We start from the raw sequence: 72,089 nt of genomic DNA on the forward strand, positions 1-72,089 counted from the left end.
ATAGATCTCTACACTACTATTATATTGTTCATCTTCTTCTTCATTACACTACTGTTCGGACTTGAGTGTCGGAGTGCTTGCGCCAAGGACCTCCTCCTTGGTTCTCGCTCTAACATTTCCTTTTGCTCTCTGTGCGGTGTAAGCAGGTCTCTCTACATCAACAAGGTCTTAGTCTCCTCGTAGTCAACAACAAAGTCATCCTGCCAACTCACTATCTCCTTCGCTTTCAGACAAGATTATGTATGATTTAATTGGGTGATCAATTGATGACTTAATTAGTTTTGTAGAGTCAAAATTAGACTTAGATTTTAGGTATAGCCAACCAACTTATCTAGTTCGAATTATCATGTGCCTATTATGTCACAAAACTTTGAAATTAATGAGCAATATTGTATTTTATAGTGATGGAATTATTAATGTGCACTAGATTAGACAAACCGACACAATCATTAATATTACATATGTATAGAGAAACAACACATCAGCATGACCAAAACAATTATTGATATTTTATACGACTTAGAAGGACATGCTAAAATTTAATATGATAATTGACATGTTAAAATTTATTGATTTGTTAAAAAAAGGTCTTACAAGGATATGCCAGCTAAAATTTAATATGATAATTGGCATATTGGGACCAAACACAACAAATTAAAACAAGTGAAAGGGAACATACATTCAATACATCATGAATTTTTAATAGCATTAACTAGTAACATCTAACATTTTAAATTTGTTTAAACAACAATAAGTTTATATACTCCTTAAGCATGGGGAGGTTATGCTCTTCATTGTAGTTGTACATTACCCTTACCATCCTTGCACTATTCAAACAAGCCCTCACAAAATCTTGAGAGAATGTTGAGGTCGACGAACTAAAGCATTGTTTGTTGAGCTCCTCCCATGCTTCGTCTATCATTTGCATCACTTTTTCTTTTGCGACATCCAAGGACCAATGTGGGTTCTCCTTCATCATGCAAGCCAACAACGAGCCATCCCTCCCATTTTGTTTTTCATCCTAATTATCAATGCATACATGATAAATTCATTATCCTCTTACTAGTATATATATAATAATGAAAATTAGAAAACTATCTACCTTTGCACTTCCCAAGTCATCCCAAAGACGAAGAATTCTCGCAGGACAAGAAATAAGACTCGGAAGATCCTTGTAGAGATCATCCTTCGCGCGATGCCCTAATAGAAAATACATGTGCATTAAAGCAGCGGGAACACCACAAGTAATTATGGAAATCTTCATGTAATCATCCATTGAGGGGACTTGGTCTTTTGACAACCATTTTGCTTCTACTAAAAATGCATTGCTTAATTGTATCCACTGTAAAACAAAGTCAATTTCTAATCAAATTTTTGTGATAATACAAATACTAAAACAAATTTTACTAGAAGAACAACATTTCATACCAATTTCTTTAGATGTTCAATTGGATTCCATCCATGTTCCTTGAGCACAATCTCGGCAATCTCATTGATAGTCCTATTTAATGCCTTGAAGCATGCCCTCATGTAGTTGGGAAGTGAATCCATTGAAGATTGATCCCATCTGAAATGACCACACATAAAAGTCATTAACAATAAACTCACTCTAAATATTAGTTGGTGAAATAAATATGACTAAGTACCTTTGGATGGCCTGTACAAAGAGATGGAGATCGTCAATCGATCCTTCCACGTCAAAAATATCATCAAGAAGATAAACAAATGCGATAATCTTCGATAAAGCAATCCTATAACTTGAAAATTTAGGGTTTGGTAGGCTTGTCATTGTCCAAGCGTACCACTTCAAGGATTGATTCCGAGCAAACCCTAGCTCTTGGCTCAACTCTGACATCTTCCACCAGCTATATATGTATACATATATAATCAAATAAATTAATCAAACACTCAAATAAATTAGTCAAACACTCAGGAGCAAACTTGATGTTTAACTTCATAAGAATTTTTTTTTTTGTCCCCAGGGCGTAGCACAGATGGGGAGTGCATGGTTCTGTGACTGAAAGGTCTAGGGATCGATCCCCGGGGTGTCACTGCCTGGGGTTAACGTCTCCGCTATGCACTTTCCACCTGTGTACCTGCATTTACCTCCCTCCATATCCGTGGGACCGGCTCTAGGGGGGCCGCTGATGTGGCGGTTCCACATTTTTTTCATAAGAATTTTTTTATACATGTTTACTATATATAAAGTTAATTAAATGAACCAACTTTAATAACTCATTAAGCTATATAAACAAACTTGAATACTTAAATTCGTTAATGCTCATAAATATAGATGGTGAACTCAACAATGTCCATGAATAAAATTTGTGAATCGTGTACATCAACAAGGCACAACAAAACTCTTATGTAACTTATAAAGAAACAAAGAAATTGTTAAATTGAACAAATAAATTTATAAAATCAAACTCACTAATTAATAAAACAAGCTTAAAAATATAAAAATTTTAAACTAAATTCAAGTCAAGTCAAGCTTGAACTAAGTTCAAACTCTTTAAAAAATAACAACCCAAGGTTGAATAACTTTTTTAACAGTTTAATTTATTTTAGACTCAATTTAATTTAATTTAATTATCTTATTAAATAAGATTAAACATCACAAAGTTTGATTGAGCTAATTAAATGAGCCGAAACTAAAACTATATACCTTGTGACTTCCTTTAGTTCCTTTTGATGAAGTGACTGGAGCAAGGTGAAATCCATCTTCCCCAATTCTCGAACATGCAAATTGTGATAGAAGTTGTCACGATCGAGATACTGCCTGGCTTTGAACCTCTTCAAGGTCATATGAGATGGAGCCTCCAGCACCTGTTCAATAGCCACGGTAAACTCTGGCCCCAAAGATGCCATGTAGGACCTGAGGTGATGGCTACTGAATTCATTGGCCCTGTAGAGTATTAATTCTCCACCAGTATTCAAATTCGATGCTTCAAATAGATTCATCAGTCCATACATCTCCTTGCTGAGAGACGCCATGAACTCTCCTCTACCATCATGGAACCTGTTCAGCACATCTAAAGAGATATATAGAGAAGAAGGAATTAATTATATAAACCCATTTCACTTCATTTCATTATATGCATAACAACAAACCTCAGTTACCTGTCGAAACAGGGTATCGAGCTTGTCTCAGTAACCGAAACAAAAGGGCCACTTCCGCGATGCTACTGGCTTCGCCATTGGAGATGGTGACTCGCTGGTCGTATAAAGAATGCATGTTGGCTTGAATCTCTTCTTGGAAATGGTAGTCGATGGCGAGCTTTTGAAGGGAGTCTATGAACAGCAAGGTCTCCTTGGCTCCTCTTGTCTGGTCATCAAACATCCTCCTCACTTGGCTCAACCGGTCGCTGTGTCTCAGGCACAAACTCTCCTGCATGCATGCATGCACAGAATTAAACAAGCAGGCCATGAACCTATTAATATGAGAGTAGCTAAGAGAAGTGGCCACTCACTTGATCTTCATAGATGTCGGACTTCATGATTCGTTGTTTCTGCAACTGATGAAGCCGCGGCGTCATGGCGATGTGAGTACTGCTTGGGTTATTGGTGTTGTTGGTGTGGAGAGAAGCCATAAACTTGGGGTAGAAGGAGGAGGAGCTCTGCGCCAGCATCTTGCCCTGTCGTATATATCGCTGTGTTTGATAATTAAGCAGAGGCACGCGGGAGGCTATTTATAGAGTGGAACCATTGCCGGCGGTTTCCCTACCAATGGAGATGGTGTTCGAAAAAGTAAGGGCGATTTTTAAAAAATAAAATAAAAAATAAAATCAGCCAAGACTAAAGTGGCAAACCTAGCGCTCCCGTTAGTCTATTCCTGTAATATGGAGGAAATCACGCTTAAGGAGTGGCAAACCTCCCTTCACATATCGCATCAGTTATGCCCATAGGGACCCAGAAGAATAAAGTTGGTAAATGATGATTGTACTTCCGTGCTCCTGTTAATCTATCCCAGAACTAACAGAATGACTAACGGAGAGGACTAAAGAAAATAAATAGAGTTGTAGATCGTTGTGAAATTTTTAAAAGAATCATAAAATATTATATTCAAAAAATAATATTATTAACATTATTCTTTAAAATACAGTATAATAATAGTGTTTTTTTTTGAAATACAGCGTTACATTGTCGTTGTTTTTTTTTTAAAATCAAATACCACAATGGTATTGTGCCTTTCATTTGATAAAATGCTAAAATAAAATAGCTGTTAATATATTTTTTTACATAAAAAATAATTTTATTCTAATATTATTATTAGCATAAATTAATTTATAACATTTGCATATAATGAATTAAGATGGGACTTGACAGCTGCCCAGCATTCGACGGGAGCCACAATTATTCCAATAGGATACAGATAAATTTCCAGTGAAAGTATATTTTAAAAAAAAAAAAAAATCCGCACCTACTAATGAATTTAACGGCCAACTATAAATTAATTTTATAATTTATCCCTATATATAACTTAAGAACCGAATACGAGAAACATGTAGGGGGTAGAATAAGCATAATCATTGTTATATTTAATATAACAGGAAGCCACAATTATACGGGAACCCAGACAACACGAGGATCATGAACACGCATACCTCAATCGTAGGAATGTGAACATTCAGACAACTTTTCGATGTCTGAACTCGGCTTAAAAAATTCTTCATAATCGGCCGATAAATAAGTTTTGTTTTGGTTTAAGAAAAAAAAAGAGACTTTTATGACAAGAAGTCATTTTCTTCAGTTATTATGGGCCTGTCTGAATTCTTCGCAACGCCGAGTGGATTTGACTTCTTGTTTGGTGAGCCGATCAATTGGGAAAGAGACTTGTGTGGTTAGTAGAGGCCCGAGGTTAAGTGGGCTAAGCAGTTCAGATGAGTTATCTCGTAGGTCGTGTGAGTTATATAGTTAGATTAGGGGATAAGCTGATAAATTAATCTACTAGTTGATCCAGTGCGTTAAACATGTTAATTGGATTACTTAGATCAAGTCAATGGGTCAATTGGGTTGAATGATTCAGTCAAAAACCGGTTGATCTAGGATGTTGAACTGTTTGATTAGCTTAAATAAGCAAAATTTTACATGTTCTTTGTTTAACACTTTAAATCCTCATGTACGTGGTTGTTAAGCAAATCATGCTTTCAAATTTCAGCAATTTAACAAAAAAAAAAAACGCATTCAGATTTTATAATTGATCAAAATACGTATCATACTTTAGTAATTATCAAAGGACGTATTAATTTATTTGATTTTGTCATTCTACATCTCATGCCAACCATATACAACCTCAACATCTCCCTCCCTCCTCTCTTCATTCTCTCTCTTCACTCGTGGAAAGTAAATCTCTCTCCCTCTCTCTCTCATCTATCTATTTATTCGACTCAAATTTATTTTTTCAACATAAGAAATTCATATAACTGAAAATAGATGCAATCGGAGTTCTCTAGGTCAGTTAGTGGATTTAAGACAAAACTCACTAATTGACCTAGAGAGCTCCGATTGCATCCGTTTCAAGTTCTGTGAATTTCTGAGAATACAAGGAGTTCAAATATACTATCCATGGTTCATATTAGGCCCAATGTGGGCATGATATGTATTGGTTGGTCCTAGGGAGATCATACCGGTTCCACTGTACAAAAATTTTATATAAGTGTCGAACCTTTCCTAATAACCTATTGTGTTATTTAGAAATTAAATTCGGAATCGCATACGGAACTTAACATTATTGATTCCAAATTTAACTTATCTGTTCTTAATGATTTAGACTTGGATCGCAAGCGGAACTTAACACTATTGATTCAAATCTACCTATGTTACAAATTTAATTAAATATTTATTTCATAAATCGGCTCCCAAGTCAAACATGGCGAGGCATATGACCTTCTTTGGTATGGGAGCATCCACCACTGCCTCGACAAAGCCTCTTAACGAAATTTAATATTTAATTTCCTAAAATAGCATTAGGTTCAACCAAAAAGAACAATCGAATCACAAATTCGAAAAACAAAAAAAAACACAAACTCGAATCACAAATTCGAAACTCTAGAATCATATGCCTCTTGTGTTTGAAATTCATACAAAGAAAAACTAGCATGATGCGGAAAATAATTACTAGTTATACCTTTTTTTGTATGTAACGACCTCTTGATTTTCTACCGTATTCCTCTTCTAATCTCGGACGTTGTGTGGGCAACAATCTACCGAGATGAGAACCACCCAAGCTCCTTCTTCTCCAAGCTAGTTTCGGCCACCACCAAGTCTCCAAGAGATGTAGAGGTTCGACCACCACCACCAAGCTTCAAGGGATGCTAGAAACAAAGCCTCCTTTTCCTCCTTCTTCTCCAAGCAAGATCCAGCCACCTTCCAAGCTCCAAAGGATGAAGAGGTTCGGCCAAGGAGAAGAAAGAAAAGGAGAAGGGAAAACTAGAAGGGCCGGCCACACCACCAAGGAAGAGAGGGAGGAAAAATAGAATAGAGTTCTTAGCCATGAAAGTACCTCTACCCCCTCTTTTATAATCCTTGGTCTTGACAAATAAGAAAAATTTAAATAAAAACTTAGCTTCCTTATTACTTTGCCATGAAAAGGAAAATTTTATTAATTAAAACTTATTTCTTTTTCTTAAAACAATATGGCCAACCACCTTCTAATCCCAAACAAGGAAAGTTTTAACCAGAATTAAAACTTCTTAATTTGTTTCCAAAATTTTTTAAAAATAAAAATTTCTCTAATAATTTATCCCTTCATGGTTGGTTATAAAAGGAAACATATAAATTAAAATTTATCTATTAAAACATGTGGATGATTTCCAAAAAGGAAAGTTATCTTTAAAATTAAAATCTCCTTATAATCTACAAATAAAGAAAGATATCAAATCTTTTCTTAATCCTTTGTAGAAACTTATAAAAGGAAAAATTTATAATTTTAAAACTCTCTTTTAAATCATGAACATGGTTACAAAAAAGGAAAGTTTCCTCAAAAATTAAATCTTCCTTTCAATCTACAAAATAAGGAAAGATATCATATCTTTTCTTAATCTTTTGTAGAAAGCTATAAAAAGGAAATATTTAAATTTTAAACTCTCTTTTAAAACCATGGAATCCACATAAGAAAATTTTAAAATAAAAAATCCTTTTAATTTTCTTAGGGCCGGCCACACCATGCTTGGGCTCCAAGCATTGGCCGACCCCTAACTTAACTCATCCTTTCTTCTTTTGCCGGCCCAAGCTTGGGTTCCAAGCTTGCTTGGCCGACCCCATTAGGATGGGTAAGAAGGTGGGTAAGGGTGGGTATAATACTTTATAAATAAGAGACTACGATAGGGACAGAGATGAGGAATTGATTTTGGTCTCTCGATGAAATTAAGCTTCCCGTGTTCGCCCCAAACACCCAACTTAATTTCATCAATAATAATTCATACCACTAAAGAATTATTATTGAACTACTGTACCAATCCCAAATTACATTTTGGGCTCCTTCTTATTATGAGTGTGTTAGTCTTCCTGTGTTTAAGATGTCGGATGCCCACTAATTAATTGAGTTACTGACAACTCATTTTAATTAATGTCTTAGTCCAAGAGTAGTATCACTCAACCTTATAGTCATGTCGGACTAAGTCCACCTGCAAGGTTTAACATGACAATCCTTATGAGCTCCTCTTGGGGACATTATCAACCTAGATTACTAGGACACAGTTTTCTTCTATAATCAACAACACACACTATAAGTAATATCATTTCCAAACTTATCGAGCCTATTGATTTATCGAGCTAAATCTCACACTTTGATAAGTCAAAGAAATAAATACTAAATATATGTGCTTGTTATTATATTAGGATTAAGAGCACACACTTCCATAATAACTAAGGTCTTGTTCTTTTATTAAGTCAGTATAAAAAGAACTTATCTTAAATGGTCCTGCTCAATACACTCAGAGTGTACTAGTGTAATTTAGCAGTCAAGATAAACTAATACCTAATTACACTACGACTATTCCAATAGTTTGTTCCTTTCCATCTTGTCGTGAGCAACTGTTTATAATTTATAAAGAACTGATAATATGATCTTCTGTGTGTGACACTACATACCATGTTATCTACAATATTAATCAATCAAACAACTACACTTAACTTGTAGATATTTGACCAATATGATTCTTATGTTTATACCAAAAGCTAGGCTTTTAGTATACATTCCAACAATCTCCCACTTATACTAAAAGACTATGCTGTCATATACTTTGCCATACATCTGATTCCTATCCCCTCAACATGCCCATCAAAAGCTCTTGCCTTAAGGGTCTTAGTGAAAAGATCAAGGTAATTTTCTGATGCAATCTAGGTGGCAACAACTTCTCCCCGTTATACGATGTCTCATTTTGGGTGGTACTTGCGCTCTATTGTGTTTATTTTCCTTATGGATTTTATGGTTTCTTCGATTTTGCTACTGCACCACTATTATTACAAAAATTGTAATAATTTTTGGACAAACCAGAAATCATGTCTAAGTCCATCATGAAGTTTCTGAGCCATATAACTTCTATGGCTGCCTCAGAGGCTGCCACATACTCAGCTTCTATGGTGGAGTCCGAAAAAAGCACATATGCTTAACACTCCTCCATTGTTATAGCTTCACTTCCTAAAGTAAACACAAAACCCCGAGGTTGACTTACTATTGTCCCTATCTGATTGGAAGTCAAAATCCATGTAACCTTCAGGGAGTAAATTATCTGCTTGATAAACCAGCATATAATCTCTAGTCCTTCTCAGGTACTTTAATATATGCTTAATAGCAGTCCAATGCCCCTATCTAGGGTTACTTTTGATATCTGCTAACCATGCCTACGACAAAGTAGATATCCGGTCTCGTGCATAGCATACATTATGCTTCTAATAGCCGAAGTATAAGGAACTCCCTTCATGTCCTCTATCTCCTTTGATGTCTTCGGAGACATCTCTTTAGATAAAGTTACTCCATGTCTAAAAGGTAGAAAACTTTTCTTGGAGTCTTGGATGCTAAAACGAGCTAGGATTGCATCAATATATGAAGCTCGGATAAGCATAATATTCTTTTCTTGTGATCCCTTTGATCCCTAGAATATTTGCGCAATCTCCCAAGTCCTTCATATTGAATTTGCTTGGACAACCATACCCTTACTTCCGACAACACTTTGATATTATTTCCAACTACCAAATATGTCATCTACGTATAGTACAAGAAATACCACCACGTTTCCATCACACTTCTTGTATACACAAGACTCATTCGGACACTGAATAAATCCATAGGTCTAGATTACTTCATTAAACCGGATGTTCCAAGACCTTGAAGCTTTGCTTCAATCCATAAATAGACCGATTGAGCTTACATACTAGATGCTCTTTGTCATTTGCAATGAACGCCTCTGGTTGCTTTATATAGGTGCTTTTTCAAGACTTCCATTAAGGAAAGCTGTCTTGACATCCACTAGCCAAATCTCATAATCCATATGAGCAATAGATAAAAGAATCCAGATAGACTTAAGCATGACTACCGATAAAAAAGTTCCCTTTTTCAACAAGTCTTGCTTTCAAAGTTTCCACCTTCCCGTCTGTCCTTCTTTTTCTATTGTGGACTTAATGGCTTTTACACCATTTGGTTATTCTATAAGCCCTCAGAATTTATTAGAATACATAGATTCTATTTCTGTATTCATTGCACTTTGTCAAGATGTTGCATCTTTATCTTGGAGTGCTTTTTTCATATGTTCGGGGATCAGGTTCATGTTCACCAGGGATCTAGTCCAAAGACTCTCCCAAAACATGAATCTTTTAAGTTGCCTATCAACCCTCCCACTACGACGAGACACTTTCTGTAATTGTGTATCATTTGTGATACGTGTTGCAGTTTCTTGTGATATCTCATCTTGTACAGTTGGTACTAGATTAGACGTGTCCTTTATTATTTCCTTAAGAACAAATTTACTTATGAGTTTGTGGTTTATTACATAGTCCCCTTCTAAAAATCGGGCATTGGTGCTAACCATGACCTTCTGATTTTTAGGACTATAAATCTCCTTTCATTTCTCTAGGATAACCCTCAAACAAGTGAACTCCTGTTTATCTTATTAGTGTCTCCCTTCAGCACATGTGCTGAAGTACCCCGAATCCGAATATGCTTCAAATTATGCTTACGCCTATTCTACAATTCTATGGAAGTAGAGAGTTCTGACTTAGAAGGTACTATGTTCACTTCCATTTCCAGAGTATATCCTTAAAACGAATTTGGTAATTCTGAATAACTCATCATCAAACTAATCATTTCCATAAGAGCCCTATACCTTCTTTCTACTACACTATTCTGTTGGAGTATACCAGGTACAGTTAGTTGGGATTGAATCCCGACTTCTGATATGTGACTCCTAAACTCTCCCAAGAGGTACTCGCCACTACAATTAGACCGTAGTGTCTTAATACTTTTACCTTGACGTTACTCCACATCAGCCTAGTACTCTTTGAACTTATCAAAGCACTTAGACTTGCAACGCATCAAGTAAATGTACCTGTATCTTGAATAGTTGTCTATAAAATAGATGAAATATTCGAAACCACCTCTTGCCTGGATAGTCATAGATCCACACAAATCAGAATGAACCTAATTCCAACACATCTTTGGCTCTATACCCCTTAGACTTAAAAGGCTTCTTGGTTATTTTTCCTTCCAAGTAAGACTCTCAGGTTGGAAAGTTTTTCACTACCAATGAATCCAAAAGTTCATTGGCTATTATCCTTTGAATTCTACTCGAGTCAATATGACCTAACCTTAGATGCCAAAGATATGATTGGTTCATTTCCGAAGGTTGCTTTCTCTTATTAGAATTAGAAGATGCGTTATTAATTTTCATTAGTTGCATCGTGGGAGTTATTGAATTATAAATTGTCAGCCAACGTACCAGAATAGATAACTTTTCTATTATTCTTGATAACAACTTTGTTATCAAAAGAGACAGAATATCAAGTCCTTTGATAGTTTAGAAATCGAAATCAAGTTCTTTCTAAACTTGATACGTAAAGATAATTTCTCAAAATTCATATTTTATTCCTATTAGAGGATAAACATCTCCCACTGCAACAACTGCTACTTTTGTAGTAGTGCCCATGTAGATAGTGTTTTCCCTTTCATATAGTTGTCGGGTTTCCTGGAACCCTGCAATGAATTGCAACATGATAAGTGACTCCTGCATCTACACACCAGGTATCGGTAGATAACACCACTAAACATGTTTCTACAACTAATGAATAAAATCCACCTATATTGTTCTTAGTTCTGAGAGGACAACCCACCTTAATGTCCAAGTTTTGTTTCCAATCATTATAGTTGAGACTACTAAGTCTATTCTATAGTATAATAGCTATGGGATTGAAAACCTAAGAATCACAACATTTGGTCAAGACTTTAGAATTTAAAATAATATTGATTTCTCAAACAATATCATTTAAATTCACCAACATCTCAAACACCGTGAATTTTACATGCCACGATAGTGTGGACGCATACAAATTCAAACATTTGTCAGAGGAGGGTTTTACCGATTAATTATCTTGTCAATCTTTCTTTATGACAAATAAAATTACCTCAAACACCGTGAATTTTGTATGCCATGATAGTGTGGATGTATACAAAACCAAACATTTGTAAGAGGGGGTTTTCCCATTAATTTTATTTTCTTTGTCAACCTGACAAATAAAATTACCTCATACACCATGAATTTTGTATGCCACGATAGTGTGGATGTATACAAAATCAAACATTTGTATGAGGGGGTTTTAATTTTATTATCTTGTCAACCTATCTTTATGATAAATTAATAGTTGATTTTCTTTTAGTCACACAAATAATAGCAGTGACTCCGATGGAGAGGATACTATTTAAATGTGCCTAAGTGTATACCATTACTCCGATGGGGAAGATCAGACGCTCCTAATTAATTTTTTATAACCATCCATAAAGGAAGTTTGATCTAGTGATCTGCAAACAAACTCATCCGACGGGGAGGGAGGCACTTAGAGCCAACACGCAAGTTTGTCGCATCACTTACAAACCAATAATAGAGACCGTGGAATTTATCTACTAATCTCTCTCCCACTTAGTTATTTAAGGTGGGAAATTTTAACTATGCAAGCAAACATCACATGCACACACACATCACAGTAAATAAAGCAATAAATATGAAAATTAAATTTTCAACTATTATGACTTCTTCCATCACTATCCTCCGTGTGCTGCCAGCCCTAGGGTTCATGTCGTCGGGTCCATCGAGCTTCCTTTTCTGCTGCGCCTCTGGTCCTTCAATAGCACCACGCCTCGCAAGGACACGATCCGTGACCGAAAAAAATAAAATTTTACATACATCGATCCTATATTCCACAAGGGAATGTACATCAAGTCTAGATTGAACATAAATGTAAAATCCTAGGGCTAATACAGCTCCTACTGTATTAGTTAAATACAATCATGCACACACAATAAAATACCCTTGACATGTCCAAGGGTCCAATCACATACAATAACCATAAGCCATAATAGTTGGAGCCTGCAACCAAAGAGTTAGCATATCCTACTATTATCCTGCCTAAATTATGTATGACATGTGCATAATCTAAACTGAAAACCAAACAAATAGAGGCAAACCCTAGCTCTGATACCAATTGTTGGTTGGTCCTAGGAAGATCGTACCGGTTCCACTGTACAAAAATTTTATACAAGTATCGAACCTTTCCTAACAACCTATTGTGTTCTTTAGAAATTAAATTTGGAATCCAAACGGAACTTAACATTATTGATTTCAAATTTAACTTATATGTTCTTAATGGTTTAGACTTGGATCGCAAGCGAAACTTAACACTATTGATCCAAATCTACCTATGTTACAAATTCAATTAAATATTTATTTCGAAAATCGGCTCCCAGGTCAAACATGGCGAGGCACATGACCTTCTTGGGTATGAGAGCATCCACCACTGCCTCGACAAACCCTCTTAACGAAATTCAATATTTAATTTCCTAAAATAACATTAGGTTTAACCAAAAAGAACAATCGAATAAAAATTCGAATAACAAAAAAAACACACAAACTCGAATCACAAATTCGAAATTCTAGAATCATATGCCTCTTGTGTTTGAAATTTATACAAAGAAAAACTAGCATGATGCGGAAAATAATTACTAGTTATACCTTTCTTTGTATGCAACGACCTCTTGATCTTCTACCGTATTCCTCTTCTAATCTCGGACGTTGTGTGGGCAACGATCTACCGAGATGAGAACCACCCAAGCTCCTTCTTCTCTAAGCTAGTTTCGGCCACCACCAAGTCTCCAAGAGATGTAGAGGTTCAGCCACCACATCCAAGCTCCAAGGGATGCTAGAAACAAAGTCTCCATTTCCTCCTTCTCCAAGCAAGATCCGACCACCTTCCAAGCTCCAAAGGATGAAGAGGTTCGGCCAAGGAGAAGAAAGAAAAGGAAAAGGGAAAACTAGAAGGGCCGGCCACACCACCAAGGAAGAGAGGGAGGAAAAATAGAATAGAGTTCTTAGCCATGAAGGCACCCATATCCCCTCTTTTATAATCCTTGGTCTTGACAAATAAGGAAAATTTAAATAAAAACTTCCTTATTACTTTGCCATGAAAAGGAAAATTTAATTAATTAAAACATATTTCCTTTTCTTAAAATAATATGGCCGGCCACCTTTTAATCCCAAACAAGGAAAGTTTTAATCAGAATTAAAACTTCCTAATTTATTTCCGACCACCTTCCAAGCTCTAAAGGATGAAGAGTTTATTTACATTCATCATAGAAGGGGCACACAAAAGAGATACTTTGATGGTGAAACATGTCCTTTTTAGTTAAAAAATTAAAAAGAAGGGGCACCAGGTTAAAATGCTATAGGCTATCTAAATAGGGAACCACCAAATGCATCATTAATATCTTCGTAAACATGATTAAAAATTTTCAATGAGTAACAAGTTCACGTAGTCCTCAAACATAGGAAGCTTATGCTCCTCGTTATAACTATACATTACCCTAACCATCCTCGCCATGTTTAAACAACATTCCACGAAATCTCGAGAAAATTTGGTCGATGAGCTAAAGCTTTCTTTATTTAGCTCCTCCCATGCTTTAGTAATCAGTCTCATCACTTCTTCCTTTGCGACTTCAAATGAGCAATGTGGATTCTCCTTCATGAAGCACTCTAAGAATGAGCCATCTTTTCCATCTTGTTCTTCATCCTAAATTGTAAATATAACACATAGGTTTAGTTTACGATCCATTCTTATACGTTGAAAAACGGATAAATGAATGAATGTACCTTAGCACTTCCCAAGTCATCCCAAAGTCGAAGAATTGTTGCTGGGCAAGATATTAGATTGGGGTAAGTCTCCAAACAACTCACATTCTCATGTGTTATAGCTTGGCCTAATAGGAAGTATATGTGTATCAATACCACTGGCACACCACAGCTAACTATGCCATTTTTGAAATAGTCATGGCTTGTCGGGACTTGACTTTGCTCGAACCATTTGGCTTCCACCAAAAATGCGTTGCATAGTTCTATCCACTACATGTTTCCATATATACAAAGAAAACTTGAGCAAAATCATTGAAAGGCACATTAAGGCGATTGATAGAGTTTAAATGTATGTATATATATATACCGCATTTTTCAAAGAGTCCATTGGATTCCACCCATGTTCCTTGTATATCATTTGTGCAATCTCATTTGTCGTCTCAAACAATGCGGTGTAGGTTATTTTCATACAAAATGGAAGTGGATCGATATTCGCCGATAACTCCCATCTGCCCACCCATTCGATCAATCTTCCAAACAAATTATGTAAAAGTGTATTCGTGAACACAAAATTCTTACTTATTCATAGCTTTGGCGAAGAGTTCGAGTTCATCCAACGATCCATACACATCGAAAATATCGTCAATGAGGTAGACAAATGCAATGACTTTCGTAAGCGCAACTCGATAGCTCGAGAACTTAGGGTTTGAAAGAACCGTCATCGACCACGTGTACCATTTCGACGGTTGATCTCGAGCAAACTTTAGTTCCCGCGCCAGACCGAGAGTCTCCCACCAACTGCACAGACCACAAAGACAATGAGAACAACAACAACAACTCTAGCAAGGTGCAAGTAAATTGAAAACCTTGTGACTTGCTCCAATTCTTGAAGGCGTAGCAATTGAACCTCCTTGAAATCCCTCCTTGCAAATTCCTCAACTATTTTCCTCCTTCCCTGTTCCCCTCCTCCGAAGCTAACGAGAAATCGCCTAGCTCTGTAGCTTTGCAAGCTCACATGATAAGGATGAGCTAAAGTTTGCCGGATAAATTTGGCAAAATGAGGTGCAAAGTGTGGCATCGAAGAATTGAGGTGGTGAGTAGCAAATCTATTGGCTTCATAAAGTATGGCCTCGCCGGTGTTCAAGTAGGATGCTTCGAGCAAGCTCACAATTCCATGGCTTCCTCCTGTGAGAGATGGCATGAACTCACCACGTTTGTGATCTGTAAACCTGAGAAAAATATCTGAAAACGCAAGGTTGTTATAGAACTGATGATGATCAGTTAATTAATTAATTAATCAATAATCACCTGATGACACAGGGTATCGAGTCTGTCGAAGTAAACGGAACAAAAGGGCAGCTTCATGCAGAGTATTCACTCTCCGGTGAAGCTGATCTGCGTAGCTCTCCCTGTACAGCGATTCCAGCGCAGCTACAATCTCTTCCTCGAAATGGTGCTCGACGTCCAACTTCTGAACGCAGTCAATCGCCAGCATCAACTCCGACGAGCTCTTGGCATCGCAGAGCATGTTTCTGATCTCCTGTTTCATCATGTATACACGACGATCAAAATGAAACCAACTTGCAAATGAAACTGAACTGGACGGCGAGCTATAGGTGAATGCTTACACCATGAGCACGGTCGTCTGTAATTGGCACCACCAGCCTCTGCTGCTGCTGCTGCTGCTTGTGCCTGGGGCTCTTGGTGCTGCGATTTGGGTTTCCCAGATAAAAGAAAGAGCTGCAGGGTAGTTGAATTAAGGGCAGCATGTTTAATTTTTTTTTGGTTGGGAGAGAAGAGCTTGCTCTGCAATGGAATGTGACTCGATTGGCCTGCATTTATAGTCTCCACAGACTCAGATTTGTCTGCATTTCTAGCTCTGTCAAATCGAACTTTCTTTTTGTGGCCTGAGGCCGCGAGAGGAATGGTGGAGAACGGCATTTCTCAGGCCGCGTTTCGAAAAATGCCTTTTATATTAAAAATGTGACAAAATTCAAAAGAACAACTTTTTTTATTAAAATCATAAAAATATATTTTTTTATTTAATATAAAAAATAGACGCCATTCGGCGTTAAATATTTTACTTTTTATTTTAATTATATTTATTTTTACGCTGTTATAATTAATAACAGTAAAATTAGAAAAAAAAAATTTCTATATACAACTTCAACTATACAGTCCCCATCTTTAAAAAATTTTATTTCCACTATCTCTATATAAAGTTTCATTTGTTTCAATTCTCTCGTATAAATATCATTATCTAATTGGCCCTCATATTTTTTTTAATATAAAAGTCTAAAAATGAGTATAATTCCTTTGAAATTCAGTACTTTAAACTAGAATCAAATATATTTTCTATCAAATTGAGCACAATTTTTTTCCCCACTTAACATAATTTCTCCTATAAATTCAGCATCATTATATATTTTTCATTCAATTGAGCGCTATTTAAAGAGGATCCAGTATATTTTTCATTCAATTGAGTTGGAAAAAGAGTTATGCTCAATTTGATGAAAAATATACTAAATTCTAGTTAAATGTGCTGAATTTAAGAGAAATTATACTTATATTTGGACTTTTTATATCCCAAAAATATGAGAGATAATTAGGTAAATTGATATCCATTATATTTGGGCGGGGAATGGAAAATTAAGTACGATTTTTTTCTCACTTAATATAATTCCTACTAAATTTAATATCATTTAAAGAAAATCTAGTATATTTTTCATTCAATTGAGTACTATTTAAAGAGAATCTAATATATTTTTCATCTATTGAGGAGGAAAAAGAGTTATGCTCAATTTGATAGAAAATATACTAGATTCTAGTTTAATGTACTAAATTTAAGAGGAATTATACTCATTTTTAGATTTTTTTATACTTAAAAAATATGAGGGGTAATTAGGTAAATTGTCATTCATTATGTTTAGTTAGGGAGTGGAAATAAAGTTTTTTGACACTGGGGATTACGTGTAAAGTTTTGTTTGTGATTCGGGATTGCTTGCAAATTTTCCTTTATAATAACTGCACAATTAATTATGATAGTTTTAATTATGTAATTATTATAATTACATAATTTTTTTAATTAGTATTCGGTATCCAATTTACACCGACTAATCTTAGGGTTAGTCGGCCAGACCCCACGATAATTTTTTATCGGCCATCAAGATAAATCGAGAAGCGTTCATAGTAAGCGGCTCATCAGCCTAGCGTTCTTAGAACAACTACCCATTAAAGGGTATTCATCCATTAATTCATCAAAATTCGAACTCAATCCTTAGATGTTTGGAAAACTGAGAAGACACTCTATTGCTGGATTATTTCCCCGGGAGCAGTTACAACTATATAGTTGTTGCTACAGTATAATGTTGACTAGTATTAATAAAAAAAATAACTATGATTTGTAGTTGCCATGATATTAATCATATGTGTCGATCGACATTGACTAGTGTTGACTAGAGATGAAACATTCATATTATAAGAGCTATGAACTGTAGTTATAATACAGTATTATTAGTTGATCAGAGTCAAAGTGCTACTATAATATAATATTGATCATTATTGATTAGAAATAAAGTTATCATATTGTAACATGGCTATGATGTATATATATAACTGTTATAACTAAATTTACTAGTTTTGATCAGAGTTAAAGGGTCTATATTGCAATAACTATGAATTATATCTATTGTAACACAATTTATTCAGGTTAAAAAGAGTAAAGGTCGTTGGGCGTGAGAGCCGTGCTCACTTATAACTCGCACTGGGGCGAGAGTCTGGGACAACCGACCTGGAAGGTCGTTGGGCGTGAGAGTCACGCTCACTTATAACTCGCACTGGGCGAGAGTATGGGACAACCGACCGAGAAGGTCGTTGGGCGTGAGAGCTGCACTCACTTATAACTCGCCCTGGGGCGAGTGTCTGGAACCCGACCTGGATAGTCGTTGGGCGTGAGAGCCATGTGTAGGACCGTTGCGGTCGGCTAGAAGGGGGGGTTGAATAGCCCTAAAAAAATAAAACACAACCCTTCCAGACTTTTCAAACTAACACTTGCATATAAAATAGAAAAGCAATAAATAAAATCAGAAAAGTAAAAGGCACACGAGATTTACTTGGTTACAACCGGGGAGGTTGTTAATCCAAGGAAAATGATCGCACTACTATCTCCTTCAGGCGGAGAAGCCTTTTTTACAGCAATGTGGGCACAGAAAGAAAGAAGTTACTCTAGACAATGGAAGCGCACAAGCGTTGTTACAATTTCTGAACTAATTAAAAAGCTTCTGGACCAAGGCTATATTTATAGCCTTGGTCGGGGGGCCTGGAAGAGGTTCCGGGCGCCCTGGGAGGATAAAACTTTATCCTCAAACGTTTAGATTACGTTTGACGCGATCTGGTCAACAAACCAGGTCCGGGCGCCCGGAACAGTTCCGGGCGCCCTGGGCTGCTCCAGGCGCCCAGAATGGTTCCGGGCGCCCCGAAGCCTAAAGTCAACAGATGTTGACTTTTTCATCCTGGGACCACTGCTCCGGTTCAATTCGCCTCGGTCCAGGTCTTCAACTCCGGATCCGCTTGCTTGGTGATCTCTGTTATCCGGAAAAGGGCTCACCCGAACCCAACTTCCGGTCTTCTCGAGCGGGCTTCCCTCCGACTTCTCGTCTCTCGGAATCACTGCGTGTTTCCTTCTCGTCCGCCGGCGTACTCATCCGTAGTCTTCATCCCTCGGACGCACCGCCTGCCGCCCTTCTCGCTAGCTGCGTCTCTTGCTCCTCGAGCAGTCTTCCGCTTCGGCTTTTGCCCCTCGGAACCACCGCACGCTTCCTTCTCGTCCGCTAGTGTACTCTTTTGCAGCACCTCATCCCTCGGACGCACCGCGTGCCGTCCTTCTTGCTAGCTGCATCTTCCACTTGATTACCTGTACTCCTAAGCTCATGCACACTTAGACACCAGGTTAGAAACACACAGGACCTAACTTAACTTGTTGATCACACCAAAATAACCTTGGGGTTCCAACAATCTCCCCCTTATTGGTGTGAGCAATCCAAGTTAAGCTAGGGAAAAAATAGACATGAAATAAACTAACTTAATTTACAATTTTAAGTACAAAAAATAACAAGTTAAATTTTGGTCTACCTTCCCCTAGACTTATACTTTTCCTTCTCCCCCTTTGATCACATAAAAAATGGGGTTCTAAGAAGACATCGAAGGGTAAACACTTAGAAATTTTGAGATCCTTTAAAAAATTTTACAATAATAAACAGTCTCTTAAAAAAAATTTTAAGTAAGATTTTAAGCAAATTTTCTAAGTGAATTTTTTTTTAACTTAAACAGTTTTGCAAAAATAATTTTTCCAAAAAAAACTTAAGTAGAAATTTTCGATTTCAGTACAACTTTTGACTTAGGCAAAAAAAAAATATTTTCTGAAAGTTTTTTTTAAGTATAAAAGAGATTTTTTCTAAGGAGGGAAAAAATACAAAAAAAATTTCTAAGTTAAAAAAAATATTTTCGAAAAAATTTTAAGTCTTTGCAAAAATTATTTTTGAAAGAAAATACAAAAAAAATCCTAACTTAAGATTTTTCTAAGTAATATTTTCTAAGTAAAAATTTCACGTAAAAGTATTTTTTTCTAAGTAAAATTTTTTTAAAAAATATATATTTGAAAAACTTTTAAAAGCATTAATTAATTCTAATTTTAATGTTTTGACCGAAAGTTAATTAAATATTTTATTTCAATATTTTGACTTCCAGATCGTGGCGAGACACTAGGCCTTCTTGGTTATTAGAGCAACAACCACTTCCTTAGACAAAGTCTCATATAGAAATTCATTGTTTAATTTCTTCACTGAAAGCATTAATTTTAAATTTTAGTTTAAGCATGATTTAGGAACCTAATATAGGTTCCAACCTACTGGATTAACTAAAAAAATTTTAAGGACATATTTTTTTGAAATATTCCTAATTTGTCCCTGATGATATCTAAAGTACCAATTTAAATTATTAGATCTTCTAAAATTGGTTTTAGGTGAACATGCATAGTTTTTCAAGTTGTTTATTTGGATTTTCAAATTTTGATTTTCTAATTGTAATTTTTCATTTTCCCATTTTGATTTATCTAATTTTTTTAAAGGGCAGGATTTAGCTAAAATTATTTTTAAATTCTTTATTTCTTTTTCTAATTTACAGCAGTCTTTAGTTAATAACTTAACAAACTTAAAAAGTTTATCGGGAGGAAGAGAACATACCTGACTTACCTTGTCGAGTTCGTTGTCCGTGTCTCCCCCTGACCTGCTGCTTTCTTCTGACGAAGCTCCCCCTTCATCGATGCTCTCGATGCTCATCTCGGAAGAGCTTGAATCGCAGTCGTCGTCATGATAACTCGCCATCAGTGCAAGTCCGGAGAATGCTTCGACTTCCGATTCAGACGACGTATCGTCCCACGTCACCTTTAGGGTCTTTCGCTTTTGGATAGGCTTCTTAACCTTCTCCTTGTCCTTGTTCTTCAGCTTGGGGCAGTTGTCCTTGACGTGCCCTTCTTCGTCGTAGTGGTAGCAACGGATCGTTCTTTTCTTCTTTCCCTGCGGATGGTTAGTAGATCTGGATTTACAAAGTTTCTTGAATTTTCTAACCATCATTACCATTTCCTCGTCGTCGAGAGAGGATTCCGATTCTGGTTCGTCTCTCGAAGCTTTGAGGGCGACGTTGTTCTTGGGCTCCTTCATTCCTACACATCTTGACTCATGCACTTCAAATGTTGAAAAGAATTCTTCTAATGAAATCTTTTCTAAATCTTTAGAAATGTAAAATGCATCTATTAATGATGCCCATTTGGTATTTCTAGGAAAGGAATTTAAAGCGTACCTTAGCAAATCTCGGTTACTTACCTTTTCTCCGAGATTCAAAAGTCCGGTAATAATTTCTTTTAGTCTCGAGTGCAGATGCGCGACTGTCTCGTCTTCCCCAAGTCGCAGGCTGGTGAGCTGATTGCGAAGCAGATCTCTTCTGGCGAGCTTGGCTTCGGACGTCCCTTTGTGCAGCTCGAGGAACTTCTCTCAAAGTTCCTTTGCCGAGTCGTAGTATCCGATCCTGTTGACTTCTTGAGGTGGAAGAATGCTTAGCAGATGATATTCTGCTTTGTCGTTCGCTACGTATTCAGCCTGCTCCTTTTTTGTCCATTGACATTTTTCCTTACCTTCTGGAGTTACAAAGTCAGATTCCATTGTTAAAACTAATTTGAAATCTGTTGTAAAAAAAATACCTTCATCAATTTTTTCCAGGTGGCGAAGTCCCCTTCGTATTTTGGCGGGTGGATGCTTGGTCCGGCTATCTCGTTGCTTCATTCGGCGGTTAGTACTCCTGAAGCGCCACTGCTCTTATACCACTTGTAGGACCGTTGCGGCCGGCTAGAAGGGGGGGTTGAATAGCCCTGAAAAAATAAAACACTACCCTTCCCGACTTTTCAAACTAACACTTGCATATAAAATAGAAAAGCAATAAATAAAATCAGAAAAGTTAAAGGCAAACGAGATTTACTTAGTTACAACCGGGGAGGTTGTTAATCCAAGGAAAATGCTCGCACTACTATCTCCTTCAGGCGGAGAAGCCTCTTTTACAGCAATGTGGGCACAGAAAGAAAGAAGCTAATCGAAACAGTGGAAGCGCACAAGCGTTGTTACAATTTCTGAACTGATTAAAAAGCTTTTGGACCAAGGCTATATTTATAGCCTTGGTCCGAGCGCATGGAAGGGGTTCTGGGCGCCTGGAAGGGGTTCTGGGCGCCTGGAAGGGGTTCTGGGTGCCCTGGGGGATAAAACTTTATCCCTCAACGTTCAGATCGCGTTTGACGCGATTTGATCAATAAACCAGATCCGGGCGCTCGCAAGGGTTCTGGGCGCCCCGGGCTGCTCCGGGCGCTCGGAAGGGTTCCAGGCGCCCCGGGCTGCTCCGGGCGCCTCGGAGCCTAAAGTCAACAGATGTTGACTTTTTCATCCGGGGACCACTGCTCCGGTTCAGTTCGCCTCTGTCCAGGTCTTCAACTCCGGATCCGCTTGTTTGGGTGATCTCTGCTATCCGGAAAAGGGCTCACCCGAACCCAACTTCCGGTCTTCTCAAGCGGGCTTCCCTCCGGCTTCTCGTCCCTCGGAATCGCCGCGTGTTTCCTTCTCGTCCGCCAACGTACTCATCCGTAGTCTTCGTCCCTCGGACGCACCGCGTGCCGCCCTTCTCACTAGTTGCGTCTCTTGCTCCTCGAGCAGTCTTCCGCTCAGGCTTTCGTCCCTCGGAACCACCGCACGCTTCCTTCTCGTCCGCCGGTGTACTCTTCCGCAGAGCCTCATCCCTCGAACACACCGTGTGCCGTCCTTCTCTCTAGCTGCGTCTTCCACTCGATTTCCTGTGCTCCTAAGCTCCTGCACACTTAGACACCAGGTTAGAAACACAAAGGACCTAACTTAACTTGTTGATCACACCAAAACAACCTTGGGGTTCCAACACCATGCTCACTTATAACTCGCACTAGGGCGAGAGTCTGGGACCTGACCTGGATGGTCGTTGGGCGTGAGAGTCATGTTAACTTATAATTCGCCCTGGGGCGAGAGTCTGGAACCCGACCTGGACGGTCGTTGTGTTGGGTTTTTCGGGCCGCAAAAACCATTTTTTTGTGTTGCGAAAACCCCGAAACCCCAGCCACCGGATCCGTGCGAAGTAAAAAGCGGAAAAACTTTGAGTACAAGTTTATCTAACCTAGATCTACACTAGATCTAAAAAGGAGAAGAGTTTACCCTTGATGCGATGCCCTTCGCAATCCCGCTCGTCCAAGGTTCGCCGGATCTCGAGAGTATCAAAGTAGATACTCCTCTTTGTGTATCCACACGAACAAATGATGGAGAAAACAACTAAAAGGTGTGCTAGCACCCTTAGAAGTTTCGGCCAAGGAGGTGGAGGAGAGGGAGAGAAGATGAGAGCTTGAGAGGAGGAAGAAGATGAAATCAATTAGCCCACAAAATGCACTAAATTTCCTCTTTAAGTGGCCGGCCACTTCAAGGCTTGTAACCCCCATGGAATATCAAGAGTCACAACTCTTGGTAACTCCCATGAGCTCTTCATCTTTCTACTTAAGTCAAGTCAAACTTGACCACTTCTCTCCCTTGGTTGATCTAATCTAACCATTGGTTCAAGTCAATTTTAATTTAATGAATCTCTATTCATTGAATTAAATTAATTAAATGAGTCTAAGTCCAAATTAGACTCACTTAACACATGAACCAAATTGAGTCCAACTCAATTAGCACAATTTGGATTACTCTTAATCCAATTTGGTTCATCACATGAACCTAATCCTTTAGGTTCATCAAATGAACCTAATCTCCATCTAATTGTCCTTTGTGTGGGACCCTATAGGTTCTTGTAACATTGGCAATGCTTCTAAACCCATTTAGGAGCATAAGTAATGAGCGGTATCTAGCAACACATCATTACTACCCAAGTTACAAGAATGTTGAGATCAAACATCACCTTGTGACTACTAATTGTGGCTCCTCACAATATATAACATTGTCCTTCTATCCTAGACATCTAGATTGATCAATATGAGGCATAGACCATGTTATCCTCTAATCAATCTAAATCTTGAACTCTAAGTAGACTCACTCAATCAAATGAGCTCAATATCTTATATTGACTCATTTGGGCATGGCCATGCACTTCGTGGTCTCACTCTATCAGGAACATCGATGTCTCTCCCGTCATATAGGAGGGATAGATCCCATCTACATCACTCACATCCCTCCGCATAATTTGTTACATACACAGTAATCGCCTTTATAGTCCACCCAGTTACGGGTGACGTTTGACGAAGCCAAAGTATGTAACTCCTTATGTAGGGAACCATGGTGACTTCAGGTCCAAGGACTAGTAGTCATACTAATAGCCACATGATAAAGTATATGACATTCATATAACGATCCATGATACTTTCTCATGGTGGGTCATTCAGTATACATTCTCCAATGCATACCCATGTATCAACTTGATATTTCTATATCCATGACTTGTGAGATCAAGTCATCTAATTGCCCTACATGCTAGTCTCGTCGCATTAACATTGTCCCTGAATGTTAATACTCGACTAGGAATGATTAAGAGTAGTGTTCCCTATATCATCTCACTATCGATTCAACCAATCGATTGATATAGGTAAGAACCTTCTACTCAAGGACGGTATTATACTTAGTTATTTGGCACCAATACAAGTAAGTATAATAACAAAAAAATACCTTTATTTATATATAGAAGAATATAATACAATGAGTCCATACAACAATCATCAAATGATTGGTTCTAGGGCTTTAACTAACACGTTGGGCATGAGAGTCATGCTCACTTATAACTCGCACTGGGGCGAGAGTCTGGGACAACCGACCAGGAAGGTCGTTGGGCGTGAGAGCCATGCTCACTTATAACTCGCACTGGGGCGAGAGTCTGGGGCAACCGACCGGGAAGGTCGTTGGGCGTGAGAGTCATGCTCATTTATAACTCACCCTGGGGCGAGAGTCTGGAACCCGACCTGGATGGTCGTTGGGTGTGAGAGTCATGCTCACTTATAACTCGCACTGGGGCGAGAGTCTGGGACCCGACTTAGATGGTCGTTGGGCGTGAGAGTCATGATCACTTATAACTCACCCTGGGGCGAGAGTCTGGAACCCGACCTGGACGGTCGTTGGGCGTGAGAGTCATGCTCACTTATAACTCGCACTGGGGCGAGAGTCTGGGACCCGACCTGGACGGTCGTTGGGCGTGAGAGCCATGCTCACTTATAACTCGCACTGGGGCAAGAGTTTGGGACCCGACCTGGACAGTCGTTGGGCGTGAGAGTCATACTCACTTATAACTCGCCCTGGGGAGAGTGTCTGGAACCCGACCTGGACGGTCGTTGGGCGTGAGAGCCATGCTCACTTATAACTCGCACTGGGGCGAGAGTCTGGGATAACCGACCGGGAAGGTCGTTGGGCGTGAGAGTCGCGCTCACTTATAACTCGCCCTGGGGCGAGAGTCTGGAACCCGACCTGGACGGTCGTTGGACGTGAGAGTCATGCTCACTTATAACTTGCAGTGGAGCGACAGTCTGCGACCTGACCTGGACGGTCGTTGGGCGTGAGAGCCATCCTCACTTATAACTCACCCTGGGGCGAGAGTTTGGAACCCGACCTGGACGATCGTTGGGCGTGAGAGTCATGCTCACTTATAACTCGCACTGGGGTGAGAGTCTGGGACAACCGACCGGGAAGGTCGTTGGGTGTGAGAGTCATGCTCACTTATAACTCACACTGGGGCGAGAGTCTGGACAACCAACCGGGAAGGTCGTTGGGCGTGAGAGCCATGCTCACTTATAACTCGCCCTGGGGCGAGAGTCTATAACCCGACCTGGACGGTCGTTGGGCGTGAGAGCCATGCTCGCTTATAACTCGCATTGGGGAGAGAGTCTGGGACCCGACCTCGACGGTCATTGGGCGTGAGAGTTATGCTCACTTATAACTTGCCCTGGGGCGAGAGTCTGGAACCCGACCTGGATGGTCGTTGGGCGTGAGAGCCATGCTCACTTATAACTCGCACTGGGGCGAGAGTCTGGGACCTGACCTAGACGATCGTTGGGCGTGAGAGCCATACTCACTTATAACTCGTACTGGGGCGAGAGTCTGGGACCCGACCTTGATGGTCGTTGGGCGTGAGAGTCATACTCACTTATTACTCGCCCCGGGACGAGAGTCTGGAACCCGACCTGGACGGTCGTTGGGCGTGATAGCCATGCTCACTTATAACTCGCACTTGGGCGAGAGTCTGGGACAACCGACCGGGAAGGTCGTTGGGCGTGAGAGCCATGCTCACTTATAACTCGCACCGGGGCGAGAGTCTGGGGCAACCGACCGGGAAGATCGTTGGGCTTGAGAGCCATGCTCACTTATAACTCGCACTAGGGCCAGAGTCTGGGACCCGACCTAGACGGTCGTTGGGCGTGAGAGCCATGCTCACTTATAACTCGCTCTGGGGCGAGAGTCTGAAACCCGACTTGGACGGTCGTTGGGCGTGAGAGCCATGCTCACTTATAACTTGCACTGGGAGAGAGTCTGGGACAACCGACCGGGAAGGTCGTTGGACGTGAGAGCCGTGCTCACTTATAACTCGCACTGGGGCGAGAGTCTGGGACGGCCGACCTGGAAGGTCGTTGGGTGTGAGAGACGTGCTCACTTATAACTCACACTGGGGAGAGAGTCTGGGACAACCGACTGGGAAGGTCGTTGGGCGTGAGAGCCGTGCTCACTTGTAACTAGCACTGGGGCGAGAGTCTGGGACAGCCGACTTGGAAGGTCGTTGGGCGTGAGAGCCGTGTTCACTTATAACTCGCACTGGGGCGAGAGTCTGGGACATCCGACCGGGGCTTCTTAGGAAAGCCCGTTCGGGGACAGATATTGCCGACCTGGGGTGAGTTCCCGACCAGGGATTGCTTGAAGGGACCACTTTGACCCCGCTTGCAGTCAAGAGATATACAGTATCAGATGTATTGTGAAGATAAAAAATATTAAAATCTTACTCAACCCTTGGGAAAATGACTCCATGTAGCCTTGCAACATTCGAATTTATTTCCCGTCAATTTTCTTTGCAGCTTCCTGAGAAGATCGCATGGCAGACGCTTCCGTACGCCCACTTCCTCTCATGATTTCCTTATCACGTCTATCATTAATACGCTTGCTAGGGGGATGACACCTGTCCCACGCCTTTATTGCTTACGCCGTATGACGCCGCCGACTCAACTCCTTTTTGTATATGACTTCCCATAAGAGTATGTCATTCTATGATCGGACGGCATTGGGCGCTTTACCCAAAAATATACTCGACTCATCTTTCGATATTCCCCAGGAAAACCCACTTTATAAGCCCTAAAGGCACTCCATCGTCGTCATCTTGAGCGTTTCGATTACCTTGGCCGCCTCATTATTTTGCTGTCCCTGGTGCCTTAGCCCTTCCCCTTCTCGACTCCTCACTCCTGGTGTTCTTCCCCCTTTCGACTGACTTCTTCTTCAACCTTCCTCACTTTGATAATGGCGGACGGTAAGGCCTCATTCTGGTATTCTTATTACATTTCTGACATAGACGACCATGACTTGTTCGTAATCCGGTCTAACCTGAAACTTAACGAGGATTACGAACTTCGAGTCCCCACACCCAGCGAACATCCCTCATCCTCTCCTGAAGGTTTCATGATTGTTTTCAAGGACCAGCTTCTAGGAGGCCTTCGTTTTCCCATACATCCATTCATCTCCTCCCTGAGCCAATACTTTGGTATCTATCATTCTCAATTTGCTCCCAACTTCTTCAGAGCTGTATGTTGCACCGTCATTCTGTGTCGCATATATCAAATCCCCTTGACCGCCCAGCTATTTCATCATTTTTATTCCTTCAAACGATCTGAACCAGGGGTATTCATGGTGCAAGCTAGACCTGTTTATAAATTCTTCTATGACATGCCCTCTTCTAACAAAGGTTGGAAATCTCATTTTTTTTCTTTGTTAGACTACCTGAACCCTTGGTCGAGCCAACCTAATGGCGCTCTAACATTCCTACTAATCTCCCTGTGCACCAACATCAATCCTCCTGCGACGCCGCTTCAGAAAAACCCCAAGGCATGAGCGTTCGCTTGTCCGTATTACTGTTGGAAGCCTTTTTATACTCTTTCGGGCACAACCCAGTTTATGCAGATATAGGAGCTCCATTAGGTAAGACCCTGCTTTCCTTCTTGATATTCTTCTCTAACTGAGGTATCTCTCTTTCACTTTGCAGAGGCTGCTATGCTCTGGGCTTATTCTTCAAATATAAAACAACAATCTCTCGCCGTTTTGAAAGCCCTGAGTGTGGAGCTTAAACAGGGCTTGGCAGCTTCCTCACAGTCTGCCCCTCAGGTGCCAGCCCGGGCAGAAGTTCCCTCTACTCTTCCCCTAGATATTGCCTCTTTGGAAGACCTTGCCACATTAGAACAGGCCGAGGAAGAACGATCCGCTTCTCCTCCTCCCGCTAAACGACTACGGCTCCAATGCAAAAGGAAGAGGGTTATTCCCGCGGTCCAGGCGTCTCCTCCGCCCCTTCTTTCCGGCCAACGTTCATCCGCAGCCTCCCAATCTTCCGAGGCTAGGGCTGTTACTCTTGATCGGGAGATTGCTCTCCGGCCGGAGGTTCCCACTTTCTCGCCCAGAATATTTGACCCTACACCGGTTCAGGCTCTGTCTCTTGAGCCGGCCTCTCTTCCCGCTCGGGCCTTATCTCCCGGGCAGATCCCTTTTCCCGTAATGGACCAACCCGGGAGCTCTGCAACTTTGTCCGCCTCGCTTCCTGTAGCCGCTCCAGCCTCCACTTCTCGAACCCGGGAGAAAATCTCCAAAAAGTATGCCTTCACCGCCTCCTCACGCCTGCCCTCCTCCACCGAGCCTGATGCCGCCGAAGAAGCTGTGGAAGATGCTCCTCCTGCTGTTGGCTTGATTCAGTTACAGGGCGAGTTAGCCACGTCCTGGCGGTTAGGCAATCGAAGATTTTGGAACAATCTGCCGATGGAGGGGCTGGACCAAGCCTCTCGCCAACTAATTTTTGTGATTTTTTCTTTTCTCAGGGCTCTTCCTCTGGAATTCCTTGTAATCCTTCCCTCTGCATCTTATGCAGGTCTGCTCCGCCAGCCTGAGTGCAATCCAATACACAACAAATTTGCAGAGGGAGCATGAGGTGCTGAAGGCTCGCCTTCAAGAATTGGAGCTACCGCTCACACCTCGCGATCCCCTCAACCCGACACCCGAGGACTTGGCGGGGTATCTTCGATTGATTGGGGAGTCTGCTGAGTCTACCCGAAACATTTCCCATGCAGCTTTTGACAAAATAAAGACCTTGGAGGTGACTCTAAATGATAGCGAGTCCAAGTTGGTTTCAGAGGGGGAGCGGCGTCGCTCGCTCGTGGCTGCATTAGATGAGAAGGATGCAAAGTTGACCACTCTATCCTCCAATCTGAAGAGTCTACAAGAAACTCAAGAGACTCTTCAGAAAAACTTAACAGATGTTCAGGGTCAACTAGCCTCCAGCGCCGACCGGGAGCAAGCCATCCAAAGTCGTTGGGAGGCCAGCCAAACTACAATCAAATCCCTATAGACCGATCTTTTGAAGGCTCAGGAGAATGCTTCCCAGAGTCAAAAAGATTTGGCTTTGGCCCAAGCCGATGCTGAGAAGACCCGAGCAGAGCTGGCAGATTATCAGGCAGGTGAAGTTGGTCGTCTGAGAGCGTACAGGCTATCCTACGTCACATCTCCTTTCTTTTTGAGGAAGATAGGAGGTTTGATGAACCTTATGCTATGTTGCGGCGCGGCCGGCGGGGCTCATCAACTGTTTGAGCAGGGTCAGCTTCACTCCGCCCCTTCGGAAAACTTCCTAGACACTGCTCGCCTGATGAGCGAGCTTCCTGCAGGGTCGTATCCTACCTTCAAGGATGATGACGACGTCTTTCTCCTCCCTGCGCCTCATACTGATGCTGAACTTTGATGTGGCAATGTAGCTAAAATATTGTCGACGATTTTGCATTTCCAAACTTGTTATTATATAGGACCCTTTTACCCTTTTATGATATGTTATGATATGACTACTTATTTTTTATCTTCCCTTAGCTCGTTAGTTTCTTATTACCTTGTATGTTTCCCGACCGGTATGAACCGTGGCGATATGGATGTGTACTTCGACCTTCTGGTTCAAGTTTTAACTGGCCTCGATCGGGACTCACTTCCTTACCCCGACCTGTTTCACTCTCCTTTCCCCGCTGACCGCCCCGGCTCAGCCACACACCCTGGTCTTCTTTTTCCATCTTAATCCAGTACAAGATAATACCAGAGCGGGAAAGCGAGGGTTAAGAGTTCATAGGACACTTATAATTGTTGCGTCTTTTCCCAAAGCCTATCTCTTCGTACTTCGCGCCGACACTTTTTCAGATATACCCTTGGGTGTTACTTTCTAAGATGATCCATCGGCCCTTTTCGCTCCCGCCAATTGTTGTGGACCGGTGGATGACAACTGACTAAATTGCCCCTCCGCCCAGCGGCTATAAATACTTCCCCTTCATCTCTACCTGCCACCTTTTCCCTGCCTTCTTCTTCCTCCCTCCTGAATCCATTGCTGTGCTTAAACCTCTATTTTTGATTCGGTAGCTTCTTGCTTGATTTCTTCTCCTTCTGTTTCTTTTCACATGGCATCCTCCTCTCATCTTTCTTCTCTGACGGCGATGTATTTTCCTGGCTCATCCACCTTCGAGGAACTAGACCTGGATGATCTGCGATATACCTACGGAGTTGCTGATAACACACATGTGATCATCCCCACTGGAGTGCACCAATTTTCTGCCCCTCCCAACGGTTATTGCACCTTCTTTAAAGAGCAATTTACGGCCGACCTCCGTCTTCCTCTTCACCCCTTCTTTTTTGATGTGTGCCGCTACTTCAAAATTCCCCTGGGCCAACTGACGCCGAATTCTATAAGGCTCCTCTGTGGATTTGTAGTACTCTGCGAAGTATGTCAGCTATCTTGGTCTACCCTTTTGTTCCACTGCTTCTTCACCCTTCGACGGCAAGAAGAAGGCTCATTCCGCTTCCAACCGCGCCTTCGAACTGCTTTTTTCTCACCCCTATAGCCTCCTGAAACGAACTGGAGGAGCAAGTTCTTCTTCATTCAATTCCCTCATGAAGTAGAATGGCCCCTGCAATGGCAATCTCTACTTCCCCCGACCCCGCCACTAGGGGAGTTTCATCTTGATACCTCCTATATAGAGGCTTCATCTCGCTTACCAGGATCACAGCTGAACTTAACATGCTTATTGTCTGAGGAATTGTTGTCATATTTCCGTCTGAGCTACCTTACTCCTGAAACACCTCACTCCCTAGGTAAGCTTCTCTTTTGGTTCTTTTATGACTTCATGCATTTTGTTTTATCTACTGTAGCTGACCCCATACTCTGTCTTGTACAGTTGATGTTTTAACCGGTGCCTCAGATGTCCAACCTCTTCCTATAAGTGATATGGAGAAGATGCGGCGCGGTCGAGTTATTCTAGAGAGGAGATCGCTCCCTTACTCGACTTCAACCCAGGTCGGTATGGCTACCTCTACAAACCCCAGACCCCGTCTTCCTCGCAGAGTCTCGTCTACTGCCCGATCTACCTCCTCTGCTCGTCCTAGGACTTCGCCTACATCCCGGCCTGCCGCTCCTGTTCATCCCCGGGCCTCGCCTACAACCCGGCCCTCCGCCCAGATGCCTGTTCAATCAACTAATCCTTCCCGACCGACTTCTAGCCCTGGTCGCGGCCGTGGTCGAAGATCAGCCAACGTAACTTACGCCAGCCCTGCCTTTAGAGAAGCCTCTCAGGCGACTCGTCAGGCATGTTATGTAAATGACCGCTCGAATCGTGATACTCCCTCTTCTTCTCGGCGCAGGGTTCGGCTGCCTTCTGAGGATTCTGACTCGGATGATCGGCCTTTGGCTCACAGACTTCACCGCAGAGCCCCCAATCCTAGCCAAGACTCGGGCCCTTCCGCTGTTCCTCATCTTTCGCCTCCTGTTGCAACCACTACTCCTATCCCGAGCCAGGCAGATGCTCCTCCTGCTCCACCCGAGGTTCCGACCGAGCCTCCGTTAGCTCAACCTACAACCTCGCAACAGCACCTGAGCACCGAAGTTGGCCCATCACATCGGCCTTCACCAACTACCTCACCTCCAGAGTCTTCCTGTGTGCCCCCTTCAGCTCCCTCTAGCTCAGCCGCTGGGTCTTCACAGCCACCACCACCTGTTCATCACCGTTACTGTAGCACTACCCCCTCTGAAGCTGGGTTAAGGTCCAGGCAAGACGTTCCCACCAGCTCCTTCACAATGAAAGGTCGTTTGACCAATTTATGGGAAGAAAGTATGAAGCAGATGGAACTCTTGCCGCCACCTGCCCAAATGGATAGATTCTCAGAGCTGTATATCAAGGTAAGCTTCGATGATTCTCGTAACTATTATCCTCCCCGCTCTTATCAGATATTTCCTTTATGTCCCAGGCTTATGCAGAGTTACTGATAATAAATCAATCCTTCCATGCCGCTCATTACCAGAGCAAGGTGCTGCGGGACATGGTAGCAGAATTGGAGCTGCAGTTAAATGACCCTGCGCAATCTAGTTATGCCCTGAGAGCCGAAATAAAGGACCTAACCAAAAGGAATACCCATCTGGAAGTATCCTTGGCGCAGGCCAACCACAAGCTCAAAGACATTCAAGAAGAAAAATGCCGGATTGACATTGTACATCAGCAGCACTCGGAGCAACAAGCTTTGGTACATCAACAAGCCATTGACCAATTAACCCAGAAACTGCATTCCGCAGAAACCCTAGCACAAGAGCAGGACAAGAGATTAAAGTCCTAGGCGGCCCAATTAGCGTCTCCAGCAACAGAACTTTTGGCCGTCCGGACTGAACTAGCTCAAGCCCGTGCTATTGCAGAAGGAGTATCTACAGCCCTAACTGTCTATAAGGAAGGGGAGAATGACCGCTGCAAATAGAGCAGCGACTTGTACCTGCGCTCTCCAGAGTTTTGTACACAAGCAAGACAATGTTTCTCCACAGCTGTTATTTATGACGCGGCTGGGGCTCTGCGACAACTCTATGAACAGGACTACTTGAAATCAGCTCCTCCTACCGAGTTTCTAGATTATGACCGAATCATTAAAGAGATTCCAGATGATATCTTTGCTCGTTTCAAATGATTATTACTGACTACCTGTGCATAATGTGACTTAATGATTTTCTGTGGAATACTTTATTACTTTTCTTCCTACACACCCACTTGCACTCTGAGGTTTACTTTGCTAAAATATCTTAGTCTGTTGAAAGAAATATTAGGATATACAATTCCCGCTCTAACATATCCTCTTACTGCACTATTTGGTCCACTTTAGCCCCGGTTTGTCAAACATTTGACAGCCCGACCTCTTCTTCTTTATATGGTTCTTTAAACTTGGTAAGGTCGCAGGTAGTTAGCACTCCAAGGCCGATCTAACTTCCTGCCCTGGTTATCCTGTAAATAATAAGCTCCGGACAATAATTTCTTGATGACTTTGTAAGGCCCATCCCACTGTGGTGCTAACTTGGCCATGTCTCCCACGAGCTTAACTTGCTTCCAGACCAAATCTCCTTCCCTAAAGAATCGAGGAATTACTTTTCTGTTATAATTTTGCCTCATTCTTTGTCTATAGGCCTCCAGTCTGGTTGTTATTCTCTCACGGATTTCACTGATGAGATCCAGCTTAGCCAATCGCCGCTCTGCATTTCCTTCATCGTATAACGTCCTCCTGACTGACGTCACTCCAATCTCTATAGGTACTACCGCTTCGTTCCCATAAACTAGATGGAATGGTGTCAACCCTGTGCTTTCTCGAGGTATTGTATGATAGGCCCATTGGATGCTTGATAGCTCTTCCACCCAGTTACCTCCCACATGATCCAGCTTAACCTTCAGACCCTGTACTATTTCTCGATTGACCACCTCGGTCTGGCCGTTGCTTTGCAGGTATGCCACTGAAGTGAAGGCTTGCGTTATGCCAAACCCCTTACACCAGGCCTCGATTTTTTTCCCTTGAAATTTCCTCCCATTATCTGATACTAATTTGTGCGGAATGCCGAACCTGCAAAGAATATTCTTCCATAAAAACTGGATGACCGCATCTTCTGTGATCCTGGCCAGGGCCTCTGCTTCCACCCACTTAGAGAAATAATCCACCGCTACCAGTAAGAAGAGTTTCTGACCCGGGGCTATTGGAAATGGTCCCACAATATCCATGCCCCACTAATCAAAGGGACACGAGACTATAGATGTTCTTAGCAGAGTCGTCGGTCGATGTGTCAAATTTTGATGTTTTTTACATGACAAGAAGGTATTCACCAACTTTTGAGCGCCCCGCTGTAAAGTAGGCCAGAAATACCTGGCCAGGAGTACCTTGCGAGATAATGTCTGACCGCCTACATGACTGCCACAACATCCCAGATGTATTTCTCGTAAGGCTTGGTCCGCCTCCTCCATACCCAAGCATTTGAGTAAGGGCCTAGAGAAGGACCTCTTGTATAATTGATCCCCAATCATGACATAGGCATGGGCTTGTTTCCTGACTAGCCGTGATTCCTCTGGGTCAGTCGGTAAGGTACCCTACCTAAGATAGTTGATCATGGGTGCCCGCCAATCAATAGTTGCTTCCCTATTATTTTGCAAATCTATCTGAGCTATAAGGAAAGTTTGCGTCGTTGACCGGTCCAACACCTAAGTAGTTAAGGAACTGGCCATCTTTGCTAGCTCATCCGCTTTCTCATTCTCTGCCTTGGGGATCTTAGTTACTGAAACTTCTGCAAATTCTTCCTTCATCTTCTCGTATGCTTCCCGGTATACTTGTAATTTGTCACAATTTACCATAAAGTTGTCGGTCACTTGCTGAGTTACCAACTAGAAATCTGAGTAAATGATTACCCGGGCAGCCCCTACGTGTCGGGCTGCCTGCAGTCCTGCCAACAAAGCTTCATATTCTGTCTCATTGTTAGTGGCTCAGAAATTCAACCGGACAACCAACTGAAGTATATCCCCTTGGGGAGATATCAACAAGACCCCTACCCCGCTTCTTTGGTGAGTTGCCGACCCATCCACATAGATCTTCCAAGTTTCTTCAGAGTTGGTCTGATGAATTTCTGTTAAAAAATCTGCTAAGGTCTGCGCCTTGATGGCTGTGCGCGGCTGGTATTGTATATCATATTCTCCTAGCTCTGTTGCTCATTTGATAAGCCGACCTGCGACTTCTACATTAGTCAGAGCTCTTCCCATGGTGCTATTGGTCATAACTGTGATAGGGTGTGCCAGGAAGTATGGTCTTAACCACCGATCCATAAGAACCAATCCATAAATCAACTTCTCGAGAGTCGTGTATCGAGACTCGACCCCTTTTAATAGATGACTGAAGAAATACACTAGCCATTGTAAATTATTATGTTCTTTAACAAGCATAGCCCCTACGGCCTCAGGGGTGGCAGATAAGTAGACCCATAATGGTTCTCCAACAACCGACTTGAATAAAGACGGCAGAGCGTCCAAATACTTCTTCAGCTCCTCAAAAGCTCGGGTACATTCTTCATCCCATTGGAACTTGGAGGCCTTCCTGAGCCCTTTGAAGAAAGGAGCAGCCTAGTCTGCGGATCTGGAAATGAACCTTGACAGGGCTGTTATTCTGCTGACCAGTTTCTGCGTTTCCTTCAAATTCTAGGGAACTTGCATATCACGTAGTGTCCGAACTTTTTCTGGATTATCTTCTATTCCCCGCTCGGTCACTAGGTAGCCCAAGAACTTCCCACCTTTAGCTCCAAACAAGCATTTCAATGGGTTCAGCTTCAGCCCATATTGCCGGAGAGTCTTGCAGGTTTCTTCTACATCCTTGATCAAATTTACGGCTAAAGGGGACTTAATGAGTATATCATCCACATAACTCTCCACGTTGCGCCCGATCTGCTCCCGGAAGATCTTATCCATCATCCTTTGGTACGTGGCTCTTGCATTCCTGAGACCGAAGGGCATGACAGTATAACAGAAGGTACCATCAGCCGTAATGAAGCTAACCTTTTCTTGGTCCTCCACTGCTAAGGGGATCTGATGATACCCCTGGTAGGCACCCAGCATGCAGATCCTCTCACAACCGGCAGTTGAGTCCACCATCTGATCAATCCGGGGTAGAGGATAACAATCCTTGGGACTAGCTCGATTGAGATCTCGGAAGTCTATGCATACTCTCCACTTATTGTTGGGCTTCTTTACTAAGACCACATTAGAGAGCCAGGATGGGAACTGCACTTCTCGAACGTGGCCTGCCTTCCTGAGCTGATCCACCTCGGCTCTGATTATTTTGTTCTGGTCAGCTGAGAAGTTCCTTTTCTTTTGCTTGACCGGTCGGGAGTGCGGTAGCAGATGTAACTTGTGCTCTGCTACTTCAGGCTTGACCCCGGGCAACTCCTCCGTAGACTAGGCGAAGACATCTCGGTTGTGGATCAAGCATTGGACTAATTCTTCCTTGAGAGGAGGAGGCAGGTCGCTTGCCATGCGAGTTAGACTTTTAGGGCGTTCAGCATGTAATTGTACCTCCTCCCAGGGGATGGGTTCTTTAGCCATAAGCAAAGGCTCTTCTTGGACGCATGGACGCCACTATCTTGCATCCTTTGATTCTTCCTAGCCTTCACCCGGACCATATCAATATAGCACCTCCGGGAGACTTTCTGTTCTCCGTTAACTTCCCCGACCTACTCGCCAACGGGAAATTTGATTTTTTTGATGGAAGGTAGAAACAACAGCCCTAAATTCAAGCAGGGCGGGCCTTCCCAAGATGACGTTATAAGAGGAGGGGGAATTAACCACTATAAAAGTGCTCCTCCTAGTGCGCATTAATGGCTCGGTGCCCAGAGATATGACCAGCTTAATCTGACCCATTGGCTTCACTTCATTACCTGTAAATCCATATAGAGACGTGACCACATGCTAGAGTTCAGTGGCATCGATCTGCATCTCCTCGAATGCAGTTCTGAATAGAATATTAACTAAGTTCCCGGTGTCAATGAAAACCCGAGCCACTCGGCTGTTGGCAATAATGGCCTTGATGATAAGGGCATTATCATGAGGCAGCTCCAGACCTTCCAGGTCTACCGGCCTGAAGCTGATGACAGGGCCAGAAGCCTGCTCCTGGCTGCATTCAAGAGTGTGGACCTCCAAGCGACGCACATGAGACTTGCGCGCTCTCCCCAAATCTCCATCGGTGGGCCTTCGAGAGATCATGCCAATCTCTCGAACGGTGGTGTTGCCTCTATTATCAGCCTCCCGTACGACCTCCAATTCTCCCCCCCCGACCAGGCTGATGAGTACTGGGTCCAGTTTGACAGGGCCAGAAGCCTGCTACTGGCTGCATCCAAGAGTGTGGACCTCCAAGAGACGCACATGAGACTTGCGCGCTCTCCCCAAATCTCCATCGGTGGGCCTTCGAGAGATCATGCCAATCTCTCGAACGGTGGCGTTGCCTCTATTATCAGCCTCCCGTACGACCTCCAGTTCTCCCCCCCCCCGACCAGGATGATGAGTACTGGGTCCAGTTAGGTCGGGGCGGGGTTGCCCGACCTGTCCAGCCGCGGCTCGCTGTTCTTCTATCATCTTGAGCACTTGAGGGGCTAACTCGGGCGGGGGTAAACCTAACTCGACAACCCGTTTAGAGTCCCGAGCGAACTGAAAATAATGATTAGTGTTATGAGTACGAGATCGATGATAGGTGCAATACAGAGTGTTCCACGGTCCAGATCGGGGAGCGTGCACAGCTGCGACTCGGGGGGCCGGTCTAACCTCCGGACCGTGCTGGAAGGTAGGCCTGGCTTCTCTAGCGCATGGAAGAGGCTGAGGGGGTGGTTGAGGTATCCTTCTTTCCGGCTTATTGACAGATGGAGGTGGTCTCTCGACTTTCCTCCGGGTCGCCTGTGCTTCTTCTACTTTGATATAGCAAGCGGCTTTTTCCACCATCTCATCAAAATTCCGAGCGAGATTCTTGATGAGATCTCTAAAGAATTCTTCCTCTCCTAATCCATAGTATAAAGCGCTCATCAGAATCTCTGAAGTGACGGTGGGGATGTCCTTGGCCACTTGGTTGAAGCGGTTGATGTAACTTCTTAAAGGCTCGGTCGGCCCTTGCTTAAGAGCGAAAAGGCAATGATCCGTCTTCTGATATTTTTTGCTGCTAGCGAAATGACGAAGGAAGGCCATCTTGAAATCCAAGAAACATGTGATGGATCCTTGTGGTAGTCCATCAAACCACTTTAGTGCCGAACCAGATAGAGTATTTAAGAAAACTCGATACTTGACAGCATTACTATATTGATGCAACAGGGCTGGATTCTTAAACTTGCGTAGATGATCCTCCGAGTCTTTGCTCTCGTCATTTCCCCCATCGATGGGGCCTTGTAGCCCTTAGGTAGTTTTTCGTTCAAAATCCTAGCCGAGAAGGGTATTCTCTCATCCAGATCTTCTAGGAACACTTCCGGTATTATGAGAGTCTTCCCTTTCCTCGAGTCTTTGGGTAAGGAACTCTCAGCCATAGAGACTTGAGGCTGTTCTTTCTTAAGGCTCGGGCCATGGGGTCCTGGCTGATAATACCCCAAGTTAGGCTCGCGATAAGGAACCTGGGGAAACCCCTCGGGCTGTTTTCTCTTAGAGCCCCGATCTGAAACAGGGATGGGCTCCTTGGAAGCTTCAGCAGGAGCTTGGCGTGGTCGTGAGATAGTTCCTTGTTTCTCGGAGGTCGCTCGCCTCTTGGCCTCTTTGAAGAGCTCGTATTCTCCTGCAGTCATGGTGACGTTGATGCGGTCAGACTCCTCCATCTTCACGTTCCGAAATAGGTGGTTGTGTTCCCACAGACGGCGCCAAATTTGATCTCGTCCGGACGCTGAGTCGGATGAAGGCGGGCCTCGATGTACTGGAGGTTGACAGAAAGTCGCTATGGCCTCCGATCTACTTGACACTCTCTGGAAGGGTTCACACTGGCGGATGACGAAGGGTGATGACCAGGATGATGATGCTAGGGCTCTGCGCACACTCAGACGAGCCCCCGAGTCGTTAGAGACCAGAAACCAGGGGAAAAGTCCCCAGGTCAGGCCAAAGTAAAGACGAGTAAGAAATGACGAGTGAGCATACCTGCATAAGGGACAAAGCATCCCTTTTTATACTGCAATGGATGTTTCTGGGGTCTGGTGGGTGTCAGGGAATGTCGGCTGTCAGGCTTTGTCTAGCGGTGAATGACACACGACATCTTCTCATAGGCCGGCGGCAGAACCAAAGGGGTAATGAGCCCCGACTGTTAGCATATTCCCTGACACTCTGATTATTCTCTGACAGGTATTTACAATTCCCTTGCTTGCTTGTCCTGTAGTGCCTGGCATCCTCCGCCCGTGATTACTACGCTGGGTCTTTACACTTGCTAACCCTGTTTTAATATCTTGCTAACCCCGCTCTGATATCGCCTCCAGACCTGTGTTTCTAACCTTGTCCTATGCATCTCCTATTGCAGCCTCCGACCGGTCTTGCCTCTTATTAGCATTACGTGTCGCGCCCTGTATACCTTAGCTCGGCTTTGTTTATCCCTACTCCCAAGCTGTACCTCTGACTTCATCTAACCTGACCTGTATGTCTGCCTCCAACTTTGCTTATCTTGGATCATGAGGATATAAATCCTGACCTGTATCCTCGGCTAACACATCCCGACCTGTACGTTTTATCGATCCAAGTATCCTGAGCCATAAGGCTATAAATCCTGACCTGTGTGCATCGGTCTACTTCCGCTAATCTTGAGTTCTGACTTGTACTCTTTGATCCCTTTATCCCATGCCGTGAGGATGTAAGTCTCGATATGTATCCTTGGTGAGCATACGCCAGGTCTATATACCGACCTGCTTCAGTCCTCCGTAATCCATGACTTGTACTTCCTGACCTGTAAGCCAAGTCTGTTAACCGATCTGCTTCTGTCTTCCGTACTCCATAGTTTGTACATCCCGACCTGTACGCCAAGTCTGTATTCCGACCTGCTGTCTGATGTTATCCCTGGCTCGTATGTCCCGACCTGTACGCCAGGTCTGTATTCCGACCTGCTTTTGTCTGCTGTTATCCATGGATTGTACGTTCAACCTGCACGCCAGGTCTGTATTCCGACCTGCTTCTATTTGCTGTTATCCATGGCTTGTACATTCCGACCTGTACGCCAGGTCTATATTCCGACCTGCTTCTGTCTACTGTTATCCATGGCTTGTATGTTCCGACCTGCACGCTAGGTCTGTATTCCGACCTACTTCTGTCTGTTGTTATCCATGGCTTGTACGTTCTGACCTGCATGCCAGGTCTGTATTCCGACTTGCTTCTGTCTGCTGTTATCCATGGCTTGTACATTCCGACCTGCACGCCAGGTCTGTATTCCGACCCGCTTCTGTCTGTTGTTATCCATGGTTTGTATGTTCCGACCTGCACGCCAGGTCTGTATTCTGACCTGCTTCTGTCTGTTGTTATCCATGGCTTGTACGTTCCGACCTGTACGCCAGGTCTGTATTCTGACATGCTTCTGTCTACTGTTATCCATGGCTTGTACGTCCCGACCTGCACGCCAGGTCTGTATTCTGGCCTGCTTCTGTCTGCTGTTATCCCTGGTTCGTATGTCTCGACCTGTACGCCAGGTCTGTGTTGCGCCGGAGGCCCTTCCGTTGCTTTGCTTGTCCTATGGGCCTAGTCCTTAGCTATACCTGGCCTGTGGGTCTTGTCCTTGACTGCTATCGAAGTTGGATCTTGTCCAACTTGCCATCTTACCCTTTGACTATCCCGTCAGCTGGGACTTTGACCATGGCAGCGCAAGCTTGACTTCTGACTTACATGGGGGCTGAACTTCTGACCTCCACGTAAGCTTGACTTCTGACCTCCACGGGGGCTGGACTTTTGACCTCCACGTAAACTTGACTTCTGACCTATACGGGAGCTGGACTTCTGACCTCCACGTAAACTTAACTTCTGACCATCCTGTGGTCTTGACTCCTAACCACATTATCTTACTGACCCCATGATCATACACCATATCAACTATCTTGTCGACTTTATAAATGTAAGAGGTAGAGTTTATTTACATTCATCGTAGAAGGGGCACACAAAAGAGATATTTTGATGGTGAAACATGTCCTTTTTAGTTAAAAAATTAAAAAGAAGGGGCACCAGGTTAAAATGCTATAGGCTATCTAAATACGGAACCACCAAATGCATCATTAATATCTTCGTAAATATGATTAAAAATTTTCAATGAGTAACAAGTTCACGTAGTCCTCAAACATAGGAAGCTTATGCTCCTCGTTATAACTATACATTACCCTAACCATCCTCGCCGTGTTTAAACAACATTTCACGAAATCTCGAGAAAATTTGGTCGATGAGCTAAAGCTTTCTTTATTTAGCTCCTCCCATGCTTTAGTAATCAGTCTCATCACTTCTTCCTTTGCGACTTCAAATGAGCAATGTGGATTCTCCTTCATGAAGCACTCTAAGAATGAGCCATCTTTTCCATCTTGTTCTTCATCCTAAATTGTAAATATAACACATAGGATTAGTTTATGATCCATTCTTATATGTTGAAAAACGAATAAATGAATGAATGTACCTTAGCACTTCCCAAGTCATCCCAAAGTCGAAGAATTGTTGCTGGGCAAGATATTAGATTGGGGTAAGTCTCCAAATAACTCACATTCTCATGTGTTATAGCTTGGCCTAATAGGAAGTATATGTGTATCAATACGACCGGCACACCACAGCTAACTATGCCATTTTTGAAATAGTCATGGCTCGTCGGGACTTGACTTTGCTCGAACCATTTGGCTTCCACCAAAAATGCATTGCATAGTTCTATCCACTACGTGTTTCCATATATACAAAGAAAACTTTAGCAAAATCATTGAAAGGCACATTAGAGTTTAAATGTATATATAATACCGCATTTTTCAAAGAGTCCATTGGATTCCACCCATGTTCCTCGTATATCATTTGTGCAATCTCATTTGTCGTCTCAAACAATGCGGTGTAGGTTATTTTCATACAAAATGGACGTGGATCGATATTCGCCGATAACTCCCATCTGCGTGTTGAAATAAATAATGCGAAAACACATAAACATAAGAAAGAACTAGAGAGACAAGGAAAGAAAAAGACAATTACTTCTTTATTATTGATTGATAATTATCTTAGGCTAACTCACATATTTATACATATTGTCAAAATAATATATAAAAAATATAATAATAAATATGAAAATATATTATTGTAAATATGATAATAATAAATATAGAAATAATGAAAAATATGATTCAAATTACAATCTAATAAATCATCAATAATTAAAATAAATCTCTGAATATCTTGAATTACTATTTTTATCGTCATTACTACTCACACATTCAATCAATCTTCTAAATGAATTATGTAAAAGAGTATTCGTGGACACAAAATTCTTACTTGTTCATAGCTCTGGCGAAGAGTTCGAGTTCATCCAACGATCCATACACATCGAAAATATCGTCAATGAGGTAGACAAATGCAATGACTTTCGTAAGCGCAATTCGATAGCTCGAGAACTTAGGGTTTGAAAGAACCGTCATCGACCACGTGTACCATTTCGACGGTTGATCTCGAGCAAACTTTAGTTTGCGCGCCAGACCGAGTCTCCCACCAACTGCACAGACCACAAAGAGAATGAGAACAACAATAACAACAACTCTAGCAAGGTGCAAGTAAATTGAAAACCTTGTGACTTGCTCCAATTCTTGAAGGTGTAGCAATTGAACCTCCTTGAAATCCCTCCTTGCAAATTCCTCAACTATTTTCCTCCTTCCCTGTTCCCCTCCTCCGAAGCTAACCAGAAATCGCCTAGCTCTGTAACTTTGCAAGCTCACATGATAAGGATGAGCTAAAGTTTGCCGGATAAATTTGGCAAAATGAGGTGCAAAGTGTGGCATCAAAGAATTGAGGTGGTGAGTAGCAAATCTATTGGCTTCATAAAGAATGCCCTCGCCGGTGTTCAAGTAGGATGCTTCGAGCAAGCTCACAATTCCATGGCTTCCTCCTGTGAGAGATGGCATGAAATCACCACGTTTGTGATCTGTAAACCTAAGAAAAATATCTGAAAACGCAAGGTTGTTATAGAACTGATGATGATCGGTTAATTAATCAATCAATAATCACCTGATGACACAGGGTATCGAGTCTGTCGAAGTAAACGGAACAAAAGGGCAGCTTCATGCAGAGTATTCACTCTCCGGTGAAGCTGATCTGCGTAGCTCTCCATGTACAACGATTCCAGCGCAGCTACAATCTCTTCCTCGAAATGGTGCTCGACGTCCAACTTTTGAACGCAGTCGATCGCCAGCATCAACTCCGACGAGCTCCTGGCATCGCAGAGCATGTTTCTGATCTCCTGTTTCATCATGTATACACGACGCTCAAAATGAAACCAACTTGCAAATGAAACTGAACTGGACGGCGAGCTATAGGTGAATCCTTACACCATGAGCACGGTCGTCTGTAATTGGCACCACCAGCTTCTGCTGCTTCTGCTGCTGCTGCTTGTGCCTGGAGCTCTTGATGCTGCGATTTGGGTTTCCCAGGGAACAGAAGCAAGAGCTGCAGGGTAGTTGAATTAAGGGCAGCATGTTTAATTATTTTTGGTTGGGAGAGAAGAGCTTGCTCTGCAATGGAATGTGACTCGATTGGCCTGCATTTATAGTCTCCACAGAGACACAGATTTATCTGCATTTCTATCTCTGTCAAATCGAACTTTCTTTTTGAATACGAAATTACAGGAGGGAATTTGTGGCCTGAGGCCGCGAGAGGAATGGTGGAGAGTTCCTCGGTAGGTGGGTGCAAATGTCTGCATGCTTTCTTCGTTGTGAAGCTTGATGAATGCAGAACGGCATTTCTCAGGCCGCGTTTCTTAAAATACCTTTTATATTAAGAATATTGTTGAAATTGGTAAGTATTTTGGTAGAGCTCTTGAGGAGAAATAGATAGTTTTTCTTGATACTTAAACTTTTGATTACAAAGCCTTTATATAGACTTGAAAGAAACTTAGGGGGCAAGTAACCTAGCAACTTAGGGGGCAAGTAACCTTAGAAACTTAGGGGGCAAGTAACCTTAGTGATGAGTAAACTTAAGTGATAACACATTAACTTTAACACTCCCCCTTAATGTGTTGTCGGATTCCAAGTTTGGCTCGGAGCTGTTGAAATCTTTCTCTCGGAAGTGCTTTTGTGAAGATGTCAGATAATTGCTCCTCAGATCGACAGAACTCAAGTTGAATTTCTTTATCTTCAATTGCCTGTCGAATGAAATGATGCTTGAGTGCTATATGTCGAGTTCGGTTGTGGTGAACTGGGTTCTTAGCCATAGCGATTGCAGATTTGTTGTCGCAGTATAGCACGGTTCCTTCAATCTGATGGTGACCGAGATCAGCCAAGATTTTTCGAAGCCAAATTGCTTGTGAAGTGGCTACTGATGCTGAGATGTACTCGGCTTCCGCAGACGATTGTGCAACACTTTGTTGTTTCTTGGATACCCATGAGAATATTGCTGAACCAAAGGAGAAACAGTACCCCGAAGTGCTTTTCATGTCATCTAAGGATCCACCAAGATCACTGTCACAATATCCGACAAGATTAAGTGCGTGATTCTTCTGAAAGCTTAGACCGAGGTCAGTTGTCCCTTGAACATATCGTAAGACCCGCTTTGCTGCACCGAGATGAAAATGGCTCGGACTCTGCATAAATCTTGAAAGTAGACTTGCAGCATACATGAGATCAGGTCTAGTTGCTGTGAGATATAACAAATTACCAATGAGGCTACGATAATAAGTGACATCCGCTGCTTTTCCTCCATCTTCCTTTTTCAATTTCTCCCCCATAATGAGTGGTGTAGAGACAGGATTGCATCCCAGCATGTTGAATTTCTTCAGAATCTTTTCTGCATATATCTTTTGGCAGATAAAGATTGTCTCTTCTTCTTGGTAGATCTCCATGCCCAAGAAATGTCGAAGTAGACCCATATCGCTCATTTCATACTTTTGAGCCATGTCATCTTTGAACTCTTCGATCATCTTCTCGTTGCTTCCAGTGAAAATTAGGTCATCAACATAAAGAGTGACTATAAGAACATCATTACCTTGCTGCTTGACATACAAAGTTGGTTCACTCTTGCTCTTTTCGAATTTTGTTCGGTTGAAATAGTTGTCGATCTCACTGTACCAAGCGCGAGGAGATTGTTTAAGTCCATATAGCGCTTTCTTAAGTTTGTAGACTTTCTCTTCTTTTCCTTTGAGGATGAAACCCTGAGGTTGATCTACATACACTTCTTCCTTCAATTCACCATTGAGAAATGCTGACTTGACATCAAGCTGATAAAGTTTCCACCCTTTGCTGGCGGCGAATGCAATTATAGCTCGGATTGTGTCTAGCCGAGCTACTGGGGCAAACGTCTCCCCGTAGTCAATTCCAGGCTGTTGAGAATATCCTTTGGCCACAAGTCTTGCTTTGTGTTTTTGAATGGATCCGTCTGGGTTGTGCTTTACTTTGTAGATCCATTTAACACCTATAACTTCTTTGTCTCTTGGTTTATCGACGAGCTGCCATGTCTGATTTTTTTCAATTACACGAACTTCCTCCTCCATCGCTTTTTTCCATGGTTCTTCTTTGATTGCTTCAGCAAAGTTCTCAGGCTCAATTGAGCAATAATTGCATGTAGCATATATATCGCTCAATGATCTGTACCTTTTTGGAGTTGCGCTTGGGGATGAGGAGTTTGATGAAGTTGGATCAGTTGAGCTTTCTTCGTTGGGTTGAGATGAGCTTGAATCTGGTGTGCTTGGCTCAATTTCATCTTCTTTGTCAGTACTGATCAGAATGTCTTTCTTTTCAACTTTGTTTTCTTCCCAATTCCATAAAGCATTTTCATCAACTTGAACATCTCGGCTAATAATAACTTGACCCAGCTGTAGGTTAAATAGTCTATAACCTTTGCTCATGGTACTGTAGCCGACAAAAATACATCTTTCGCTAGATTCGTCAAGTTTGCTTCGTTTCTCTTTTGGAATTTGAGAATAGCAAGTGCTTCCGAATACCTTGAGATGGTTCACCGATGGTCTTCTACCACTCCATTCTTCAAACGGAGTCTTGTTTGGTATGGCCGTGGTTGGGCATCGATTAGATAAATAAACGGCTGCCCAGAAGATTTTGGGTAAACCTTTCTCGTGCATCATTGATTTTGCCATTTCAACGATTGTCTGGTTTTTCCTCTCGGTAACACCATTTTGTTGAGGGGTGTACCTTACCGTTAGTTGCCTTTCTACTCCTTCATCTTCACAAAAATTGTGAAATTCTTTAGAAGTGTATTCTTTGCCTCTGTCACTTCTTAAGGTTTTGATGAAGCATCCACTCTGTTTTTCGACGAGACTCTTAAACTTCTTGAATATCATGAATACTTCGGACTTCTGCCTCATGAAATAGACCCAAGTCATACGAGTGTGATCGTCGATGAAAAGAATGAAATACCTATTCTGAGCATGAGAAAGGGTGTCCATCGGTCCGCAGACGTCGGTGTGGATAAGTTCCAACTTTTCTTTAGCTCTCCATGATACTCCTTTTGGGAAAGGTAATCGATGTTGCTTTCCAAACGCGCATCCTTCGCATACATGTTGCTTTCCTTCTATGTGAGGAAGTCCTTGCACCATACTCTTGCCAGATAACTCTTTGAGGCTTTGTAAATTGAGATGACCGAGTCGTCGATGCCATAAGGTTGATGTCAGGTAGTCCGAGGTAGAAGCTTGATGAGCTTTTAGGTCGGCATAATTGATGTTGAGAGCGAAGCTTCGATTGACCATTTTGATCTTTGTGAACACCTTTGACTTATCTCTCCTGTCAAATATAACACATTCATTGTTATCGAAGCAGAGCTTGTACCCATTTTCCACCAATTGTCCGAGGCTGAGTAAATTTTGACTCAAGCTCGGCACACACAAGACATTGTTGATGCAACTCGGTCCTTCCTTCGTCTCGATGGCGATTTTCCCAAGTCCTTTTGACTTTGTTTGCTCTCCGTTTCCAAACTGAACAGGAGCATTGATGCTAATGTCGAGTTCAGAGAAAATTTCTGAGATCGGCGTCATATGGTTGCTACATCCGCTGTCCAGCAACCATTTTCCTTGCTCCTTGTTGGTGGCCGTGTGACATACATAGAATGTTCCATGTGTCTCCTCAGCTGTTTGATTTTCTCCAACCTGATTTGCCTGATAAGTGTTCCTATTTCGGCAATCTTTGGCGAGGTGACCAAATCGATTGCATATTTTGCATCTCGATTGACCTTTGAACCAACAGTCCTTCTCGGAGTGATTTGGCTTATTGCAATTGCTGCAATTCGATGAGTTGTCTTTTCCTTTTCCTTTTGAGATACGTCCACCTCGTCCTCTTGATTTCCATCCAAATCGTGATTGGCCTTCTCGTTCGTTGTTACCAATTTTGAGCTTTGATTGGAATGCACCCTCTATTGGCTTCTCAGAATGTCTGGACAATCTTTGCTCGAACGATTTTAGGGACGCCATCACTTCTTGAACGGTGAGTGTTGTTAGGTCCTTTGTTTCTTCAATGACGGCAATAATGGGATCATATTTCTCAGGAAGACAGATGAGAATTTTGCGTACCAGCCTTTGATCTGTAATATCTTCACCATGAGATTTCATTATATTGACCAGATCAAAGATTCTGGTTGAGAATTCCATGAGTGTTTCTTTCTCCTGCATCTTGGCATTTTCGAAATCCTTGAGTAGTGATTGGAGCTTAATCGCTCTTACTTTCACATCTCCTTGAAATTCGCTCTGCAAGATCTCCCACGCATCTTTAGCCGTGTTGGCTCGCATGATTCTGGGAAATATAGCCTTAGTGACTGCTCTTTGAAGGATTGAGAGAGCACTTGCGTCGGCTTGTCGAGACTTCTCTAATTTCTTCAGACCGGCCTCATTGAGGGCAGTGGCTTCCTCGGGCTCTTGTACTCCATTCTCCACAATCTCCCATTGGTTAAGAGATCGAAAGATGGTCTTCATCTTCACGTACCAGAAATCATAGTCTTCGCCATTAAACTCTGGAATGAGATGGTTGATGTTTGTTAAACTCGAGCTGGCCATGGATTTGGATTGGTAGAACCTGGACGCTCTGATACCAACTGTTGAAATTGGTAAGTATTTTGGTAGAGCTCTTGAGGAGAAATAGATAGTTTTTCTTGATACATAAACTTTTGATTACAAAGCCTTTATATAGACTTGAAAGAAACTTAGGGGGCAAGTAACCTAGCAACTTAGGGGGCAAGTAACCTTAGAAACTTAGGGGGCAAGTAACCTTAGTGATGAGTAAACTTAAGTGATAACACATTAACTTTAACAAATATGACAAAATTCAAAAGAACAATTTTTTTTTTATTAAAATCATAAAAATATTGATCCTGTCCGAACGCTGAATCAACGGACGCTGGGGACGTGACGCTCCCTGCTAGCTCCTCGGATGCTCCGATGATCCTGAAATTTGATCCTGTCCGAACGCTGAATCAACGGACGCTGGGGACGTGGTGCTCCCTGCTAGCTCCTCGGATGCTCCGATGATCCTTCAACAAAACCGAGCCGGGTGGGGTTTCCCGGCGACGGCCCTCCGACTATCAAGTCAGGCAAAGGGGAAACAAGGAGGTGGCTCCGAAGATCTAAGATTGCATACCTCCGGCGAAGTCTGTGGGCTCTTATATAGAGCTATGGTGAGCTTGACGCACACACATCGAGGCGTACACGTGTCCTACACCATACTTCAGTATGAGCTTGTCAGAAGAGCATGCCTGACGCCATACTACTACAGTCCGAGCACCTCCTTGATGGGACAGAAGAACCTTCCATCGTACGATTCTGCGTATGGCCTGGTCATCGAACATGCCTATTGTCAGCGACAAAGGTTACTAGGATGACGTCTCTACTGTCCCGTGTCTTTTGGTTTCATCCTTTCGAGCCAAGCGTCCAGCTGCTCGGCGGCTCCTTACCTTCGACCCGTCGTAGATGTTGGTCCGTCCGGAGGAGATTCATGGTCCCCTGCTCGGACGAACACTCTTGTCTTGTTGTCTGACGTCTTGGCCGAGCGGACAGTGTAAAATACTGAAAAAAGGCGAATAAAGATAAGAGAATTTTCCGAAATTTTAGAAATTTTCTGGGAATTTTTCGGAGATTGTATGGACGAGTTTACGGGGATAAATTTGGGCCCCTGGAAACGCCTGTTTAAGGTACCCATTTAAATGAGGAAAAGTTTATTTTTCTTTTCTTTTCCTTTCCATTTTCTTTTTTTCTTTCTTCCCCGACGCCGTTCTTCGCGCTTCTTCCCCTCGGACCCGATCTGCCCTAACTGCTGCCGCCCGCGGCGATTTCTCCAACCCGACGCATTCCCTGCGCCGATTTCCTCTGCCCTAGCTTGCACCCGAGCCTTCCACTTCGCCTGATTCTCGCTTCTTCTCCTTCTTGCAGCGCCTTAGCTGTGGTTTGCCCCTTTTCAGCGCCACCGACTGCCACAGCCGACGCCGGCAGACGAGAGAGCAACGCCGAGTCCTAGTCTCTCCGCAGTCCTTGGCGCCGACTCCTGCCGCCCTTCCGAGCCCCTTTCTTCGATCACCGAGCAGAGCCCCTTCTTCTCCTCTTCTGAGCACTGATTAGCCGACCAAGTTCCTCTGCCCTTGACCTGTCGAAGCCCTCCAAGCCGTGCCCTAGTTCTGCTTGGGTTGTTTCCGGCCAAGAGCAAGGAGGATTTAAATTCGATGTTTCTTCCTCGTGCCCTAGCTACTTCCTGTGGATACCCATTACGTTTCCTCCTCACCGGATCTTGGACCTGGGGAGGACTCTTTTCTCTACATGGCTACATTGCTAGGCATCAAATTAAGAGGAAGCAAGGGATCATTGTTTTGTGGACCTCATCTGTTATCGATCACTATCTGCTCCCAATTCTTGAAGCTGTGAAGGTTTTGGGTGAGGAGGTAAGGTTCTGTTGAGATGAGCTTTGGTATTTTGAATTAAAGTTTCAGTAAATCTTTTACTATATAATTGGATTTATGGATTTAGCTTCTCGGCAGTGATTGGTAGGGTTGCTGATCTACTGGAGTTGTGGTCATACCTCAAGGTCAGTGCTTTTCTAGTGATGTACCTTGGGTATTCTATTAGTATGTTGCTAAATTAAGTTTCTAAAGGATGGTAGAGTTTGTGATTGATGATATGGTTGATAGGTTGATTGGATTGAAGTGAAGGATTGTGGATTTAGTTAAACCTAATTAGATTATGAAATTAGGTTAATTATTGCGATTAGGATTTTCCCTAATTTGATTAGGGAGTTTATTTAGTTATTTACTGTATAAGTAATTAACTAAATACAGTATGTGATTTCAGGACTTTGTTTCGAGGTGAGCGTCTCGACGCGGGATAGCTTATCACGATCGACAGATTTTAAGGCGGGTACCTCTTGACTTATCTTTATGATATTGTCTATTGAATATGCATAGTATTTTATAGCTGCAAGCAATGATCATGCTTGCCTTGGTATGTCACGGTTTGATACCCATAACATGATCTGTTGGCCGTTTGTTATGCATCCATGTTTACGTTTCATGATTATTGCCATGAGTACCTTGGTTCCTAGAGTAAGTGACATACCATACCTACAGAGGTTAGGACTAGGTTTTGGATTTTATTTTATGGCATGTGTATCTAGATTATCTGATACCTAGGTTTTTATACCATACCTGACTTGTGTACCTCTATTTGTATTTCATATCTGATTTGTGTACCTAGACCCTTTTTCTTTGATCTGTGCATATTGTTGGTACATATGTTATGGAGGGGGATATGTTTAGGATATAAGTTGTTATACCATAGAGGACCAGTATACCCTGGATCCGTGAGTTTGACTTACTGATATTGTGGTACCCATATTATATATATATGGATTTTTCTATGATGATCAGGATATTGTCATGCATCATGATTGCATGCTGTGCGATAGTCGACTCCATTATTGTTGAGCACATCGCCAGTTATATGGATCTGCACACACCACCACTCATGGGTTAGTGGTCGATTCAGGCAGAGTGTGTTGCAGCAGGGACTTTGTTTGGCTCCGTTGGTCCGCTCTGTTAGGATCCTTCGTACGGAGGCTAGAGAGGGGGGTGTGAATAGCCGACCCCAAATCGTCGCGTTTCTACGAACTAGGTTAGCGCAGCGGAAAATAACACGTAGAAACGAACGAAAAGAAGACAAACCTCAAACAAACCGATGTAACGAGGTTCGGAGATTAGGGCTCCTACTCCTCGGCGTGTCCGTAAGGTGGACGAGTCCAGTCAATCCGTCGGTGGATGAGTCCCCGGAGAACCGGCTAATACAATATACTCCTTCTGGGTGGAGAAACCTCGCCACAATGTTTCTTGCACAAGCAAGATAGGAGTACAACAGATACAAGAAAGCAAAAGACAATATGAAACACTTGCTTGCTTTTCTTGTTGACTGGAGTGATGAAGCAGCAGCTGACGAGAATCTAGTCGAGAAGCTCACGTGAAGCTTGCGAGGAGCTCAAAAGCTCGATAGCGGTAAGAGCGAGCTCTAGAGCACAATAACGAAGTTCTAAGAAGGGCGAATGACAGCGAAGCCTGTGGCGTCTTTTATACTGCGAAGAAAACAGAGGAATCTGGCGTTGCGTCAGCGGCTAGTTCCGATCGGTCCGCGGCCGGAGTGCCTGATCGGTCCACAGACCGATCAGCGCTTTCTCCCGAACTCCGCTAGCTACTGATCGTGCTCTGATCGGTCTGCTGACCGATCAGGGCTTATTGAGTGCGGTTCCTCGCACTCCTCAAGATCGTCAACTGATCGGTCGGCAGACCGATCAGGATATCACCTGATCGGTCCCCAGACCGATCAGTAAGCTCACAGAATCAATGCGTGCCTTCTGTTTGTTATCTGATCGGTCACCAGACCGATCAAATACACAAGCGTATCACTGGATCGGTCTGGTGACCGATCCAGAGCTTGGTTTTTGCCCAAACCAAGTCCCAAGTCTCCCAAACCAACATCCGGTCAACCTTGACCTGTTGGTACATCATGCTTAGCATCCGCTCACTCCCTTGACCTGTTAGAATTCCCCGCCAAGTGTCCGGTCAATCCCTTTGACCTACTTGGACTTTCCTCAACACCAAATGTCCGATCATCCCTGATCCATCTGGATTTTCCCTTGCCTGGCTTCACTCACCCGGACTTTCACCTGGCTTCACTCACCAGGATTTCCACACTGCCTAACATCCCAGTTAGGACTTTCTCCCGACTTCACTCACGGACTTTCCAACGCCTAACATCCCGCTTAGGACTTTCCCTTGCGACTTCACTCACGGGACTTTCACTCGCCTAACATCCCAGTTAGGACTTTCTCACTGCCTGGCTTTCTACCTGCCTAACATCCCAGTTAGGACTTTCCCTCGTGCCAAGCTCCCTTGGACTTCTCCTGCCAAGTCTCCATACTTGGACTTTCCGCATGCCACCGGACTTTTCCCCGTGCTAAGTCTCCGTACTTGGACTTTTCCACCAAGTCTCCATACTTGGACTTTTCGCGTGCCAAGCTCCCTTGGACTTTTCCCTGCCAAGTCTCCGTGCTTGGACTTTTCCATGCCAAGTCTCCATACTTGGACTTTTCGCGTGCCAAGCTCCCTTGGACTTTTCAATCAGGTCAACCTTGACCTAAGGTTGCACCTACAATCTCCCAAACACCTATTCTTGTCAAACATCAAGAATACAACTCTCTTCTCGTCAAACATCGTCAAACATCAAAACACAACTCGAGTCAGGTCAACTCGAGTTAGGTCAACCAAGTCAACCTTGACCTAAGGTTGCACCAACACGCTCATGGGTAGTGTGACGCAGCGTGATAGCCGGTAGAGATTCCTCCCCGTCATCGTGTATCGGGAGATGAGAGCATTGCGCTCCCCCATTTATGATTTGGGGTAGGAGGATAGGTGTACTCCGACAGCATCCCATCCACTCGGTCACTCATCAGGAGCAGTGACGACAGAGTGCACGGTTGTCACAGCCCTACCCACTCGGTCTCACCATTTATATGTGAGATGACTGACTGGCGTCAGGGGTGACCAGGACGCCTAATTGGCATCATACGCATTGATGCATTTATTTCTTATGATTGTGCTTGCTGCATTAGTTTGCTGCATTTTGGTCGGATGCATATGTTTGACATGCAACAGGATTTAGGACACTTTCGGTTTGACGACCCTTTTGTTCTGGATAGCAGTTCCTGGTGAGTACAGCTTCCTCAGTTACCTTTCAGTTTTGCATCTTTCCTATATATATGATTAGGAAGCTGTATTCCATGTTTATTGCTGTTAGATATATCTTACTAGGCATGTCTATTGGTATTCGCTGAGTTGTTGAACTCACTCCCGTCAACTCTATATTTTTCAGGTACCAGATTGTTTATGGAGTCGATTGGAGTATCCTGCCTGCTGGTCCCCACGTCACATCAGAAGACATGTCTCCGCCTTCTTGTTTATTTTATCTTGTTATATGATATGTGTGTTTTTGGCTTGGTGTATTCCAGTTTTGTTTTCGGAGTATTGTGTCGTTGTGTGGTGTAAGCCTAGCCGGCTAGCAGTGTGTTGTTTTGTTTTGTATGAGCTTGTTTCATGTATTTCTGCTGTGTTGGTTTTGGTTTCAGCCGAGTGGGCAAATAAAAATTTATATAACTGCGTGGTTGATGTTATGTTTGTCCAGCCGTGAAGGCTGAGATTATTAACTGCGTGGTTGTGTATATATTCCAGCCGCATGTGGATGATGTATATTGTGTCTGTAGAAATGCTTCAGATTGTCACCCGTACAGGAGAGGTGTTGTCGAAATTTCTTCGGACAGGGACACCCCCGGGGCGTGACAATTTAGTGGTATCAGAGCAGGTATACGATACTTGCTATGTGTTCTGGATTTTTGAGATTTATCTGATACCAATTTATTTGGTATCAGAGCACGGTTTATGAGGTTTACATCCCGTGTTTTGGATTTTGTGTTTTAGTTTTCTCGATGTGACTTTTCGGATTTTGGGACCTGGCAGCAGCAGAACATCTCCAAGCTATTGGAGGTATGTCGGTGTATTATTATCATATACTTCTGTTAGTGTATGCATAGTTAACCATGATAGTTATGACATGTATTAACACTTTTTATTTAGTATCTGTCTGGTTGTTGTAGCACATATTATATGTGACGGGTTAGCCATTGATCTTGATCAACCTTAATAGAGATTAAGGAATATAGTCTCTATTGATTTTTCATATCACACCATTAGTAGTATTAGCTTCTATTACTACTAGTTGATTAGCATATTGAGGCACATACCAGCCTCTGCTAGTATTAGCTGGGTAGTGGATAGTATCTATATCTTCATGTTGACCTAGCCAGTAGTATACCATTTTATCTTAATTAATTACATTAGTAGATAATTGATTTACTCTTGTTAGATTGGTCAGTGGAAGATTGATTGACGTTTGTCGACTTGGGTAGTCGTAGATTGATATACCTTAGTAGCTTGTGGAGGACTAAGGTATTCTTGATTAGTTAGTAGATGAATGATTTAGTTTTGTTGGTTGATCAGTAGAGGATTGTCATACTCTATTTTTAGAGGTTCGAATCTTTTGATTATTTGTGCTTAGTTAGATATCTAGAGTACATTTGGGTACATGACTCGTACTGACGTGGAAAAGACTGAATTAGCCGTATACCATTATCGGTTTGGTCAGTTTATAGAGGATCGATGTATCCTATTCCATGTGGATTTTTTTTTTTTTATTTTAGACTGTATGCACTTAGTTGGATAATATAGAAGGTAGCATATGGGGAATATCAGGTTGATTGGATTAAATATGCTGATACTGTATATTTATGTGGTGTGTACATGTGATTATTACAGGTTGTTAGAGTGTTATGATGGACGGTTTAATTGCATGTAGTGGGTGTATATTTGTTCAGATGATGATTATTGTGGGTTTCTAGTAGATTATACCCGAGTGGTTAGGCGTTCGTTTCGGAATGATTTATTGGAGGTATTTTGTTGATTTAATCTGAGTTGTGATATGAGCATATGTGTTCGGTGTAAGATTCGAGGTACCTTGTGGATTATATTTGATTTATGGGTACACTTGTGTCTATTAGGCTTTATTGGAAGTTGTAACGACCCGCCTTCTACTGGCTAGGCTGTAAGGCCGGACCGTCACATTATGCTGTGCTAAGCTATATCCATGACCATTACTAAGTCTAGGTGCGGAAAACTGTACCAATTTAAAACCTTGCTAAGCTAATCCAAGTTCTTGGTACTACATGTGCTAAGGGATGCAATCTAAGGTATACATGGCATATCCTACATCCCCCATGGTCAAGAAGCTGAATTACAAGGTCTCTTGGTCGAAACCCAACTTCCCAATCGATCCAGATTGAACTCGATCGATTGCAAGCTGTTGGATTGATCCATGGATCGATTCAGATCGCTACTGTGCTCGGGGTAATAATCTGGATCGATCGGCTGATCGATCCAGACTGGCCAATCGATCCAGTGATCGATTCCAGAGCTCTCTGTTCGCGGCAGCGATTTCCCGATCGATCGAACGATCGATCCCTGAACTCTCTGTTTGCGACAGAATGCGACTGGAACCAGGCTCCCAATCGATCCGCTGATCGATTGAGGGCCCCCGATCGATCCACTGATCGATCGGGGTTTCTGATTTCGCAGCAAAACTCTGATTTCAGCACTGTTTCATGCCAAACTCACCTACAAGAGTTCTATATTAGCTGGGAACATACCAATAACACATAACTAGGATTATGAGCATAAGTACTAACAATCTAAGCAAGTCTTTCACGATTCAAAGCATTAAAATAACTAGAAATGCGGAAAATAACACTATATAAAAGCTAAAGTCTTAGTTTGCTAATTTATCCAAGATCTTCATTCCAGATTCCTTCCACACACATCTTCATCGCATTAACCTCCAGCCTCCACTAATCCATCTTTCCTTTACCTTTATCTGCAGTATAAGAAAAGAAGTATCTGTAAGCTTTCGCTTAGTAAGAAACCATCTACCTCACAAAAACATGCATACGATGCAATTTATGCTTTTAAAACATGCTATTTGAAATATGTGCTGAACATACTAAAACATGGCATACTATCATACAAAAGATAGAAACCAAAAGCTAATCTTGGCTATAACTGAAATGTCAATAGGAAAGGACTAAACTGAAACATGCTGAGCTAAACTAAAGCTGAACTAGAACTGATTTTAAAAATATAATCACCTGACTGATTTGTGAGTTTGAAAGCTATTATCATACTAGATAAAAATACATAATCATGCCGCTAATGGGCCCGACAACTGTACTTGCTATGCGTGCATCCCTAACTAGACCCGGGTTTGAAAGTCCCGAATTTAGTAGGGTTTACTAGGTTATCTAAACCTAGGGACGACTATGGGAGTCCAACCCAATGGATATCTAATCCAGTACAGTGCCACTGCTAAAATAAAATACTGGTTATAGCTAAATTTTTCTTATTTTGCTATTTCTAGGTTATCTGAACCTAGAGCTAGGTTGTCTGAACCTAGAGGCGACTGTGGGAGCCCACCCATTGGACCGTAGTCCATAAAAGCTGTAATAAGACTAGATAAGCTATTTTAAATGCTTCTATTACATTTACTAAGCTACTAAATTGCCAACTGTAACATTTTACTAGGCTAAGCATTTTTTTTCGAACACTTGGTGTGCTCCAACTCTCCCCTCTATTAGGGAGACCACCTCTAGGCACCCGACAACGTCTGGATCCCCCAACTGTATGGGGAAGGACGTGTCTGGCCCATCTAGAGGTGCTCAACTAAATCCCTAAAACTGCGAGGAGGGTTAAATACACCCTAGGTGTCGAAGAACTACATATAACTAATTAAAAAGCACCCAATCGTACAAAAAGCTACTTATACTGCAGGTGAGGGGTTCCTTACCTCCTGCTCGAAGTTTCTTACAAAACTAAACGCTAGGTTTCCGGTGAAGAAGATCCCTTCGGCGATCTCCTTGCGTCTACGTGTTCCTCTCGTAGAGAGGAGCGTCCTCGTGTCGAAGTTGTTGCCGGAAGGAGCCCTTATGACCCTAGGAATGAAACCCTAGCCTTTCCTTGGCTTTGGCGTGAAGAGAGGGTGCGGGAGAGAGAGGTTCGGCGGTGAGGGTTTGAGGAGAAAGAATCCCGATCAAAATAATAACTCCTCACTTAAAATCCCTATTTATATTAAGTGGGTAATTCAGCCCAACTCAAATATAAATATAATTGTTCCCCTTTTCTTTCAGCACGGCCCTGCTGGGTTCACTTGGTTACTAAAGCTATCTAAAGGTTATCAGATCCGATAGGTCCCAGGTTTGATTCCCGCTTAAGCTATTTTACGTTTCTATTTCTTTTTGCTACTTCTTCTACTCTAAAAATTCCATAAAAATATCCTAAAATTCCAGAAAAAATCATAGAATATGTTTAAAATAATTTTGAGAATTTTCGGGCGTTACAATCCCCCATACCTTATAAAAAGTTCGTCCTCGAACTTAAAATAACTCTGGGTACTTCTATCTCATACTAGCTTCTGTCTCCCACGTTGCCTCTTTTCTGGTGTGATTTTGCCAAATAACTTTTACTAATGGTACCTCCTTGTTCCGCAATTTCTTAATTGCTCGGTCTTTTATCTGAATAGGCCGACTGTCATAGCTGAGGTCTTCACGGACTGGTACCGAATGGGGCTCAATCACCTGGGTGGCATCTGGGATATGCTTCTTCAGCATAGAGACATGAAATACATTATGGATGGCTGACATCTCCTGTGGTAGCTCTAGCTCATATGCTACCTTGCCAACTCTTCTAGTGATAAGGTATGGTCCCACATATCAGTTAGTTTGCCCTTCTTCCCAAATGCATTACTCCTTCATGGGAGCCACTGAAACTTGTATCTCCAAGAGAACTCTAAGGGTGTAGGTGTATCGGAGATAGCTTTTCGGCGCTCTGTCTCTATCCTCTGGCGGATCATTGTATAGGCTGCATGTGTATCCGCTACTAGATCCGCGAAATTCTAGTTCTTCATTCACTACTCTCATACCCAGTTTGAGATCTACACCTCCGCCCATAGAGAGCCTCGTAGGTGCCGATAGTGGCCCGATAGCTATTGTTGTATGCAAATTCGCTAAACTCAGATATTTGCACCAACTTCCTTGAAGTCTAGGGCACATGCGGAGCATATCTTGAGCACGATTTACTCGCTCCGTCTGACCATCTGTCTGAGGATGGAAAGCTGTGCTAAATTTCAACTTAGTGCCCAATACTGACTGTACACACTCCCAGAAGTGTGATGTGAATCGACTGTCTCTGTCTGAAATAATGGTCCGTGGGACTCCATGTAGTCTGACGATCTCCTTGAGATACAACTGAGCTAGCTGCTCCATGGAGTAGGATATCCTGATAGCTAAGAAGTGGGCTGATTTAGTCAACCTGTCGACTATTACCCAGATGACATCAAAACCATTCGTGGTTCTGGGTAAGCCCACTATGAAATCCATAGAGATGTCTTCCCACTTCCATTCTAGAATCTGAATAGGCTGTAGAACTCCTCCTGGTCTCTGATGTTCTACCTTGACCCTCTGACAGGTCAGACAGGTGCTAACATATCTAGCGATGTCTCTTTTCATCCCGGGCCACCAAAAATATTTCTTTAGATCTTGGTACATCTTGGTGGAACCTGGATGCATCACATAAGGAGTCCTGTGAGCCTCGTCTAAAATCTTCCTCTTTAGTTCCTCCTGATCTGGAACACAGAGTCTGTCACCGAAGTATAATACCCCACTACCTGACACTCTGAATTCTCTACTTTCTGATTCTGCTAACCCTTGCTTGATTTTCTGAATTTCAGGATCCTGCTCCTGAGCTGTCTGAATGTCACCAAGCAGGTTAGATGCTAATGTCATAGTAGAGAGCTGTCCCACTATAAGTTCGAGACCAAAATCTGTAATCTCTTTCTGTAGGGGCGGTGACATGGCTGCTAGGGATAGTAAGGTAGCATCAGACTTTCTGCTAAGTGCGTCTACTACCTTATTAGCTTTTCCTGGGTGGTAGAGGATGTCTATGTCGTAGTCTTTGACCAGCTCTAGCCATCTACGCTGTCGCATATTCAGATCCTTCTGAGTGAAGAAGTACTTCAGACTCTGATGATCTGTATACACTCTGCATTGAGCTCCATACAAGTAATGTCTCCAAATTTTGAGAGCGAACACTACTGCTGCAAGCTCAAGGTCATGAGTAGGGTAATTCTTCTCATATTCCTTGAGTTGTCTGGAGGCATAGGCGATCACCTTACCTTCTTGCATTAGTATTGCTCCTAGTCCCAATTTAGAGGCGTCATTGTAAATGTCAAAGCTATCTGTGTTTTCTGGTAGAGTCAAAATAGGTGCACTGGTCAATCACCTTTTTAACTCGCTGAAGCTGTTCTCACAGTCCTCTGACCACTGAAATTTTCTGTTCTTTCTGGTAAGAGCTGTCAGTGGGGAGGCTATTCTGGAGAAGTCCTCTACAAACTTTCTGTAATAACCTGCTAGTCCCAAAAAGCTCCTGATCTCACTGGCGTTCTTGGGTCTTTTCCAGTTACTCACAGCTTCTATTTTACTGGGGTCTACCATGATACCATCCTTTGAGATGATGTGACCCAGGAAGGACACCTGATCTAACCAAAATTTACATTTCGTGAACTTGGCGTACAGCTGGTTCTGCTGTAGGGTCTGCAATACTATTCTCAGGTGCTCTACGTGTTCTTCCTGAGTTCCTGAATAGATAAGAATGTCATCGATAAATACGATCACAAATCTATCTAGGTAGTCCCTGAATACTCTGTTCATGAGGTCCATGAAAGTAGCTGGAGCATTTGTCACGCCAAAGGGCATGACTACGAACTCGTAGTGTCCGTATCTAGTCCTGAATGCTGTCTTGGGTATATCCCCTTCTTTAACTTTCACCTGATGATAACCTGATCTGAGGTCTATCTTAGAGAACACTGCTGCTCCCTTTAGCTGATCGAACAGGTCATCTATTATGAGAAGAGGATATCTGTTCTTGATGGTGACTTGGTTCAATGCTCGGTAATCTATACACAGGCGCATGCTCCCATCCTTCTTCTTCACGAACAATACAGGTGCTCCCCATGGTGAGTGACTAGGGCGTAAGAAACCTTTGTCAAGCAGCTCCTGTAATTGCTCCTGAAGTTCCTTCAGTTCTGTTGGAGCCATGCGATAAGGTGCTTTGGAGATAGGATTTGTACTGGGAATGAGTTCTATCTCAACTTCAATCTCCCTGTCTGGTGCTAGGCCTGGTAATTCCTCAGGGAAGACTGCTAGGTAGTCACATACGACTCGGACCTCTGCTAGCTGTTGGTCCTTGTCCTGACTGACATTGACTACATGCGCTAAAAATCCCGTGCATCCTGAATCTAACAATTTATGTGCCTTCAGAGCTGAGAGAAATTTCTTCGCTTTTCTCTTTGGTTCTCCGCTATACTCAAATTGTACTTCTGTTTTAGGTTGGAATATGACTTTTTGTTTACGGCACTCGATAGAGGCACCGTATCTGATTAGGAAGTCCATTCCAAATATGACATCATAATCAGTCATATCTAGCACTATCAGATCACAAAAGAGCTCTCTGTCTGCTATAATGACTGGTACTGCTCTGAGCCAGTGCGTGGATGCCATAATTTCTCCTGAAGGTAGTGTTGTCAAAAGCTGACCACGGAGTACCTCTGGAGGTATTGCTAACTTTTCGGAAAATGCCCTAGATACATAAGAATGGGTTGTCCCAGTATCGAATAAGACAGTTGCACTTTGCTGTAAAATACTAATCTGACCTGTAACAACTGTCGAGGCATTCGCTACGTCCTCTCTGGTTAAGGAGTAGATCCTTGCATTCGTCATAGCGGGAGGGGCTTCTAGTATGCCCTGGCTAATATGTGGACCATCTAAAACGGCCTGCATCTGATGTAGCTGTGCTGGCTGGCCTTCATACTGTATCGGCTGTGGTTGAGGAAGACTTGTCTTGTTCGGGCATTGCTTAGCCATATGCCCTTCCTGTCCACATTCAAAGCATCCTCGTGTGCCCTTACGACAAACTCCTGGGTGAAATTTCCCACAATCAGCACATTTGGGATAACTAGGCTGTTTGCTGGCTGGTCCTCCCTTTGGGTAACTCCCTGGTTTGCACACTTTGCCGGAGTTCCCTTTCCAGTTAGAGCTGTGGCCTGTTGTTTCTGAGTACTTGAACCTCCTTGCCCTTTGGACTCTGAGAGGACTTGCTTCTGTTGCTTGATATTATTCTGGTAGTGCTCGGTGGTGAACCGCTCGACTAGTTCTTCTTTTGCGGCCTATGAACGCCGCTGACCACGCTTCATTGCTATTTCCCTCAGCATCTTGAGCATCAACCGACTCGTTCTTTTACGGTCGACTAGTTCAGGCATAGACGAGCCGATCTATTGAATTTCTTCACGGCTTCCTCAACTGATAGGTTGCCCTGACGAAACTCGGTGAACTCGTCCTAGTGGCGGTTTATGACCCGCATGTGAAAGACCTTGAAGAATTCTTTCTCAAGTCAGCCCATGTCATCCGGTTCACCGGGCGCTTAGCTCTAATTCTCTCCCACCACATACGTGCATCTCCTGTAAGCGAAGGAGGCGCACTTCACCTTTTCATGCTCTGGCCGGTCGAAGCTCCATCGTACTCTCCAGTGTTTTGAACCGTGCTTGAGCATCCCATGGTTCATGGTTCCCGAGAAGTTCTCGCTTGACTCTCGCCACCGGATCGGATAGGCTTCTCTTTGCCTCTACCGGACTGCTGAGTGGTGGTGGATGGTGGAACCTCTATAACTACTGGGGTTGCTATATTTGGTTCCGGGGTGACAGTGAGAGTATTCTGCTGATTAGCCTTTAAGGTGACTATCTCCTGTTGTTGTTCTGCTAGCTGCTTCTGTAACTGAGCCACTACTGCTGTAAGGTCTGGGGGAGGCACTGAACTGCCTGCCTCATGCTGGGGCTCAGTAGCTGGTGCCCTTCTAGCTGGGCGTCCTCGTGCCATTTCTAAAGGAACAAAGGACGTACATAACTAAAGCATCATGTTTACATAGCTAACACTATCACAGATAAGCATACTTTAGTTATCTACAAATATGAAAGCAATAAACATAACAAAGTGAGAGATATTCTTACTTGGAAGCTGCAGGTTCAATGCTGATGTGTGTGTAAGAAGTATGGAACTTTCTTCTCTGATACCACTCTGTATCGACCAGCCTTCTACTGGCTAGGCTGTAAGGCCGGACCGTCACATTATGCTGTGCTAAACTATATCCATGACCATTACTAAGTCTAGGTGCGGAAAACTGTACCAGTTTAAAACCTTGCTAAGCTAATCCAAGTTCTTGGTACTACATGTGCTAAGGGATGCAATCTAAGGTATACATGGCATATCCTACATCCCCTATGGTCAAGAAGTTGAATTACAAGGTCTCTTGGTCGAAACCCAACTTCCCAATCGATCCAGATTGAACTCGATCGATTGCAAGCTGTTGGATCGATCCATGGATCGATTCAGATCGCTACTGTGCTTGGGGTAATAATCTAGATCGATCGGCTGATCGATCCAGACTGGCCAATCGATCCAGTGATCGATTCCAGAGCTCTCTGTTCGTGGGAGCGATTTCCCGATCGATCGAACGATCGATCCCTGAACTCTCTGTTTGCGATAGAATGCGACTGGATCGATCGGATGATCAATCCAGAAGCTTACTATTCACGGAACCAGGCTCCCAATCGATCCGCTGATCGATTGAGGGCCCCCAATCGATCCACTGATCGATCGGGGTTTCTGATTTCGCAACAAAACTCTGATTTCAGCACTGTTTCGTGCCAAACTCACCTACAAGAGTTCTATATTAGCTGGGAACATACCAATAACACATAACTAGGATTATGAGCATAAGTACTAACAATCTAAGCAAGTCTTTCACGATTCAAAGCATTAAAATAACTAGAAATGCGGAAAATAACACTATATAAAAGCTAAAGTCTTAGTTTGCTAATTTATCCAAGATCTTCATTCCAGATTCCTTCCACACACATCTTCATCACATTAACCTCCAGTCTCCGCTAATCCATCTTTTCTTTACCTTTATCTGCAGTATAAGGAAAGAAGTATCTGTAAGCTTTCGCTTAGTAAGAAACCATCTACCTCACAAAAACATGCATACGATGCGATTTATGCTTTTAAAACATGTTATTTGAAATATGTGCTGAACATACTAAAACATGGCATACTATCATACAAAAGATAGAAACCAAAAGCTAATCTTGGCTATAACTGAAATGTCAATAGGAAAGGACTAAACTGAAACATGCTGAGCTAAACTAAAGCTGAACTAGAACTGATTTTAAAAATATAATCACCTGACTGATTTGTGAGTTTGAAAGCTATTATCATACTAGATAAAAATACATAATCATGCTGCAGATGGGCCCGACAACTATACTTGCTATGCGCACATCCCTAACTAGACCCGGGTTTGAAAGTCCCGAATTTAGTAGGGTTTACTAGGTTATCTAAACCTAGGGACGACTATGGGAGTCCAACCCAATGGATATCTAATCCAGTACAGTGGCACTACTAAAATAAAATACTGGTTATAGCTAAATTCTTCTTATTTTGCTATTTCTAGGTTATCTGAACCTAGAGCTAGGTTGTCTGAACCTAGAGGCGACTGTGGGAGCCCACCCATTGGACCGTAGTCCATAAAAGCTGTAATAAGACTAGATAAGCTATTTTAAATGCTTCTATTGCATTTACTAAGCTACTAAATTGCCAACTGTAACATTTTACTGGGCTAAGCATTTTTTTTCGAACACTTGGTGTGCTCCAACTCTCCCCTCTATTAGGGAGGCCACCTCTAGGCACCCGACAACGTCTGGATCCCCCAACTGTATGGTGAAGGACGTGTCTGGCCCATCTAGAGGTGCTCAACTAAATCCCTAAAACTGCGAGGAGGGTTAAATACACCCTAGGTGTCGAAGAACTACATATAACTAATTAAAAAGCACACAATCGTATAAAAAGCTACTTATACTGCAGGTGAGGGGTTCCTTACCTCCTGCTCAAAGTTTCTTACAAAACTAAACGCTAGGTTTCCGGTGAAGAATATCCCTTCGGCGATCTCCTTGCGTCTACGTGTTCCTCTCGTAGAGAGGAGCGTCCTCGTGTCGGAGTTGTTGCCGGAAGGAGCCCGTATGACCCTAGGAATGAAACCCTAGCCTTTCCTTGGCTTTGGCGTGAAGAGAGGGTGTGGGAGAGAGAGGTTCGACGGTGAGGGTTTGAGGAGAAAGAATCCCGATCAAAATAATAACTCCTCACTTAAAATCCCTATTTATATTAAGTGGGTAATTCGACCCAACTCAAATATAAATATAATTGTTCCCCTTTCCTTTCAGCACGACCCTGCTGGGTTCACTTGGTTACTAAAGCTATCTAAAGGTTATCGGACCCGATAGGTCCCGGGTTCGATTCCCGCTTAAGCTATTTTACGTTTCTATTTCTTTTTGCTACTTCCGCTACTCTAAAAATTCCATAAAAATATCCTAAAATTCCAGAAAAATCATAGAATATTTTTAAAATAATTTTGAGAATTTCCGGGCGTTACAGAAGTATTAAGTGATTATACTCATTTGGTATGTGTTGTGAGTATTATTGGAGGTGTATTGTCGATTATACTTATATTGATATGTGCACACGGGTTCGGTATGCATTGTTAGAGGTATCACGATGGTTTATACCTTTTTTGTGAGTATGTTTGGTGTGTACTAATTGGAGGTTTATGTCAATCACACATATATTGTGTGTGCATGTGTGCCAGGTGTATGTTTGGTAGCATCATGATGATTCTACCTATGTTGAATGTAGAATGTTGAGTGTCTACATTATGTTATTGGATATATTACCCTGTCAACTAATTCTCCTATTAGTGGGTGACCGACTCACTAGGATGATGATAGAGTTGACTATGGATTTGATTTGCTTACTCGGTTGTTATACCCTAGGCTACCCACAGTGATCTGTTGTAGAGAAATCTCGTGCAGTCGCTAGCTGGATAGTTAGGTGCCTTGGGCACTTATGTATTGTTGTGGTGGAGCGTTGCTCCCACATATTGTGGATTGCTTGTAGTGGAGTATTGCTCCCATATATATATTGTAGATACATATTTCAGATTATTTGTGGTGGAGCGTTGCTCCCACATATGGAGGATGATTTCTTGTGGTAGAGCGTTGCTCACACCTATGTGGTATTTCTTATGATGGAGCATTGCTCTCACACTGGAGGATCTATTACTTGGTGTTTATTGTCGAGGATCTTATGGTTGAGGATGTCTGATGTACGGACATTATAAGTTCTTGTTTTTTTAGGCTTATAGTACCCTAGATGTTATCATGGACTCGATGATTTAGGTATCCCTCGGATATTGGATCAATATCCGTTATCTTGATTGACGACATGGTGATCTATTCCCGATCCGAAGTGTATCACATACACTATCTTCACATAGTTGTAAGGATGTTTCGATGGGAACATTTATAAGTGAAACTCAGTAGTGTATATTTTAATTGTCTTATGTAGGATATAATTTTTAAGGAATTGTATCATATGAGAATAATGGTGAACTTAAGGTATTCTCTTGTATTCCGTGATGAATTCACTTCTGAATATGTTATTCTCAGATCCTTCTGGTTCCTTGTTTCCTCTCCACCAATTTGATGTTTCATGAAACTCCGATGCCTTACTCTGTGTGCCAGCCTTTCACCCTGTTTAAATTGGCTTTGATTCAGTTTATATTTGTGCCAACTACTTGGGATTGGATGACTGGATGTATCCATGGCATCGTAACTAGGTTTTGATACCTATGAGTGTAGAAATTGTGACCTTGTTTGTGGTTAAACAAGGCTAGACTAATTAACAGATGATGCATTTACAATATTCCGAGGCTAATATTTTGTCATAGCGGTTCTCATTGTTTCAGAAGGAGATTCTTAAAGCCACATCATGCATATCCAATGCTTCTATGCATTATCCGTGCTCTTATATATATATATATATGCACGGTATCATATTGCTTAAAGCCTTTTTATTGTTTGGAGCATACTAAGCTGATTTATCAATCTGACTCAATTGAGTTTCTTTATAGATATGCTAGATGAGGATGAAATACCTAGTTAGATTTATTTTTGGTCCAAATCTAGAAAATTAGCAAAGCATGATGATACTTAATCCCTGATATTAGAGAATGAGATAATTAAAGGAATCCTTGTGAATTACTGGACAAGAATAACCTATCTTTGTAAGGTATTAGGTGGTATTTTTGCATATACCGTTTTCATTTAATTGGCCACACATTGCTTTGATACCTTTGTTATGTCAAACCTATAAAAGAGCATAGAAATTTCTAGCTACGTCAATCTAATTTTGATCTCAGATGGCAATGAGGATAAAGGAGTCTATGTTGAGTGGAGTTGGTTGAGTTGCAAGATCTGTTCAGTAGAGCTTGACGATGTGGAAATGCGATGTGTTCGTCTCATTTGAAGTAGAACTCGTATGGATTCATCTTATCAAACTGCAAGTGGTTCTGATGGGGTTGTGACCTGTCAGGTGTTTGTGTGGTTGATGGGTGTAGGTATGGGAACTTGGTTAAGAGCTTGTAGGAGATAAGCTTAAACAAGGACATCATATGTAAGGCACGCCACGAAGGTAATCAAGTTGAATCCCTTCAGAAAGGTGAATCCAGTATAACTATGACCCAACCTTTAGAGTTATTGCATATTGACCTATTTGATAGTCACAACACAATATCCTTTAGTGGTCATAGGTGTTGCCTTGTTATTGAGGATGATTGTATCAGGTTTATTTGGATTAGCTTCTTTGAAATATAAGGATGAGGCTTTAAGGTCCTTATTAGTTTTTGCAAGAAAGTTAATGGAACGACATGAAGAAAGATATCGCGGAGTTTGTAGCTAAGTGTCTAGTCTGACTATAAATTTTTGTGGTAGGATTGCCTGGGATACAACGAGACGATGTCGTGATTTGGGTGATCGTTGAGCGATTAACCAAATCCGCACACTTCTTAGCAATTCGGAAAAATTGATTCTCTATATCGATTGGCAGATCAGTATTTCCGGGAGATCATCAGATTTCATGGTGTCCCTTTGACTATTATTTCGGATAGAGACCCCCGGTTCACGTCTCGTTTCTGGCAGAGTCGGCAGCAGGTCTTGGGCACTTAGCTCCGTTTCAGTACAGTTTTCCATCCGTGGACAGATGGACAGTCAGAGCAAACCATTCAGACTCTAGAGGACTTGCTGAGGTCTTGTGTATTGGATTTTGGAAACAGTGGGGAGGCCGAGCTGTAAGTACCTCATAGAGCTCAGCATGAGGCAGAGTTAGTCCGTACTATCAGATGGAGGATGTTAGAGGTGCAGGGTCGCCAGAAGTGTTATGTTGATTGGAGACGCAGACCCTTGGAGTTCTCTATTGGCGACCATGCTTTTCTGCGAGTTTCTCCTATGAAAGGGGTGAAGAGATTTGACCTCAGAGGTAAGCTAGCTTCGCGATACATTGGACCTTTCTAGATCTTGGAGAGGATTGGAGCCATAGCTTACCGTCTGGCATTATCGCCGTCCCTGACGGGCGTTCACGACGAATTCCATGTGACTATGCTGAGGAGGTATATGTCCGACTCGACATATGTTTGGACAGATATCTCAGTTCCAGTTCAGCCTGACGTCACTTATGAGGAGATTCCGGTACGGATTCTAGACCGGAAAGAGCGTCAGTTGCGGAACAAGATTATCCGGCTGGTTTAAGTCGGATGGCAGTATCATACATACGATGAGGCTACTTGGGAGCTCGAGGATACTATCCGAGCTCGATACCCCTTCATTTCACTTGGGGTATGTGATTTAATTTACCGTTCAACAATTATACTCTTTATCTGTTGTTAGTATTTGCTGATGGTAGATAACGAAATTTGGGGACCAAATTTTTATTAGTGGGGAGAATGTAAAATACCGAAAAATGGCGAATAAAGATAAGAGAATTTTTCGGAATTTTAGAAATTTTCTGGGAATTTTTCGGAGATTGTATGGATGAGTTTACGGGGATAAATTTGGGCCCCTGGAAAGGCCTGTTTAAGGTACCCATTTAAATGAGGAAAAGTTTATTTTTCTTTTCTTTTCCTTTCCATTTTCTTTTTTTCTTTCTTCCCCGACGCCGTTCCTCGCGCTTCTTCCCCTCGGACCCGATCTGCCCTAACTGCTGCCGCCCGCGGCGATTTCTCCAACCTGACGCATTCCCTGCGCCGATTTCCTCTGCCCTAGCTTGCACCCGAGCCTTCCACTTCATCTGATTCTCGCTTCTTCTCCTTCTTGCAGCGCCTTAGCCGCGGTTTGCCCCTTTTCAACGCTACCAACTACCACAGCCGACGCCGGCAGACGAGAGAGCAACGCCGAGTCCTAGTCTCTCCGCAGTCCTTGGCGCCGACTCCTGCCGCCCTTCCGAGCCCCTTTCTTCGATCACTAAGCAGAGCCCCTTCTTCTCCTCTTCCGAGCACCGATTAGCCGACCAAGTCCCTCTGCCCTGGACCTACCGAAGCCCTCCAAGCCGTTCCCTAGTTCTGCTTGGGTTGTTTCCGGCCAAGAGCAAGGAGGATTTAAATTCGATGTTTCTTCCTCGTGCCCTAGCTGCTTCCTGTGGATACCCATTACGTTTCCTCCTCACCGGATCTTGGACCAGGGGAGGACTCTTTTCTCTACATGGCTACATTGCTAGGCATCAAATTAAGAGGAAGCAAGGGATCATTGTTTTGTGGACGTCCTCTGTTATCGATCACTATTTGCTCCCAATTCTTGAAGCTGTGTAGGTTTTGGGTGAGGAGGTAAGGTTCTATTGAGATGTGCTTTGGTATTTTGAATTAAAGTTTCACTAAATATTTTACTATATAATTGGATTTATGGATTGAGCTTCTCGGCAGTGATTGGTAGGGTTGCTGATCTACTGGAGTTGTGGTCATACCTCAAGGTTAGTGCTTTTCTAGTGATGTACCTTGGGTATTCTATTAGTATGTTGCTAAATTAAGTTTCTAAAGGATGGTAGAGTTTGTGATTGATGATATGGTTGATAGGTTGATTGGATTGAAGTGAAGGATTATGGATTTAGTTAAACCTAATTAGATTATGAAATTAGGTTAATTATTGCGATTAGGATTTTCCCTAATTTGATTGGGGATTTTATTTAGTTATTTACTGTATAAGTAATTAACTAAATACAGTATGTGATTTCAGGACTTTGTTTCGAGGTGAGCGTCTCAACGCGGGATAGCTTATCACGATCGACAGATTTTAAGGTGGGTACCTCTTGACTTATCTTTATGATATTGTCTATTGGATATGCATAGTATTTTATAGCTACAAGCAATGATCATATTTGCCTTGGTATGTCACGGTTTGATACCCATAGCATGATCTGTTGGCCGTTTGTTATGTATCCATGTTTACGTTTCATGATTATTTCCATGAGTACCTTGGTTCCTAGAGTAAGTGACATACCATACCTACTGAGGTTAGGACTAGGTTTTGGATTTTATTTTCTGGCATGTGTATCTAGATTATCTGATACCCAGGTTTTTATACCATACCTGACTTGTGTACCTCTATTTGTATATCATATCTGATTTGTGTACCTAGACCCTTTTTCTTTGATCTGTGCATATTGTTGGTACATATGTTATGGAGGGGGATATGTTTAGGATATAGGTTGTTATACCATAGAGGACCAGTATACCCTGGATCTGTGAGTTTGACTTACTGATATTGTGGTACCCATATTATATATATATGGATTATTCTATGATGATCAGGATATTGTTATGCATCATGATTGCATGCTGTGCGATAGTCGACTCCATTATTGTTGAGCACATCGCCAGTTACATGGATCTGCACACACCAGTACTCATGGGTTAGTGGTCGATTCAGGCAGAGTGTGTTGCAGCAGGGACTTTGTTTGGCTCCGTTGGTCCGCTCATGGGTAGTGTGACGCAGCGTGATAGCCGACAGAGATTCCTCCCCGTCATCGTGTATCGGGAGATGAGAGCATTGCGCTCCCCTATTTATGATTTGGGGTAGGAGGATAGGTGTACTCCAACAGCATCCCATCCACTCGGTCACTCATCAGGAGCAGTGACGACAGAGTGTACGGTTGTCACAACCCTACCCACTCGGTCTCACCATTTATATGTGAGATGACTGACTGACGTCAGGGGTGACCAGGACGCATCATTGGCATCATAGGCATTGATGCATTTATTTCTTGTGATTGTGTTTGCTGCATTAGTTTGTTGCATTTTGGTTGGATGCATATGTTTGACATGCATACAGGATTTAGGACACTTTCGGTTTGACGACCCTTTTGTTCTGGATAGGAGTTCCTGGTGAGTACAGCTTCCTCAGTTACCTTTCAGTTTTGCATCTTTCCTATATATATGATTAGGAAGCTGTATTCCATGTTTATTGTTGTTAGATATATCTTACTAGGCATGTCTATTGGTATTCGCTGAGTTGTTGAACTCACCCCCGTGGACTCTATATTTTTCAGGTACCAGATTGTTTATGGAGTCGATTGGAGTATCCTGCCTGCTGGTCCCCATGTCACATCAGATTACATGTCTCTGCCTTCTTGTTTATTTTATCTTGGTATATGATATGTGTGTTTTTGGCTTGGTGTGTTCCGGTTTTGTTTTCGGAGTATTGTGTCGTTGTGTGGTGTAAGCCTAGCCGGCTAGCAATGTGTTGTTTTATTTTGTATGAGCTTGTTCATGTATTTCTGCTGTGTTGGTTTTGGTTTCAGCCGAGTGGGCTGATAAAAATTTATATAACTGCGTGGTTGATGTTATGTTTGTCCAGCCGTGTAGGCTGAGATTATTAACTGCGTGGTTGTGTATATATTCCAGCTGCATGTGGCTGATGTATATTGTGTCTGTAGAAATGCTTCAGATTGTCACCCGTACAGGGGAGGTGCTGCAGAAATTTCTTCGGACAGGGACACCCCCGGGGCGTGACAGACAGACCGATCGGCCTTGTACTCTTGCCTTGGGCCGCGACCGAGTGGACCACCCGCTCAGCCATATAGCCTTTTTACCTTGGCGTTTGAAACTCGAGCTCGTGGCCGGGTTACAATTCCTTCGGCTGGAGGGCCTGGCCGGGCGATCGGCATAGGGTGCCCGCTCGGCGAGCCCACGGGGTTGACCCCCCTTGACTCCTGACCCCTTCGTGTCGTTGACCCTTTGCCCATGAGGACTCCCCAGCCTTATCACCGGATCACTTGCTTTCTCCTCAAGTCTAGTCGAAGGAGGCGCTAAGTCCGACTGACTGGACTTCCTATCTGACTGAGTAACGACGCTCGGACGGCCCGTGGAATGCTCGTCCTCTCGGCTTACATTCTTCACCACACCCGTTCGGCGCTGTTAACGGATGGACGGTCAACACTGATGCCTTTGGGATCCCCTCGGAATGCATGCCAAATCCTTCCCATTAAAGCCGAGCACGCGCGCTGTTCGCGGTAATGGCATCATTAAATGCGCTGCAGGCGGTAGCGCCACGTGGCATCTCTGATGCCGTCAACGTACGGCTGCGACGTTACCTCCGATGGGACAACCGATGTTTGAAATGGACTGTTAGATGCGGCCATTGGTTCCCGTGACCTGCATCCAACGGCTTAGGCCTCTCGGGCCTGTCCCTATAAAGTCTTCTCCTCCCCCCCCGCATTTCTACCTTTGTGTGTTCCACATCTCTCCTTCCTCCGACAACCTTGTTTTTCTGCCTCCCGACGATCTCCAGCGCCCTCGCAACCCACTTTTCCGATCGTCATCTC

General features: G+C 42.8%; 3 protein-coding genes across 3 annotated transcripts; all 3 read right to left on the bottom strand.

Annotated features, from left to right (window-relative positions):
- Nucleotides 1-647: 647 nt before the first annotated feature.
- LOC122027662 ((3S,6E)-nerolidol synthase 1-like) lies at nucleotides 648-3,643 on the bottom strand. The gene is made up of 7 exons (XM_042586653.1): nucleotides 3,471-3,643; nucleotides 3,121-3,388; nucleotides 2,666-3,032; nucleotides 1,647-1,865; nucleotides 1,429-1,567; nucleotides 1,103-1,342; nucleotides 648-1,021 (listed from the first exon to the last, which is right to left on the bottom strand). The coding sequence occupies exons 1-7, from the start codon at nucleotides 3,627-3,629 to the stop codon at nucleotides 731-733; spliced, it is 1,683 nt and encodes a 560-aa protein (XP_042442587.1). The 5' UTR covers nucleotides 3,630-3,643; the 3' UTR covers nucleotides 648-730.
- A 10,340-nt stretch (nucleotides 3,644-13,983) lies between these two features.
- LOC122026778 ((3S,6E)-nerolidol synthase 1-like) lies at nucleotides 13,984-16,124 on the bottom strand. Its single transcript, XM_042585497.1, has 7 exons — nucleotides 15,959-16,124; nucleotides 15,639-15,870; nucleotides 15,197-15,572; nucleotides 14,910-15,128; nucleotides 14,698-14,839; nucleotides 14,352-14,600; nucleotides 13,984-14,271 (listed from the first exon to the last, which is right to left on the bottom strand). The coding sequence occupies exons 1-7, from the start codon at nucleotides 16,097-16,099 to the stop codon at nucleotides 13,984-13,986; spliced, it is 1,647 nt and encodes a 548-aa protein (XP_042441431.1). The 5' UTR covers nucleotides 16,100-16,124.
- Nucleotides 16,125-41,234: 25,110 nt separating this feature from the next.
- On the bottom strand, nucleotides 41,235-43,907 carry LOC122026780 ((3S,6E)-nerolidol synthase 1, chloroplastic-like). The gene is made up of 6 exons (XM_042585498.1): nucleotides 43,792-43,907; nucleotides 43,450-43,705; nucleotides 43,177-43,408; nucleotides 42,451-43,114; nucleotides 41,932-42,073; nucleotides 41,235-41,522 (listed from the first exon to the last, which is right to left on the bottom strand). The coding sequence occupies exons 1-6, from the start codon at nucleotides 43,905-43,907 to the stop codon at nucleotides 41,235-41,237; spliced, it is 1,698 nt and encodes a 565-aa protein (XP_042441432.1).
- Between the last annotated feature and the right edge of the window lie 28,182 nt (nucleotides 43,908-72,089).

The sequence above is a fragment of the Zingiber officinale genome, chromosome 10A, assembly GCF_018446385.1.
Source record: "Zingiber officinale cultivar Zhangliang chromosome 10A, Zo_v1.1, whole genome shotgun sequence".
Taxonomy (NCBI): domain Eukaryota; kingdom Viridiplantae; phylum Streptophyta; class Magnoliopsida; order Zingiberales; family Zingiberaceae; genus Zingiber; species Zingiber officinale.

Bases quoted from the DNA above. Each gene is read 5' to 3' on its own strand.
- LOC122026778 (XM_042585497.1), bottom strand. From the start codon at position 16,099: ATGCTGCCCTTAATTCAACTACCCTGCAGCTCTTTCTTTTATCTGGGA. The intron at 14,840-14,909 runs GTAAGAATTTTG...ATGGGTGGGCAG, and splicing joins TTCGCCAAAGCTATGAATAA to ATGGGAGTTATCGGCGAATA. The intron at 14,601-14,697 runs GTATATATATAT...GGAAACATGTAG, and splicing joins TGGACTCTTTGAAAAATGCG to TGGATAGAACTATGCAACGC.
- LOC122026780 (XM_042585498.1), bottom strand. From the start codon at position 43,907: ATGCCGTTCTGCATTCATCAAGCTTCACAACGAAGAAAGCATGCAGAC. The intron at 43,115-43,176 runs GTGATTATTGAT...TTGCGTTTTCAG, and splicing joins TCGATACCCTGTGTCATCAG to ATATTTTTCTTAGGTTTACA. The intron at 42,074-42,450 runs GTAAGAATTTTG...TTCAACACGCAG, and splicing joins TTCGCCAGAGCTATGAACAA to ATGGGAGTTATCGGCGAATA.
- LOC122027662 (XM_042586653.1), bottom strand. From the start codon at position 3,629: ATGCTGGCGCAGAGCTCCTCCTCCTTCTACCCCAAGTTTATGGCTTCT. The intron at 3,033-3,120 runs GTAACTGAGGTT...ATATCTCTTTAG, and splicing joins TCGATACCCTGTTTCGACAG to ATGTGCTGAACAGGTTCCAT. The intron at 1,022-1,102 runs GTAGATAGTTTT...ATTGATAATTAG, and splicing joins ATGACTTGGGAAGTGCAAAG to GATGAAAAACAAAATGGGAG.